Here is a 69,986-nt window from a genome sequence, read left to right on the forward strand (position 1 = left end):
GGTGTGTTCCCGAGGACCAGGCGGACCGAGCCGAGCCGAGCCGAGCCGAGCCGAGCCGGCTCCTCTAGGCCGGGATGCGGGATGAACCGGAGGAGGAGGAGGAGGAGCGGGACACACGGAGGAGACAGAAGGAGGAGAGAAGCATGGCCGCTGCTGCAGAGACCGGTCCAACCCCCCCACACACCCCCCTCCTCCTGTACGTGATGACAACGTCCTCCCTCTCTCTCTCGCTCTCTCTCTCTCTCCTCTCTCTCTCTCTCTCTCTCCCTCTCTCTCTCTCTCTCTCTCTCTCTCTCTCTCTCACTCTCTCTCTCTCCCTGTCTATCTCTCTGTCTCTTTATCTCTCTCTCTTTCCCTCTCCCTCTCTCTCTCTCTCTCTCTCTCTGTCTCTCTCTCTCTATCTCTCCGTCTCTTTATCTCTCTCTCTCTCTCTCCTCTCTATCTCTCCCCTCCCTCCCTCTCTCTCTATCTCTCTATCTCTCTCTCTCTCTCTATCTCTCCCTCCTCCCCCTCTCTCTCGTATCTCTCTCTTTCTCTCTCTGTGTATCTCTCTCCCTCTCCTCTCCCTCCTCCTCCTCTCCCCCCCCCCCCCCTCTCTCTCTCTCTCTCTCTCTCTCTCTCTCCAGCTCTTTGTCTGCCTCGCTCTACCCTCGCTCCCTCCTCTGTCTTTTGTCAGTGAAATTCAAATTCATTGGTTTTATTGTCATGACTGATTCACGCAGGTCTCACATTCAAACTCACTTCGTACAAACACACAACCACGTTTAACAAGCGTCTGTCATGAAGATATTTATAATTCATTTCAATTGAGCCACAGAAAAGAAGGAGAGTTATTAAGGAGAGTTATTCTCCCATCATTGTCATGTTTGGATGACAAGTTTTCTTCTTGGAGAGGACAGCCCAGGAGCCCCAGGGGACAGGGGACACTGGGCCACAGCCTTTGTGATAAATTATAGAAAGACACAAAATGAAAGCTGGACAAAGGATCAAATAGAAACGAGGATATAAAACAATAAGAGAACAATAAAAAAAAAGTTGCTGAATGACCCAAAAATAATGTACAGTAAAACTGAAGATGCTGAATTATGACGAAGCTACAACAAAACAATTTAGGTTTGAGGGTGAGGAGGCCCCACCCTCCCTCCCAGCGTCTGAGGGGCGACAGCTGGGACTCGCTGCTCTCAGGCGGCCCCCCCCCCTTCACTGTCAGCCCATCATCAACACATGACGTTGTGTTCATGTGCACATGAACCAGACACAGATCAAACTGTGACGCTGGCCCAGGGAAACAGTCGCTCATGCACAAATACAAATTGTAAGAAATGTAACTTTTCTGTTCTCAGAGCAGATTTAAAGGTGTTGTTAGCTTTTTTATACTGTATTTACATAAATAAAAACGCACAATATAAAGTATTGTTTTTTCTTTTCCTGAATATAATATAAATATCAACTGGAGTTTAAAACAACTGAGACAAGTTTTTAGACAACAATGGAAATTAATGTTCTAACAAAAACAAGGAAAACAAAGAGAAAGATATAAAATGTTTATTAAACCCTTCTTTACCAAAACGATACAAACTGCAGAATTTAAACCACTCGCAGTACAAAGCCAATACAATATATTATATAAATATAGATTATAAAATACAAGATACCCATTTCAGTAGTTATAAAGAACCCTCACCCCACTAATTTGAAAATATCAGCATTCTTCATGTGTGACATCCTCTGTTCTTAACCCTCAACAACAGTGAGGAAAAAATTAAAAAAATAAAACTTTTAACAGGGTAAAAAGAACGTAGACACCTCAGTCACATGTGAGGATCCCTCTTCCAGGACGGACAAAAGTGCAATATTTGCCATGTGTAAAGGAAAATATCAGAAAGATACAAGTATTTGCAGCATTGTTTAGAATAAACACTTCGTAGCTTAATGGAACGTTAACGATTTGATGGAATATTATAACTACAGGTTATAAAATACAAAACAGAAACAAGATAGACATTTCAGTAGTTATACAGAACCCTCAACCCACTAACTTGCAAATATCAGCTTTCTTAACACTACAAATGCTCAAACAAGCCTCTGGGCCAGTAGGTGGCGATCAGGTCGCTATTAATGCTCTTTACATTATATTACATTTAGCTGACGCTTTTATCCAAAGCAACTTACAATAAGTTTATTCGACCATGAGGGTACGAACCCACAACAACAATCAAGAAAGTGCAATTTTGACGATCTGTCAGAAGCTAGAAAAGAAAGCTGTGATCAGAGTAACATTGAGTGAGGCACATCACGCCTGTGACTAAATGGTAATGTAGTGCTGAGATGCTAAATACAGCTGATAACTTGTACTTAGACCTATAGCATAAACAAAGCATCAATGAGCATGCATTGTTTTTGAAAATCTGCACTTTGGAAGGCACTTGTAAAAAATCTCCAATGTAGAGACTTAAAACGCTGTTTGGACAAGAGGCCCAAACATAGTGGAACAACTTTATTAGTGTTGACAAAGCTCTAATCTACACACTTGATTAGTGTTGCACATGAACGAGGTCAGAGTTTAGTCACAGTGGTTAACAAAATAATGCAGAGGAATGAGTGCGGAGTTCGACAGCGGGATAGAGGGGCTCACTGAACGTGGTTCTGAAGGTATGGAGGTGAACCCAATTGTTGGTTTGAACTCTGTAGAAGGACAGACTTCCACCCGGCCAATCCAGGTACACTCCCACCCGACTGGAGCGCTGACAGAGGGAGGATACATTGACTCTCTGGCTGCAGTGCAGAGTGTAACAACCCTCATCGGAGCAAATCAGACTCCAAGACTTGTCGTTGCATCCCAGCTTGCAATCGTCCACATCCCCACTCCTGCGAGTGGGTTTGTATGTCACCCCAATGTTGAAGGGCTCTGTCACTTCCACCTCCCAGTAGCAGCACCCATCCAGACTCTGCTCACACAGCACTTGTGGGCACTGGTCAAACCTCTCTGGGTGAGGGCGATGTGACTTCTGCTCTTCCCCCCAGGTCACCTTCCTGTTTTCTTCAGACAGGCGGAGGTTCTTATGAGCTGTGTTGGGGTCAAACGTGAGCTCACAGGCATCTGAAGGTAAGAAAAGGTATAATTTCATGTTATACTCAATCTGAAATCCAGGGTCTCATTATGTTCCTTGCAAAAACCTGACAATACAACTATAATTCTACAGAAACTTACATTTCTTGAATCCTGGTATCATCCTTTGACTTCCACAATGATCAAACCTACGGAGGAAAATGAGGATTAAAAACCAAGAACACTCCAAAACTTCCAACATCACTTCTCTCAGCTCAGGAGAAAAGCTCAAGAACTCAGCTGTGCACTAGTTGTACATTTGCCAAACCCAATTTGTAAAACCTCTCCTGCTCATTACTATGGACAGGTAGTGTTTGGTTTTTGTCCGATACCCGTACTTAACCGATATGAACTGTTAACAAAAGTTTACACTATACTTAAATCATTACAAATAAATACAAAACACACACACTCTGACTCGTGACTCTGACTTCGGTGCCATCACTCAGAGACCCCCATGTCTCCGCGGCTGGGGCTGTCGCAGGCAGGCTTCGGCCCGCCTTCGTCCCCCAAAATGCAGCCGCTTTTGTGAAACCTTTCTCGGAATGGTCTTTGAACCTCCCGCCCCCAGCCTTTCCAAGCCAACCCAGAGCGGGTCGCGAAGCACCGCCACGGAGGAAATGCGCCCGGCGGGTGCAAGCCAGTGCCGGGGAGAGGTCTCGCGAGGAGATCCTCCCACACCTGCACAGAAGCCCTGACACATGCGTAACGCGGGCAGCGTGGAGACAAGAGTTTGTCCACCGGCAGCCGCGCCCGACTCATGCGGGGGGAGGACAGGAGGCGCCCCTTCCCGTGAAGGAAGGAGTGGAAGTATGAGGAGGCGGGAGGAATGAAGACCTCAGTCTTCAATTGGCTCAGGCACCGAAATAAAGCACAGAAATCTGCGTTGCATTTCGGTCCATGTAGATACCGGTTGTATTGGAACAGGTGCCATATTGGAACCGGTTCTTGGTACCCAACCCTACTCATTACCCACAGTATCTTGAGAATCGCAGCGTTAAATTTGCAGGTTGTTGGTCACCTGACCAACTTGTAGGTCGTTGGGGTCCCTCAACCTAACATGGTTAACTGCAGCAGGTCAGATTAAGAGCAAAGTCCTGAGCTTTTCTGTGAACCACAGAACAGAATGCAGCAAGGATTATAATTACTTGAGAATGCTGAGTTTGTATTTTGGATCTTGTTTCATCGTAGAGAGAAGGTCGATTCCTGACGCTCCTGGATCATTGTAGCTCAGGTTCAGTTCTTTCAGGTGGGAGGGGTTGGACTCCAGAGCCGAAGCCAGATACTCACATCCAGTCTTTGTCACCAGACAACCTGACAATCTGACACAACACAGAATTTAGTTAATCAGCGGGTTCTTGCTGCTCTGAATGGATGTTAAGAAGATCAAATGTGTACCTCAGTGTTTTCAGTTTGCAGTATTGACTCTTCAGACCATCACAGAGCAGCTTAACTCCTGAATCTTTCAGGTCATTGTCGCTCAGGTCCAGATCTCTCAGAGGTGACCAGGGAAACGTGAGACCAAAGGCCACATGCTCAACGAACTCGGTCGTCACGTTGCAGGATGAGAGTCTAGGGGTAGATAATAGGGTTATAAGATTAGGAAAGAGGTGAACCCATTTAGTCAGTGAGTTTAATGTCCCTGTTTCCCACACTGCACATTCACCTCCTGAAAATATATCCCATGGCACAAAGAACAGAGCAAGAAACAGTCCACATTCGTAAACAGCAACAAGAACTAGGAGGGACATCTCAAGCCTTTGACATTGACAGACGGTAGAGAGCTGGGTAGGCAATGGGATGTCTCATTCAGAGCTGCAGATTCCAGGCTTTTACAGAACCGGGCCCTGTCGCACCTTATCGACCTCAACCTGTGTCGTGATGGTATGTTTAAAAGGCGGCAGTTGACTGAATGACTGATTTCCTGGTCTACTGAGGTTTCGATGCCAGTGAAGGCCTTTCAGTTGAGTTCAGAGAGGTTGTGGGGGGACTTATTACTGGGCAGCAGTCACATGTGTTGAAGTATCAGGTGGAACAGTTTAGTAGGGTGGTTTGGAGGATACTTTGTACAACAGTAGAAGATTTGGGAGACTAACATAAGATATGAATAAAGAATATACACAGGAATGCCCTCCCTGTCGCACTTATATCCAACTATCTCATTGGGAAAACGTATAAAAAGAAGAAGATCAGCGAACACTCCGCAGGAGTGAAAGACATACTGAAACCAGATTATCTTACATATAATGAGTAAACTTACATGGCCTTTCTGCTGCTCCTCACTGCTGGTATCAGCCTCTTTCTGCCCTCATCAGATGTGTTGTAACTCTTCAAGTCCAACAAATCCAGATCATTCTTCGAGATCTGCAGCATGTAGGCCAGAGCAGAGCAGTGCAGAGGAGACAGCTCAGGTTTTGAACCATATTCTGTCTTCAAATATTCCTCAATCTCTTCTTTGACTTTCTGGTCTCTCATTTCAATCATGACCCTGAAAAGGATGATGTTACCTTCTGGAGAGATGGTCTTTCTCCGGATGGATTTCAGGTAAGTTAATATTTTCTTGTTGATATCTTGGCTTGGGTCCGGCAATGTTAGGAGACCCTTAAGGACTCTCATATTAGCTTCAACCAGGAGGCCCAGGAGGTATCGTAAGAAGTAGACCAGGTGGCAATTCTTCTCCTTCAACACTATCTCAACTGTGACTTTCAGGAGCTCAAGTAAAGTTAGTTCTTTGTCCTTCAGTTTCAGGAAGTCGTTGAGCTCTGTCGTTTTCTTGTTCATGAAACAGTCATAAACGTAGAGAGCTGCAAAGAACTCCTGAATGGTCAGATGAATAAAGAAGAAAACCTTTCTATGGGAAAAGACATCTTCCTCCCTAAGAACTGAGGTGCAAAATCCAGAGAGGATATATGCTTCTTCTTTGTCAATGCCATAGGCTTCCAGGTCTTCCTCATAGAAAATGAGGCTGTTCTTCTGCAGATGATCAAATGCAAGCTTGCCGAGTTTCAGAATAAATTCTCTCTGTGTTATCAGAACGTTTTCCTTGGTCTTCTTGTCAATTTTTCTGTTTCTGTGTTTTGTCAGAGCAAACAGGTAATGTGCCATCATCTCTGTCAGAGTTTGGGGAGTTTCAGCGTTCTTGTCTTCAGCAAACACTTCCTGGAATAATATGGCAGAAATCCAGCAGAAGATTGGTATCTGGCACATAATTTGGAGATGTTGTGAAGAGTGGATATGTGAAGTGATCCTCTCAGCCAGACCTAAGTCATGACTAAATCTCCTGCTGAAATATTCACTTGTTTGTGTATCATTGAACCCTCTTATCTCTGTCACCATGTCGACACACTCTGCTGGGATCTGACTGGCTGCTGATGGACGAGAAGTGATCCAGACTTTAGCATCCGGGAGAAGGTTACCCTGGATCAGGTTTACTAGGAGAATATCCAGAGATGTTTCTACCCTCAGAGATGTTTGCCTCTCAAAGTTCTCAAAGTCCAGTTTGAGTCTGCTTTCATCCAGGCCGTCCAGGATCACTACAACCTTGGTTTTGGCATAAAGCTCTGGACTTTCCAAATTGCCGAGTACAGGGTGGAAGTCGATCAGGAGCTTGTGCAAACTTTTATCGCCTGAACTCAAATTCAGCTCTCCGAAAGGAAAATAGAAAACAAAATCAATATCTGTGTTTGTATCCCCCTTGGCCCAGTCGTAGATGAATTTCTGCACAGAAAAAGATTTTCCAATCCCTGCAAGACCTTTCGTCAGAACTATTCTTTGGGTTTTCTCATGACCAGACGAAGATCTGAATATATCCTTGAGGTTCACTGTATACTTAGACAATGAAGGCATTTTCAATTTACGTTCCAGCTGACTGAACTCATGCTCTGCTTGTTGCTCTCCGATCTCTCCAGCGGTGATGAAGAGTTCTGTGTAGATGTTGTTCAAAGAAACCCGATCGTCACCAGTACCTTCAGATGTGAAGGTAAATTTTTTCCGCATTTCTTCTCTAAAATTATCCTTTAATTTGAAGAGATGCTGGAGCCCTGTAACAAACATGTGAACAGTTGCAATAATATACATTAAATTAATAGCAGATCATTTTAGCTCAGTTGTGAAAAATCCCGAGCAAACTCAAAATCCTGACTTTGAGACTTTGGGCTCTCAAACATACTAATTTGAAAGAGAATCTAATTTCTTTTATCACTGAGAGAACCTGGCATGAACCAAGTACGTTGCCCTTCCCACCTCAATGTTACTGACTTATATCTCATGTTCGGATTGATAATGAATGACCTTGTTATTAGAATTAGTTGTGGTGAAAGAATTCAAACTTACCGGTATCATCTCTATGGCTTTGAGATAGTTTTTGACGTTTCTTTTCACTCGTCGGACAGGAGGAGTCCGACTCATCCCAGTCTGACGTGAGACGTTTGCATGACAGGCTGGGTGGTTCCTCACTCATCTGGCTGTAAGCAGTGAAACAAATGGCTCATTATTGGCCAAAGTGGTCACTCAAACTAAACACATTTTCTTGAAATACCTTAATAGTTATTTATTTTAAAATAAATTCTTCTTCAGTTTTGGTTCAAATTTGTGTGTGGACATGACACAGAATTCATTTAAATGTAGAATTACCTTTCAGGACTCTCCGCTCCTAGGTCAGGTGGTATGCGCATGGATGCATCACTCCTCCAGGAGACTCCACCGGGACCCAAGGACCCATCCGTCGTGTGTGAACTACAAGAGGAGAGATTTGCTTTATTTGGTTACCAACACTATAAAACATTTTTTTCCTGTTTTGATATTTAATTGCATGACTGCGACAGACAGCGTAACCTATGTCCAGCTTGGCCAAGCCCATTTGAGGATATACTTTAATTAAAAAACACTAAATGTAGAGTTACCGTTCAGGACTCTCAGCTCCTATGTCAGGTGGTATGTCCATGGATGCATCACTCCTACAGGAGACTCCACCTGGACCCTGGGACCAGTCTGTAGTCGTCTGTGAACTACAAGAGGAGAGAGTGGACAGTCACTCACCAACTACAACCTCTTTCACTGCTCTTTACTCATTTTCCTGTCATGATATTTACCTGATTGATGACTCAGGGCTGGAGGCTGCAGCACTGTCACCCAACTTCCTCTTTCTACTCATTTCTGCTGCTGAAACACAAACACACGTTTCCAAAGGCTCCAATGTTCATGATGGAAGAATTTCTAAACCTGGCTTTACTGCCCCCTGTGGTGACAGCACGGTACTGTCTCTGAAGAAGAACAACCCCCATGATCCTGGTTGTCACATCCGATATAAAGGCTCAGACTTTAACACGTTGCAAAAAAATAAAACAGTAAAAATACAGATTCCTCGTGACTTTGTACGTTCAGTTTACTTTGTGACAAAGTTGAGCAGCTGCGATCTTTGTAAACACGTCAGCAGAGTGACGCACTAAGAAATACGCACACACAAACACACACACAGAGGAGACGCACACACGCAGACACACATAGACACACACAGAGACACGCACACGTTAATAAACACCTTAACAGGCAGCTTAACTTACTTTGACGTCAGAAAAACGTTTTTCTTCTTGTTTCCAGAATCTGTCCTGACGTGAGGCAGCTGGACGCCATTTGTCCAAAATGTCCTCTGTCCTCATATTTTCACTTTCAATTTGACACGACAGGCTTATAAAACAGGGTTTGACACGTGATGACTTCCTGTTAATTCTGTGTAGTCTATATTTATACAAAAATACTAGTTAATGAAAAAAGGACAATTGTTCTTATTGTTCCTTATGAGAGAGAGAAATTAATACAATATCATTGTATCATATTACATAATATCATCCTGATACATTATTCTGACATTAGCTAATCGAGTAATCATTCTGGTTGTTACAATTTTATTCTTAAACTCTTAAATTGGTAGTTTTCTTCAATATGGCTGTAACTCCCTCGTACCTTTGAGACTTTGAGTTGTTGGAGTCCTGAGATTTCTCTGAAACTTACGACACACACATTGTTTTTTTACACTTGACGTGTAGATTTATTTTGAATTAAAGCCACACATTGTACAATGCTAGTACATAAAGTCCATATAATTCACGAGAAGTAAAAAAAAAATGAGTTTTTAAGATAACTTTCAATCATTAATCAATCAAATTTTATTTAGGCCATATTTACAATTTTACTACTTGTCTCATAGGGGTTTAACAATGTGTGACATCCTCTGTCCTTAACCCTCAACAAGAGTAAGAAAAAAATGACACATTTTTTTTTTAACAGGGTCAAAAGAACGTAGACACCTCAGAGTCACATGTGAGGATCCCTCTCCCAGGACAGACAGAAGTGCAATAGTTGCAACGTCTTAAGGTAAAACATCAGAAAGATACCAGTCTTTGCAGCATTGTTTAGAATAAACACTTTGTAGCTTAATGGAATGTTAATGATTTGATGGAATACTATATCTACAGGTTATAAAATACAAAACAAAAACAAGATACACATTTCAGTAGATATAAAGAACCCTCATCCCAATAATTTGAAAATATCAGCATTCTTCATGCGTGACATCCTCTGTTCTTAACCCAAAATTAAAAAAACAAAACTTTTAACAGGGTAAAAAGAACGTAGACACCTAAGAGTCACATGTGAGGATCCCACTCCCAGGACGGACAGAAGTGCAATAGTTGCCACGTGTAAAGGAAAAAATCTGAAAGATACAAGTATTTGCAGCATTGTTTAGAATAAACACTTTGTAGCTTAATGGAACGTTAACATTTTGATGGAATATTATAACTACAGGTTATAAAATACAAAACAGAAACAAGATACAGATTTCAGTAGTTATATAGAACCCTCAACCCACTAACTTGCAAATATCAGCATACTTATTATCACTACAAATGCTCAAACAAGCCTATGGGCCATTAGGTGGCGATCAGGTCGATATTTATGCTCTTAACATTACATTACATTTAATTTAGCTGAAGCTTTTATCCAAAGCAGGATTCTTCATGTGACATCCTCTGTTCTTAACCCTCAACAAGAGTAAGGAAAAACAAAAAAAACACATTTTTAACAGGGTAAAAAGAACGTAGACACATAAGAGTCACATGTGAGGATCCCACTCCCAGGAAGGACAGAAGTGCAATAGTTGCAACGACTAAAGGAAAACATCAAAAAGATACCAGTATATGCAGCATTGTTTAGAATAAACACTTTGTAGCTTAATGGAATGTTAATGATTTGATGGAATACTATATCTACAGGTTATAAAATACAAAACAAAAACAAGATACACATTTCAGTCGTTATACAGAACCCTCACCCCACTAACTTGCAAAAATTAGCATACTTATCACTACAAATGCTCAAACATGCCTCTGGGCCAGAAGGTTGCGATCAGGTCGATACTTATGCTCTTTACATTACATTTCATTTAGCTGAAGCTTTTATCCAAAGTGAAAGCATTCAACCATGAGGGCACAAACCAGCAACAACAACTTTCAAGAAAGTACCATTTTGACGATCTGTCAGAAGCTAGAAAAGAAAGCTGTGAGTAACATTGAGCGAGGCAGATGCCTGTGACTGAGCGGTAATGTAGTGCCCTGATGCTAAATATAGCTGCTAACTTGTAATGAGACCTATAGCATAAACAAAGCAACAATGAGCATGCCCCAACTGATTTTGAAAATCTGCACTTTGGAAGGCATTTGTCTATGATCTCAGTTTAAGACACTAAAACCCTGTTTGGACAAGTGGCACAAACGTAGTGGTACAACTTTAATAGTGTTGACAAAGCACTAATCTACACACTTGATTAGTGTTGCACATGAACGAAGTCAGAGTTTAATCACAGTGGCTAACAAAATAATGCAGAAGAATGAGTGCGGAGTTCGACAGCGGGATAGAGGGCCTCACTGAACGTGGTTCTGAAGGTATGGAGGTGGACCCAATTGTTGGTTTGAACTCTGTAGAAGGACAGACTTCCACCCGGCCAATCCAGGTACACTCCCACCCGACTGGAGCGCTGGCAGAGGGAGGATACACTGACTCTCTGGCTGCAGTGCAGAGTGTAACAACCCTCATCGGAGCAAATCAGACTCCAAGACTTGTCGTTGCATCCCAGCTTGCAATCGTCCACATCCCTGCTCCTGCGAGTGGGTTTGTATGTTACCCCAATGTTGAAGGGCTCCGTCACGTCCATCTCCCAGTAGCAGCACCCATCCAGACTCTGCTCACACAGCACTTGTGGGCACTGGTCAAACCTCTCTGGGTGAGGGCGATACGACTGCTGCTCTTCACCCCAGGTCACCTTCTTGTTTTCTTCAGACAGGCGGAGGTTCTTATGAGCTGTGTTGGGGTCAAACGTGAGCTCACAGGCATCTGAAGGTAAGAAAAGGTGTAATTTCATGAGCAATGATCTCAGTAATGTAGCTTAAAGGTCACTGCTGGCACCATTAAGCGTTATACTGAATGTGAAATGCAGGGTCTCATTATGTTCCTTGCAAAAACCTGACAATACTACTATAATTATACAGAAACTTACATTTCTTGAATCCTGGTTTCATCCGGTGACTTCCATAATGATCAAACCTGTGGAGGAAAATGAGGATTACAATCTTCCAACCAAGAACAATCCAAAACTTCCAACATCACTTCTCTCAGCTCAGGAGAAAAGCTCAAGAACTCATCTGTGCACTAGTTGTACATTTGCCAAACCCAATTTGTAAACCCTCTCCTGCTCATTACCCACAGTATCTTAAGAGTCGCTATGTTAAACTTGCAGGTTGTTGGTCCCCTGACCGACTTGTGGGTCGTTGGGGTCCCTCAACCTAACATTAGTCTGGTTAACTGCAGCAGCTCAGATTAAGGGCAAAGTCGTTACCTTGAGCTTTTCTGTGAACCACAGAGCAGAATGCAGCAAGGATTATAATTACTTGATATCGCGCTTGTATTTTGGATCTTCTTGCAGCTTAGAGAGAAGGTTGATTCCTGACGCTCCTGGATCATTGTAGCTCAGGTCCAGTACTTTCAGGTGGGAGGGGTTGGACTCAAGAGCCGAAGCCAGATACTCACATCCAGTCTTTGTCACCAGACAACCTGACAAACTGACACAACACAGAATTAGTTAATCAGTGAGTTCTTGCAGCTCTCAATGGATGTAAAGAAGATGAAATGTGTACCTCAGTGTTTTCAGTTTGCAGTATTGACTCTTCAGACCATCACAGAGCAGCTTAACTCCTGAATCTTGCAGGTCATTGTTGCTCAGGTCCAGATCTCTCAGAGGTGACCAGGGAAACGTGAGACCAAGGGCCACATGCTCAACCCGCTCTGCCGTCACGTTGCAGGATGCCAGTCTAAGGGTAGATAATAGTTAAAAGATGAGGAAAGAGGTGAACTTATTTAGTCAGTGAGTTTAATGTCCCTGTTTCCCACACTGAAAGACATACTGAAACCAGATTATCTTACATATGATGAGTAAACTTACATGGCCTTTCTGCTGCTCCTCACTGCCGGTATCAGCCTCCTTCTGCCCTCATCAGATGTGTTGTAACTCTTCAAGTCCAACAAATCCAGATCATTCTTCGAGATCTGCAGCATGTAGGCCAGAGCAGAGCAGTGCAGAGGAGACAGCTCAGGTTTTGAACCATCTTCTATCTTCAAAAATTCCTCAATCTCTTCTTTGACTTTCTGGTCTCTCATTTCAACCATGGCTCTGAAGAGGGTGATACTACCTTCTGGAGAGATGGTCTTTCTCCGGATGGATTTCAGGTAAGTTAATATTTTCTTGTTGATATCTTGGCTTGGGTCCGGCAATGTAAGGAGACCATGAAGGACTCTCATATTAGCTTCAACCAGGAGGCCCAGGAGGAATCGTAAGAAGTAGACCAGGTGGCCATTCTTCTCCTTCAACACTATCTCAACTGTGGCTTTCAGAAGCTCAAGTAAAGTTTGTTCTTTGTCCTTCAGTTTCAGGAAGTCGTTGAGCTCTGTCGTTTTCTTGTTCATGAAACAGTCATAAACGTAGAGAGCTGCAAAGAACTCCTGAATGGTCAGATGAACAAAGAAGAAAACCTTTTTATGGGAAAAGACATTTTCCTCCCTAAGAACTGAGGTGCAAAATCCAGAGTGGATAGATGCTTCTTTTATGTCAATGCCATAGGCTTCCAGGTCTTCCTCATAGAAAATGAGGCTGTTCTTCTGCAGATGATCAAACGCAAGCTTTCCCAGTTTCAGAAGAAATTCTCTATGTGTTATCAGAAAGTTTTCCTTGCGCTTCTTGTCATATTTTCTGTTTCTACGTTTGGTCATAGCAAACAGGTAATGTGCCATCATCTCTGTCAGAGTTTGAGGAATTTCAGCGTTCTTGTCTTCAGCAAACACTTCCTGCAATAATATGGCAGAAATCCAGCAGAAGATTGGTATCTTGCACATAACTTGGAGATGTTGTGAAGAGTGGATATGTGAAGTGATCCTCTCAGCCAGACCTAAGTCATGACTAAATCTCCTCCTGAAATATTCAGTTTTCTGTGTATCATTGAACCCTCTTATCTCTGTCACCATGTCAACATACTTTGCTGGGATCTGACTGGCTGCTGATGGACGAGAAGTGATCCAGACTTTAGCATCCGGGAGAAGGTTACCCTGGATCAGGTTTACTAGGAGAGTACCCAGAGATGTTTCTTCACTCAGAGATGTCTGCCTCTCAATGCTCTCAAAATCCAGTTTGAGTCTGCTTTCATCCAGGCCGTCCAGGATCACTACAACCTTGGTTTTGGAATAAAGCTCTGGACTTTCCAAATCATGGAGTACAGGGTGGAAGTCGGTCAGGAGCTTGTGCAAACTTTTCTCACCTGAACTCAAATTCAGCTCTCGGAAAGCAAAATAGAAAACAAAATCAATATCTGTGTTTGTATTCCCCTTGGCCCAGTCGTAGATGAATTTCTGCACAGAAAAAGACTTTCCGATCCCTGCCATGCCCTTCGTCAGAACTATTCTTTGGGTTTTCTCTTGACCAGACGAAGGTCTGAATATATCCTTGAGGTTCACTGTATGTTTATACAATGAAGTCATTTTCAATTTACGTTCCAGCTGACTGAACTCATGCTCTGCTTCTTGCCCTCCGATCTCTCCAGCGGTGATGAAGAGTTCTGTGTAGATGTTGTCCAAAGAAACCCGATCGTCACCAGTACCTTCAGATGTGAAGGTAAATTTTGTCCGCATATCTTCTTTAAAATTATCTTTTAATTTGAAGAGATGCTGGAGCCCTGTAACAAACAAATGAATAATTGCAATAATATACACTAAATTAATAGCAGATCATTTTAGCTCAGTTGTTGAAAATCCCGAGCAAACTCAAAATCCTGACTTTGAGACTTTTGGCTCTCACACATACTAATTTGAAGGGTAATCTCATTTCTTTTATCACTGAGAGAACCTTGCATGAACCAAGTACGTTGCCCTTCCCACCTCAATGTTACTGACTAATATCTCATGTTCAGATTGATTATGAATGACTTTGCTATTAGAATTAGTTGTGGTTACAGAATTCGAACTCACCGGTATGATCTCTATGGCTTTGAGATAGTTCATGCCGTTTCTTTTCACACGTCGGACAAGGGGAGTCCGACTCATCCCAGTCTGACGTGAGACATTGTTTACATGACAGGCTGGGTGGTTCCTCACTCATCTGGCTGTAAGCAGTGAAACCAATGGCTTCTTCATCAGTTTTGGTTCAAAGTTGTGTTGGGACATGATGCAGAATTCATTTTAAATGTAGAGTTACCTTTCAGGACTATCAGCTCCTATGTTAGGTGGTACGTGCTTGGATCTATCACTCCTCAAGGAGTCTCCACCGGGACCCTCGGACCCATCTGTTGTCTTGTGTGAACTACAAGAGGAGAGATTTGCTTTATTTGGTTACAAACACTATCATTCTTTTTTTTCCCTGTAATGATATTTAATTGCATGACTGCGACAGACAGCGTAACCTGTGTCCAGCTGGGCCAAGCCCATTTAAGGATATACTGTACTTTAATTAAAAAACACTTAAATGTAGATTTACCTTTTAGGCCTCTTCTCTCCAATGTTAGGTGGTACGTGCTTGGATCTATCACTCTTCCAGGAGACTCCACCTGGACCCAGGGACCCATCAGTTGTCGTCTGTGAACTACAAGAGGAGAGATTAAACTCTGAATTTCCTTTAAGCTCTGTCTTTGGTCTCCACCTTCATTTTCCTCGGTGGGTGGGGGGAGAAAAATGGGGAGTAGAAGAGAGATGGGTGGAAAAGAGGGGAGAGAACAGAGGGGGGGAGGAGAAAGTGAAAGAGTTTGGACATGAATTCATGTAGAGTTACCCTTCAGGACTCCCATCTCCAATGTTAGGTGGTACGTGCTTGGATCTATCACTCCTACAGGAGTCTCCACTGGGACCTTCGGACCCACCTGCTGTCGTGTGTGAACTACAATGGGAGAGATTGAACAGTCACTCCCCAACTATACATCATATATATGTGCATTAATAAGACAAAACAAACGGTTCAGGAGAATCGTTGACTTTGGCAATAACAAGAAGAACCATAGAGCACTGAGCAGTTGCTAGAAAGTCACTGGGGGGTTTCTCCTCATATGAAAAACCATGGCACTGTGGGAAATTAGAGAACCAGCTGTGAACCCAGCATTTACACACACTGGCTTTGATTCAATCTACTGGACACTAGAAACAATTAGGATTTCACAACATTCTCCAACATATGAACTGATTATTTGCTGTAAAAAAAAAATCTTGCTGCGTGCAGACAGGAGACAAGTTACAGTTGTGCGCTGCTAAACCTCTTTCACTGCTGTTTAATTATTATCCTGTCATGATATTTACCTGACTGATGACTCAGAGCTGGAGGCCGCAGCGCTGTCACCCAACTTCCTCTTTCTACTCATTTCTGCAGCTGAAACACAAACAGACGTTTCCAAAAGCATTTGAGTCTCATGTCAGATCAGACCAAGATTACTTCATACTTTTTATATAATTAACATCATGCTTATTGTTATTTCTAACTATTTTAGCTGCATTACAACGTCATTTAATACAGTACCTTTGTATTTTGTTCTACACTTTTTTAAATTAATCCCTGTTCTGTTTATTTATTTGTATTTATTGATTTGTGTGATTTAATTTGTCTGTAGTTTGTTTATGTTTCAGTTTAGTTCTTGCTGTTTATTTGTCTGAATGTAAAAAATAGTCAAACATTATCTGTCCCTGGCTTTACTGCCCCTTGTGGTAACAGCGCGGTACTGTCTCTGAACTATAACCCCTCTCATGATCCTGATCTCAGTCGCGTGGACAAAGTCTGAACCCGTTTTTTTATCACATCCGATTCAAAGGCTCAGACTTTAACACTTTTCAAAACAATAACAAAGTATAAATCCAGATTCCTTGTGACTTTGTATCTTCGGTTCACTGTGATCTTTATAAACACGTCAGCTTTGTGACGCACTAAGAAATACGCACACACACAGAGGAGACGAACACACACAAACACACACACACAGACACACACACGTTCATAAGCACGTTAACGAACAGCTGAACCTACTTTGACGTTAGAAAAACGCTTTTCTTCCTGTTTCCAGAATCTGTCCCGCGTGAGGCAGCTCAACGCCCTATGTACAAAATGTCCTCTGTCCTCATACTTACTTTCAGTTTCGATTTCACACGATATGCTTATAAAACAAGGTTGACACGTGACGACTTCTCTATTTAATTTTTCAAAAATACTAGTTAATAATGAAAAACAAGAAAAATTTAATGATTGCTCCGAGTGAGATAGATAAATTAATACAATAACATCTTATTATACTTTATCATATCATCCTGATACATTATTCTGACATTAATTAATCAACTAATCATTGTTGTTATTACAACTTTATTCTTAAACTCTTAAAATTGTAGTTTTCTGCAATATGGTCATAACTCCGTTGTGAGACTCTGAAACGACGCACATTCTGTTGTTTACACAAGACGTGTTGATTTATTGTGAGTGACACTAAAGAACCACAGACGTGTGAAACCACAGACGAAGACTCACTTCCTCTGAAGACACCAGCTTCACCCCAACAGCCACAGGAACTTCTTCAAAACACATTCGCTCTGATGCCCTGTTTCCTTCCTCAGCTGCTCCGGCTCTGTTACCAGGCAACGCATTCCCCTCCTCCTCTCTGTCGTCATCAGTCACGTGTTTGGATCCACAAACAGGCAAATTTAATTATATTATAAAGATGTGGCACAGATGATGTCCAGATGTTGTGATGTGGAAACATCTGCATGATTTATATCCACTCCATTTCACTTCACTTGTTCATTTGCTCCGACTCACTGATGTTTACACCTTTATATAGAAGCAGGGATTATTCATATAGAGCCTGTCGCTGCACACATTTACTCCATTCATTCTGGGAATATCATTTTGTTTTCAATTATTTATATCTCTCACATTATATATAAATCCTGTTCTCTATAAAGTGCTGTTTCATCCATCTCCACACTGTCAGCATAAGAAATAATTACATTAGCTTTTTAACACAAAACAGACCTTCACATAAGAATATGAATTTATTGATAAATACTTACATGAAAGTTAAGAAAACAAACAAACACACAAAGGACATTTAATATTCATGATATTTCATATACACATTTTAAATATTTTTGTCAGTCAACCTCTGACCTTTACACTTCTCTAGTCCCACTTGTAAAACTGATGAATATCAATAATCAATATCAGCATTAATCAGTTATTTATCAACTCAGCAGGTTACTGCTGTGGGTGTTATGACATCTATCTGCCTCTGGGAGGTGCTAGTGGATTACCAAGTCTTTTCTGTCTTATAATAAGCAGAGATGCTGAGAATTATTTTACATATAAAACTTTATAAATACATGACTAGCAAATATCACTGCAAGCTGAACACATTAGCTTTCACTTCATCAGTATCCAGCCCTCCACCCAAAAAAACTGCCTCTGATCACAATATGCAAGAAAGCATGTGAAGGGAGGTGTCCACATACTTTTGACCATATAGTTCATAATATATTAATATAGAATTATGATGAGAAGACTAATAATGAGCATTAGAGGCCTGATGTGTCCGTCAGTGCAGGTGTTGGACGTTTGCTCTCGCTCAGTGTTCAGGGTGTTTGTACTGCAGACTCGTCCCATGGTGGAGAGGCATCAGACTGTTAGAGACAGGGCCAGAATAAAAACAACAACACAGACAGGACTGGAGACAGAGGGATGGGGGGGTGGGAGGGGGTGGAGAGACAGGGGGTGAGTCGGATTAAAGGGGAACTCCAGCGATTTAAATTTGTTTACTTCAATAAAGTTGAGAGATTCAAGAAAAAAGTAACTTAATATCGAAAAAAACAAAGGAATTTTGGTCCCTAATAGTACAGATCCATAAATGATGTGGCCTACATTTCCCATAATGCAACTCTCCTATTCAAACACAGGCTACGTCAGCACTGATGCACACAAAACCAAAAGGATCTCCTAACACACCTGAAAACAAACAACACTATCATGTACACTGGTCACATGATCGCTGCACCTCCTCTTTTCAGCCTCTGTCTCAAACACTAGCTCCTGTCTCTTTAAAACCCTCCCTCTGATAAAGTCTGCTCTGATTGGCCCGCTGGTCCACTCTTCTGTGATTGGTTAACCCCTTCCAGCGCAAGTAGGACCTGTCGGGCTCTTGTTTGACCTGATTTCGTTAAAGGGGCGTGATGAGGAATCACAGCTAGACGACTCACGAGTGGTTTAAAAGTGAAGTATCTCCTTTAAAGTCGGTGGAGTGCCCCTTTAAACCAATGTCACTGCTCTCTTCCTACAGGTCAAAGGTCAAGGATCTCTTTCCCTGAGGTATTTTCACTCTCACAACACAAGATAGTGTCTTTCAGTCTGTGCCTCCTTGTCTCCCTCTCGCTCTCTTATCTCATGTTATCGATGTCTCACGCCCCCTTTGACCCTGTGGCCACGCCCCCTGATGTCCCTCTTGTCTCAGCTGCTCGGACTTTTACCATCATCAGAACCTCTAAAAGACACAAACTCAGTTTTTACCTTGAAGCAGTTTTTGAACTTCTTGGAGACGAAGAAGAGGATGATGGGGTTGATGCAGGAGTTGATGGTGGCCATGTTGATGCTGAAGTAGTCCAACACCAGCAGGAAACTAGAGCATCAGAAGAAGAGCACGTGACATGAAACCACTCTTCACAAGGGCCCAGAAGAGCAAAGAGGTAGAACTACATGGTAGATAATACGGTCACCTACTTTAAGAAGTCACAGCGACGAGCATCATGGGATCTATAGATGGTTTTCTTCAGCAGTCGACTCAGATGCAGTGGGAACCAGCACAGAGCGAAGATCAGCACCAGACAGAAAACTGCTTTCGCTACTTCTCTACGCTGGAGAGGGAAAGAGGATCTGAAATGACTTCACATGCTTCACTCTGTTTTTACTGGTACTGACGAACCAAAAGTCACGAACCCTGTTTTAAAACCACAAGAGCTAATGGTTGAAACTAAATCAAAGTTAATGTCTTTGCAGATGATGCAACTGTATTTTTGGTTTTACAAAAAAAAACAGCTGTAGATGTTCTTGTGTTGCACATTTTCCAGTGGAATTCTTGACGATATTTCTAGCAATTGAAGCTGTGTATATGTCTGTGTACTTGTGTGTGTACTTGTCTGTGTACTTGTGTGTGTACTTGTGTGTGTTCTTGTGTGTGTACTTGTGTGTGTACCTGTTTGAGTTGCTCGCTCAGTGAGAATTTCAGACTTCCTTTCTGGTGTCGGAGCATCTCGCAGGTCATCAGGCCGTAGAAAATCACAGAGCAGATGAGAGGGACGCAGAAGTAGAAACCAAACAACCACCAGTCCTTCGCTTCCCGGTAGAACTGGACCAAACAGGAACACACACGTCAACAACATGGAGGAGGTAACACAACTCAGGATCAAGATAAATCAGGTCTCACATTCTTTACTCTACATATTCCGGTCGAGACTCTGAGTCTTTGGAGAGAAGAGTCTCCTCAGAATCAAGTGGGTGTGGTCAAAATGTTTTGAAAGGTCCAGTTCTAATGAATAAAGCCTGATAGCAGGTCAGCTGACCCGGGATCAGTTTCCAGGGCCTGGACGCAGTTTGTTGACTTCAGTCGTAAACAGGAAATTATGTTATAAACTGTCTGAACTAATGAGACCTCGCCCTGAAACAACCAGGATCAAACCCTCCAGACGGGTTTATTCTTCACACATGAAATATTAAATTATATAACTGAGAGTTAACAAGTTGATACTGTTATTGAATTTTCAGGCCTGGAAATTCTATTTTACGTCTAAACTCCAAACAAATATATCTAAAACTCCTTTTTAAGAGTGCAGATCATTTTTACTGCTGCTGGCAAACACATGTGCACAAACACATGTGCACAAACACACGTGCACAAACACATGTGCACAAACACACACACACTCACAGCCAGAAAAGGCGTCCTGGGCTCCAGCATGCAGGTGGTGATGGTGACGTTGTTGTATTCGAAGTTGACCATGTTGAAGCCGACCGCCTCCGGCACGGCGAGCACGAGGGACAGCACCCAGATCGCCACTATCTCCACCGCTGTTACCATGGGAACACCTGTGCCCTGGACCCGCGACCAGGACACCACCGCACGATACCTGGGGACAACAACCGGAACTTTTCAAACCATGGATCACTCTTTCAGCCATGTAGACGTATAATTATTGCTATTAGTACTCGTGATTATATCTGATTTCAGTCTTTATGAGAAGAGAAGAGCTGAAGCTGGAGAATCTGAGTGTAAGCAGCAGCGGTTTGAGTGCAAGAGCAGAGTTTAGAGTGAGAGCTTTACAAAATCTGAAAGTGAGATCAATAAATCCTGCTCTCAAACTGAAAAAAAACACACTCTTTAATAAAGATAAGGGGGGGGGGGTCCTCAGACGTTGGTGTGTACGTTACCTGTCCACACTCAGCACACACAGGTTGAGGACGGTGATGCCGACCGAAGCTTTCTGCAGGAAGGGGAGCAGTTTGCAGAGGAAGAGGCCGAACACACTGTCGGCAAAGGGCCACCGCATCATCAGGAGCTGCACACACACACACACACACACACACACACACACACACACACACACACACACACACACACACACACACACACACACAGAAACAAACACACACACACACGGCTTTAACAGATTATCACAGTTTCAGAGTGTGTGCAGAGCGTTATCTCGTCTATTTTTATGTGACACTCGGCTTCCTGACTGAGACACACAACACACACACACTGATAACACAGGAAGCTGAATGCAACCAGCTTCTTATCACCAGCTTTATGAGAACAAACTACACACACACCTTGTAGATGTTGATGGGGATGTCGATGGCGATGTAGATCAGGTCTCCCAGGGCCAGGCTGGCGATCAGAGCGTTGGGTCCGTTCCTCATGCTTTTGTTTTGGCAGATGATCCTCAGCAGCGTGGCGTTTCCAATGATCCCCACAGCAAAGATCACGCAGGACATCACCGTGTTGATGTACTTGAAGGCCACGTTGATTGACGTCACGTGGATACACCTGGGGGGCGACGCTGGGACCTCGCGAGCGGATGCAGACGAGTTGGTGGACGGCGGGGGGGGATTCCTGTCGTGCTTGTGTCTCAACTTGCTGGAGTGCTTCAGCTTCTCGAGGTCCAGAGGCACCAGAGGCTTGTTCACAGTCTCTTGCACCAGATGTGGGTCTCGCTCTGGGGTCTGGATCAGATTCTCTGCTCCGGGTCGCAGAGGTGAGTCGGTGCTGTGGAAATCAGACAGGTCCGACATCACCACTTCTGATGGAGATGAGAAGTTACTGTGGCAACCGACTGGAGGAGCGAGCACCAAGCACCAGACAAGCAGCTGTGCGATAAACACCCAGGGCTTGGATGTAGATCTGGAAGTGAATCTGGGTCCCATTCCAGAACCCTGATCCGATCCACCTGAACACATCCTGGGTCCTGCTGCGACTCCTGAACCAGTTTCTAGAGACTGAAGTGCTCAACTGATTCTACGACTGAGCCGGATCCGAGTCCAGAATCCAGAATCCCACGACTGTAACTCCACAATCAGCCACAGAGTCAAATCTAGAAGTTCTAAACGTTGTTGGTGGTTCTCAGATGAAGTTTGATGATTCTGGAATCTGAGACAAGTAAAGAAAACAGGTGGTTGGTTTGGAGGATCCACTTCACAGATATGACATTGACATTGTGCTCATTGCAAAACTACAACTAATGAATAAAACCTTGAAAAATTAAATAAGATAACAGAAATGTATATGTTATAATTGATGACTCTCACCTGTGGATGTTTCTCTGTCTCCTTCTGGAAGTTGTTATTAAATTAAAATCATTTTTCTTCAGTGTAAACAAGAAGAACAGAAGAAGAGAGGAGTGAGTCCGGCTGAGACAAAACTAAAAAGGTCGAAGTGACGGAGCTGAGTTTTAACTTTCTGTCTCTCTCTCTCTCTCTCTGATCGCCCCCTCCTCTCCTCTTTCCTCCCCCTGAGAGTGTCACCCCCCTCACCTCCTCTCTTCTTACCTCCTCTTATCCTCTTTTTCTAAATGCCTGTACACACAAGAGAGAAGACTAAGAGGATGAGAAGAACATTTTAAATTTAAATACATTGAATATTAACTAAAGATAATAAAGACTGATGAGTATGGAGACAATTTTTATCCGTGAGGGAGTAAAAACATAAAACTTGAGGCTAAACCTAAATTGTAGAAAGTCAAAATCACAGTGATAAGATTGAAAATTATAATAAAAGGTTAAAATTTGAGGATGACATTATAAAAATGGAGATTTTGAAAATGACGCAGAAGTTGTTTGAAGAAAATGATTCCACAGTTTACGACTCGTCTCCTCTTTCAATCGGTTATAGTGGAACAACTCATAAACACATGAGGTGACGTTAACACACACACACACACACACACACACACACACACACACACACATGTAATTGAAACCAAGCCGTGTTTTAAACCAATTTTCCCTTTTAGACTTCCCTGATGAAACGATGTTGTGGAAACAGTCAAACAATAAAATTAGTTCCTGCGTCTGAACGACAAATTCACTTCACTGGAGTGTTTGAACACAAAGTGAAGCCAGACTCAGTTTACTACTCCGAGAGTTTCCCGTTTGTGTTTGAAGCCTTTTTACTGTAACTTGTTTCTGATTGAAACAACAAGTTATTCAATCTGTTGTGAGGAGTTTCTCAGACGTCACAGGGAAGTACTTGTGTTTATTTAATGTAAGAAAGGTGCCAAACTCCTAGTGTCTGTGTGGCTGTTCTCTGGCTTCAGATGGGAATCAGGTTAAATCGAGGGCTTTAAACTAAATGTGGGTCTGAATGTCGGAGTCAGACTCTTCTTCAGGATACGTGATCGAGGTTTAAACAACTGTCAGCGACACGCAGCCTGTTCTCCCTGAATGGGACGCGTCCGTGTTGTGTTTACACATCTGTTTACACATCTGTATCTGTGTGTGGCTGTGAGGCTGCAGTGACCTCTGACCTTCTGTCGGGCTGACGTCACGGCTGTCTGAGTGACTGACTCTCACTGCAGATATTCCTCTGTATGTGTGTGTGTTTGTGTGTGTGTGTGTGTGTGTGTGTGAAAACGCAGAGATAAACAAAGGAAGGCTCTACGTGACTTCAACCATGCAGGATTTATACTTTTACTTGTTTGAGTTTTCCTCCAACGCCGTGGGAAAAAAACTAAATGTGGGAAATCATTAATCAACAGACGAGCCCAGAATAAGACCAAACAAATACAAATGCTGATAATATAATACCATATACTAGATTTGGAAAGATTTAATGAAAATAAATACTCAAAGAGATATAGAATAAATAGAAGAAAAGTGTCAATAAAAGGGGCTAAAAACATTATTACAAATATTAACAAATTGAATACAATTTCAAACAGATGCAATAAAATAATTTGTTAATGACTTAAGCTTCTTTATTATCGGTGCGTGTTACTCTCACATTGAATCTGGTGCCAGATGAGAACGTTTGAAGAAGCAACCGAGACAAAGAAAAAGGGAATAAGATCATTTTGTTAATAAACTTACATTTATTTGACTGCTTCCTGATTTAATTACAGAGTGGAAAAAGATAAATGTTGTAAGCGTAAATACTTGTTAAACACTTGAAAGTGTCACTTTATGTTTTTCGTCGCCACAAGTGTAAGAAAAATAAAACATGGTTCGCTTCTCGCTTTTCACGAGCGACGCTGGTTAATGAACAAATGAAGCTGAAGAACAAACGAGTCCAACCAGAAGCAGATTCTCAGACAGGAAACAGCCGCTGCAGATCTCCACCACCAACATGGAACTTTACTACAAACTCTTTGATTCCATCACCACAGAGTTTCCGTCGCTGCTGTGGTGAGAAGGAAAAGATTCCCTCCAAACATCTGAAGAGAAACGTGTGTGTTACACCGGCAGGAAATCTTATTGCTCCTGCAGATGCTTGATTATTGTGTTTGTGAATCATTTTCTTTCACCCGAGTACGATTTAAATATCTGGACTCCTCACTAGGTTCCATTTGAGAATTGATTTTCAGGTTGTTTTTGGATATTAAAACTCTTTCGTGGTGTAAAAATTGAGCAAATGTTTTTTTTTTAAGATGTGAACTGACGTGAGTGAGGAGCAACTTTTAAGATTAAATATGAACAATGTTCAAATTATATATATTCCACATAGACTACTATAGAATAACAATAATAAATGTAGAATTGACAAAAAAAAAACTTAATAAAAGGCAGGACTGGTTCCATACAGCACATGTGGACATAAAAGGAAAAATAAATACATAGCACTTTGACAAATGGTAGAATAATTAAAAATGTATTAACAACTTAACAAAGTGTAGACTATTAAAGGTTTGGTGGTGTTTTTATCTCAGTTAAAGGAGGAGAAACCAGGTCGAGTTGTTTCTGAACCAGGAACCAGTTCTTCTGCACTCAGTGTTGGAATGCGGCCCCGTGCACTGTTGCCATGGTGACGGTGAAGCCTGTCAGACACCGGAAGTTTCGCTTACAGCTGCGGTGACGTCTCTGTTGCTGTTTGTGTTAACGACTTTAAACTGACCGTTGAGGAAAATGCCCGCGTTTTCACTGTTAGCTGTTTTTACTAAAGCGACAAAGAAACTGTGACGTTTTAATAAGGTGAGTTATATAAACGGTTGCTAACTTTAGCTAGATGTTAGCTAAGTGTTAGCCAGGTGTTAGCTAGGTGCTAGCTAGTGCTGGCAAGAAGCATTGACGCTTTCCATCCGATTGGTTCATTTGCTCTACTGCGCCATCAAGTGGACAATACATGTAAAACGGGCAGAGTGATTATAAAAACAGCATGGCTTTGGTGTCTGACGCTTTGAATTGATTCAAATGAATGAATGATGTTTGTGACGTTTTAATAAGGTGAGTTATAGAAACGGTTGCTAACTTTAGCTAGGTGTTAGCTTGGCTTTAGCTAGGCCTTAGCCATATTTAGCCAGGCCTTTACAATGATTCCTTGATTCTTATTTGATTGCAATAGTAACAAAACTATTTTAATCAGGAAAAATAACAAAGAAACACAACCTGCAAATTTAACAACAAATAAAAAGGTTGTGAGGTTTTGTGAAATGCTACCTTCATGGTTATTAAAGTTAAATACAAAAGGAAAGGAAATTGTAATTGTAACATGCAACAGCACCGATATTCATCATCAAAGTCTGGTGTGTGTGTGTGTGTGTGTGTGTGTGTGTGTGTGTGTGTGTGTGTGTGTGTGTGTGTGTGTGTGTGTGTGTGTGTGTGTGTGTGTGTGTGTGTGTGTGTGTGTGGTCAGCAGGATGAAGTCGGTATTGGATGAATTGGATGAATCGCCTCAAGTCGCGTCCCAAGAAGAAGTTTCACAGTGAGTTCAGAGGAAGTTTTACTGTGACTCCATTGATGTTTGACTCTGATATTTTGTTCTCATCTGTGTCACATTGAAACTCTTCCAGGTTCAGAAACAGCCCCAAACAGAACATCTGTGTGCAGATGCTCCTAGAAGGTCACCACAGGTAAATCATCCCCACACTTAGACTCAAGAGGGAGTTTCATTCAGTGGTGGGAAGTAACGAAGTAGAAATACTTTGTTACTGTACTTTAGTAGATTTTTCACATATCTGTACTTTACTTGAGTATTTATTTTCCTGACGACTTTTTACTTTTACTCGTTACATTTGAACAAAAATATGTGTACTTTCTACTTCTTACATTCTCAAACTGTCTCGTTACTTGAGCAGCGGAGGTTGACGCAGCACGCCTCTCTCTCTCTTTCTCTCTCTCTCTCTCTTTCTCTCTCTCTCTTTCTCTCTCTCTCTCTCTATTTCTCTCTCTCTCTCTCTCTCATCTAGGGTTCAAAATTTGTAAAATTATACATTTCATACATTATATTCATATTGTTGTTATAATTTTTCAGTCAGTTGAGATAAATCTTGAGGAGAAACATGTTGGGTTGTTTTGTAGCTGTATAGGACTACTATAACAAGCACTTTGCATTTTTAATTTTGGTACTTGTACTTTTACTTTTGATACTTAAGTACATTTCAACACCAGATACTTTTGATACTTAAGTACTTTTAATATGAGCTACTTTAAGACTTTTACTCAAGTCATTTTCTGACGGGTGACTTCTACTTTTACCGAAGTCACTTTCAGGTAAGATATCTGTACTTTTGCTCAAGTATGGCTTTCAAGTACTTTATACACCACTGTCTCTCTCTCTCTCTCTCTCTCTCAGGTCGTTCTCTGAGCTCTTCTCTCTGCTGCGGTCGGACCACGATCGCAGGGCGGCTGAACCGGGCACTGCGCTCCAGATTAAGGTTCCGCTGGAGGAACAGCCAGAGAAGCTGGAGACGATGAGGCAGCACCTGAGCCGGATCGAGCAGGCGGAAAGCACCGGTACCATCACCTACACATTAATATATAATATTTAACAATTCTTTATTAAAAAGCCTAAAACCCACTACACATATTTTTACTAGTTTGTTGACTTGTGTTCTGACATTATCCAAAATGTTGCTTCATACCCTCATTGACAATAGTGGTGAAAACTACAACTCCCATGATCCCACACAGCTTCACCGCCTCATCAATCTTTTGTTATTGTTTTGATTGGGAGACCCCTAGTGGTCGAAGGTACAGATTACAGGTTGAAGACAGACACACCCTGGAAGTCGTAGTATGTTAAATATTAAATTAAATCCATCCGATAACATAAGTGTGTATTAACTGATCAAATATGTTGCAATTGAATACTTGCAGCCATGCTTATAGGATGTATGCAGAAAACAAGTCTAAATGTCCTTTAGTGAGATGTAAATTAACTGTTACATGGATGATTATACATGTCAATAAATTATGGATTTTCTTAATGTAATTTTTTTTCACCATGCAAGATGAATGACATACATTGTGTTTCCTCTTTGTGTGTGTGTGTGTATGTGTGTGTGTAGGTTCCTGGTCCGTGGTGTGTGAGCAGCGTCTGTTCTTGAGTCGATATTTCTCGGCTCCTGAGGATCATTGGCTGAGTTTGCACTTCAACAAAAGCTGTGCAGAGACTGGGTGCTCAAGATCAGCCACTGAGGCCCGGGCCTGCATGGCTGAGCTCTACCTGGAGCAAGGCACGCACACACACACACAAACACACACACACACACAAACACACACACTGTGGAAGTTAAGGTGAAACACTTCAGAATCAATGTAACTCAGATCCACTCCCTCCTGCAGGAGAGCTGGAGGAGGCGAAGCAGCAGGCGGAGCTGTGCATCAGACAGGCTGAGGTCGGAGGCTGGCTGGACTCGAGCGGCCGGCCCCTGAGGCTCCGGGCCTACGAGACCCTGTGGAGGATCTACGACGCGTTAGCTGCTGCTCCGCTGAACGCTGCAAACTACACCGAAGCCCTGGAGCTGCTCAACAAGGGCTACAGCATGGCCATTGAGTGTAGGTGTGAGTGTGAACGTTTGGAAGTGAATACATCAGCAGGTGGTGTGACTAATGGATGCATTGGAACATACTCTCACACACACACACAGACACACACACAGACACACACACACACACACATACAATATCTACGATAATTATAGACTGAGAGGAGGAGGTGGTGCATGTGTTCACAATAAAAGTAAATTTAACTCTGTGGGAAGTTAGAAATTGAGTGTGTAGTTTCCTGTGTCTGTTTCAGCTGGAGACAAACACTTTGAGGGGGAGGCGGCCTATCGACTGGGACTGGCCTATCAGCTCACAGGAGACCACAACACAGCCAAAAAGGTACCTGTGTGTGTGTGTGTGGCTTCTGTACTTCTGTACTTGGTCTGAGGATACTTTCATTTTCAGTTTAGGTCTGAATTTTAATGACCGTACGAAGATGTAGAGCACAGAATCATCATCATCACTGAAAATGAATCTGAATGTTATTTAATTAAGTAATAAAACTGTTTGTCCAGTTCCTCAACACCTGCATGCAGATTTGTGGCACGATGCAGGACGCTGACGGACTGGGAAAGGCCTACAAGGCTATGGCCAAGTCTATGGAGAGGTACACACAAACAAACACACACACACACACACTCACAGCCATGACTCACTCACATACGACTGATTATTGTACTGCTTGTACTGTATATAATCATCTCATTTGCCCCCCGGTGGCTGGCTGCAGTATTGGCTATAAGCCTCCTCTATATTAGCAGATGGGACATGGACCAAAGTAAAAAACATCAAAGTAGACGTTAAATAAATATTTGTCAAAGATGGTTTCTGTCATGTTTGTAGCTCTTATCACAATGATGAATGTACAAGTGTGTGTGTTCGTGTGTGTGTGTGTGTGTGTCAGTGAGGGTAACACAGACGAGACAGTCCATTGTCTGGAGAAGTTGGTTGACATCACTCGTACCAGTGGACAGCAGGGCGACCTGGCGGACGCCTGCCTGTGTCTGGGCAACATCTACTACAACAAGGTATAAAACACACACACACATTTAATTCTTTGCATTATGCGTTCTCTCTGTCTGTCTCTCTGTCTCAACCTCTCCTGTCTCTCTCTCTCTCATAGCATCAGCACAGCAGAGCCTGTGAGTTCTTCCTCCAGGGTTTCGAAGTTGCCTGTGGCATCAGAAACGTGGATCTGCTGCAGAAAGCACAGGTGCATGTTCATCACCTGAGATCATGTTTTCACACCCGTCCACTTCTGTGTTTGGTTGTTTGTTGCGAGATTACACAAAAGATAATAAACATGGTTTATCCAACACATCTGTTTCCCAGCAAACATCCTCACACACATTCACACCTGTCCCCCCCCCCCCTTAGGTGTTGCTGGGCTGTGCTCGTGCTGACGTGGAGTCGACCTCGCCCGCAGCTGCTGGCCTGGCAAGAGATGAGAGGAAGTCAGGAGCTTGTTAACGATGCCGGTGAAGAAAAAACAAAACCAAAACAATACAGACAAGCTGTTTGATAAATTAATTGTATTATTCACTTTTAATGTGTGTCATATAATCTCATTTGTTTGTTAAATTTTAAATAAATGACTAAAACAGAAGAGGTGTGAACTATACTGTACCATTACTTTTAGTGACAAAGTTCTTCAGCTGTTGGTTTTATTCAACATTATCATCAGATCGTTTTTAACTATTAACAATCCTATAAATTTTTTTCTATGATTGTATTCTGTTTTTACAATTTTGTCCATCTAACCCTCCTTTAATATAAAATAAAACAATCATAATACCAATACTTCCAATTTGCGTAGCGCTAGTCAAGAAACTCAGACAGTTCACGTAGAATTTAAAAAGAAAGATTCCCTTAAGATAAAAAAGATAACATCATTAAACGTTAGAATCTGACCTGAAGAGGTGAGTTTTAGAAAAGATTAAACTTCTTGTAAAAAGAGAGAAAGAAAAACATACTTTGTACCTGTGTCGTTTTTTTTACCTATATTACGGTAACTGAATACAACACTCCATATACACTAACTTCACATCATATGTGATATGTGATAATATAAACCATATTGATATTATATATCTTTTTATACAATAATATTGTCTTTTGCACACTGTCTACATATTCTTACACTCATAGTATATTATATTATCTATTGTATAGTCAAATACTTATATTTATATCTCTACTATATATCATATATTATATCATACTCTCTGTATATTCTTTGTATATATAAGTCTATATACACATATTTATACATGTGTACATGTTATAATTATTATTACTACATTACTATTATTATTATATATACTGTTGCTGCTGCCATTATTACTATATACTGCTATTATATTGGTATAATTACTATCATATATAAATATATATTATGTTATATTATAACTATATATACTGTACTATTTTTATATACTGCCTAACGATAACATTACCATCATATCATCAGTACTATTACCATCATCTTGCCACTGCACCTTATCTTTTATTTATCTTGTGTTTCTGTTTTTTATTCTTTCTACCTCAATATTTTTTATTTTATTCTATTGTATTGTATTTTATTGTATTCAAATATACCGGCTGCTATGACGACTTACTTTCCCTTCGGGGATGAATAAAGTTATCTATCTATCTATCTATCTATCTATCTATCTATCTATCTATCTATCTATCTATCTATCTATCTATCTATCTATCTATCTATCTATCTATCTATCTATCTATCTATCTATCTATCTATCTATCTATCTATCTATCTATCTATCTATCTATCTATCTATCTATCTATCTATCTATCTATCTATCTATCTATCTATCTATCTATCTATCTATCTATCTATCTATCTATCTATCTATCTATCTATCTATCTATCTATCTATCTATCTATCTATCTATCTATCTATCTATCTATCTATCTATCTATCTATCTATCTATCTATCTATCTATCTATCTGAATTTAAACTCTGCGGCGCCTCTGCTCCAGTCGTTACGGTGGCGCTGCGGCCCATGTGACCGGAACCAGGCAGCTCCGGATGTCCCCCTGGTACTCCTGACGGAACATCCTCCGGAGCAGGAGACGAAGCTTGCGGAGCCGCGGGTCCGGCTGGAGAGACGGGGGACGCCGGGCTGATCGGCTGGAGCCCCGGGGGCTGAAACATGGGCCTGCTGGCGAGGGTCCGGAAGGAGTGGTTCATCATCGGCATCGTGCTGGTGATCCTATCCGCCAAACTGCAGCCAGGCTTCGGCGTGAGAGGAGGTGAGAGAGTCGGAGTTTGAGAACCGGAGCTCAGGAAGTTCTGTAGAAACAACCAGGATCTGAGTTAAAGTTTGGAACAAAGATAAAACTTTATACTTTAAACTAACCGGGGACACTCGCTGAACACATCGGCTGGGGAGTCATTATTAAATCTGCGTTTTACTGGAATTAAACTCACAACTTTTGGAAATAAACTCACAACTTTGACTCTGTTTCTATGAGGGGGTGCGGCGGGATTCGTCTCCAAACCCGGTAAATACACGTTATCTCGTGTACGTGAGTTATGCCGAATTAAAAGTTGGATCCTATTGTCGAAGATTATGAAAAAATGAATGACACACAACACGTTGATGTTCGTGTAAAATGGAGAAGACTGTAAAATAGAGGAATTTCTAAATGGCAGTTCGTTATTAAAGTGTGTAGGTGTGTGTGTGGTGACACGTTGCACTCATCAGCACTAATGTAAACACACTGCTGCGCGCTCCCGTGTGCGCGCCCCCGCTGGGCTGAGTTCCACAGTTGAACCATGTGTGACTCACCTGTGTGACACACGGTGAAGTTGGTGTCAGGTTGGACGTTGCTAATTGGACATTAATACTTCAATTAGAGATAATTGATTCCGACAGCTTCCATGTCCCAACATCAAACCAGCTTCACCACGGGGCCCATCTACCTGCTGCTGTTAAATAAAGAAGAGCGAGAGCTGTGATAAAGATAAGTCGAGATTCCGGTCGTGACCTAAACTGATAAGTGGAGATAAGTTCACAACTTCACATGTCGACCTGCAGATTAGATACACTCTGCTACTGTCTGTGCTGCATTCAGGTGCACTGGGGAAACTGCAGCTTCAAACTGCAGAAGACACAGCTGCTTCAGTCTAGAGTAGACCAGGGGTTTTCAACTGGTTTTGTCCCAGGGACCACGATTCTGACTAGAAAGTAATCAGCGGCCCACTCATGTGCCTACGTGCGTGCGTGCTTACGTGTCTGTGTGTGTGCGTGCGTGCATGTGGATTGAAGGAAGTTTTAACATTTGGTTTTCCATGTTGGTTTTATTTAAAGACCTCAAACAAATCTAGACAAATCTGTGTAAAAAACAACAAAAACGGTTGATTTTCAGTGCTTAAGAATTGAAAACAAAATTAAAATGCAGTTTGTAGTTGTACTGCATCTCAGAACCATATGTACATCAATAAATAACGTTCATGACTTAAATGTACAGACATGTAGCCGACATGTTGAACGTTAAAGTAACGGTGATCAATAACAATCAACATAAACTGGTGCTACAACTGAAGAGGGAAGAGGACAAAGGGACAAAGATGACAAAGTGACAAAGATGACAAAAAAATATGTCACAAATGATAATCATACAATATCACACAAACAATTGAGGCCCACTTAAGTTTAACCTCATGATCACCAGCACCTTTATATTTTTTTAGACATATTTTTCTTATTTTAGATATTTTTCACGATATTCAAGAGTAATCTGGAAATGTGTTTGTGATGAGATACCCATTCGGTGTTAAGATTATAAATTACTATTAATATCAAAATGGAGGTCACAGTGGTAAATAAGCTTGTTTTCTGGTCTCTCTCTCTCTCTCTCTCATTCTCTCAGGTCCACTGAAGCCAGAGATCACCATCGCCTACGTCGCCGTCGCACTCATCTTCTTCAACAGCGGCCTGTCGCTGAAAACCGAGGTGAGACAGCGACTGACACCCGCACGCCACCTTCCCTCGTGTGTCACGTGAGTAACACAAAACTCAGTGAGTGTTTCCTGTTTCTGTCTCTGCAGGAGTTGACGAGCGCGCTGCTTCACGTGCGCCTCCACCTCTTCGTGCAGTCGTTCACGCTGGTCTTCTTCCCGCTGGCCATGTGGCTGCTGCTCCGAGTGCTGGGGCTCACCTCCATCGACCAATGGCTGCTCAGAGGGTAGGAAGAGTGGGTCTGTGAAAGCCAGCCTTTGTTCACGTCCCTTCCTCACTGTACCTGAAGGGCGAGTTACTTAAAGACTGAAAGACCCTCTCTGTGTGTGTGTGTGTGTGTGTGCGTGTGTGTGTGTGTGGCCTGAAAAAAGCAACAAATTCAATTCATGGCGTTTAAAGCTGCCTTTCACCCTCCTCACCACATGGGGGCGCTTTGAAATCAAACAGATAATTAGACAGGAGGAACCACAGATATGAACACTAGATATCTCGGCCGCGTTGCCGGCCAACGGAGACGAACGTCACCACATGGCGGCCATCTTGTTGCGGGAGGCTCTCTCACCCATCACATTGTGTTGGTAGTGGTAAATAACCATAACTTGCTAAATTTTCAACCGATTTTGAAACGGTCTGGTTTGTAATAAACGTCAGAGATGTAGATATGACACTGTGTACTTATGAATAATTATGTTATTTTCTAAAAAAAAATAATAATTTATGCAGTGTCATAACTACATCTCTGACGTTTATAACAAACCAGACCGTTTCAAAATCGGTTGAAAATTGAGCAAGTTATGGTTATTTACCACTACCAACACAATGTTATGGGTGAGCGAGCCTCCCGCAACAAGATGGCCGCCATGTGGTGACGTCCGGCTCCGTCGAGCGAGATATCTAGTCTTTATATATATCTATGGGAGGAACCACCTGATGATTAAAAAAGTTTCATTTGATGTGTAATAATCCCACTGGGCTGCTTTCATGTGATTTATCTGGTAACAAAGACTTTAATGTGTAAACCGCATTTTATTTTGAAAAGCTCCTACTGCGAGGGTAGGTTAACTGTCATTGATCACTTTTGTCTAATGTGATTACATCGTTCTAAATGTGTCTGACCTTTGACCTTTTGAACGACGAGGAGGGTAAATGATTGTTCCTGGCCTTTCTCTTTCTCCGTGCTCGTCCTCCTCTCCATCCTGCTGTCGTGGTTGCCTAGGTTACAGACGGTGAGCTGCATGCCCCCTCCGGTGTCGTCCGCCGTTATTCTCACCAAGGCGGTCGGAGGCAACGAGGTAACACGCTCACATGTTCGCAGGTTATTGTCCTCCAGTGTTTGACGGATGGTGTGATGCTAAGGAGCAATGAGCGGCGTGTTGACATGGTAACCGACTGTGTGTGTGTGTGTGTGTGTGTGTGTGTGTCTCCAGGCGGCCGCCATCTTCAACTCTGCGTTCGGGAGCTTCCTGGTGAGATGCCTTCAGGGTCGGACTGTGAATTATGAATGAACGTTGGTTCAGGGTGTAACTGTGTGGTTTGGTTCTGCAGGGAATCGTCGTGACTCCGGTGCTGCTGCTGATCTTCGTAAGTCCGACCTGTTGAAAACAAAAACACACTGCAAATAAAGATGAAGGTCGAGTCTCCTCTTCCTCCTTGCGTGTGTTGTAACCCCTCTCTCATGGTTCTTCTCCTTCTCCTCTTCCTCCTCCTGCAGCTCGGCTCCTCATCGTCCGTTCCCTTCTCCTCCATCTTCTCTCAGCTCTTCATGACGGTCGTGGTGCCGCTGGTCCTGGGTCAGGTATGAGTTTGTGTGTCAGTGTGTTGTAGTTGTTCAGCGTTGATCTCGTCCTGAACGTCTCTCCTGTGTGTGTGTGTGTGTGTGTGTGTGTGTGTGTGTTCAGGTGTGTCGAAGGTTCCTCAGGGAGTTTCTGGAGAGGAAGAAGCCTCCGTTCGGCGCCGTCAGCAGCGCCGTCCTCCTCATGATCATCTACACCACGTTCTGTGACACGTTCAGCAACCCCAACATCGAGCTGGACCCCACCAGTCTGCTGCTGGTCGTCCTCATCAGTCAGTACCAGCGCCTGCCACTCACAGCACAGTTTCTCCACGGAAACACAACCAAAACATGTTGACAAAGCTGGAACCTTTCAGGAGATATTCAAGATTTAAATAATCTAGCAAAATAAAATAAGATGCAGCTTCATTAGATTGTATTCATCTAAGTTCAGGGATAAAATAAGAAGGATAACTCCTTCTCTAATGAACAGGTTTCTCTGGTGTTGGGCCTCAGTGGCAGCGATAGGCAGAGGCTGGTGTTATTTATGTTTTCAGGTTGTCTCTCTGGAGGTAATGAGGAGATCACTTGACACAAAATAAAACCCTGTCACCTTCTACACATAGTTTTCTTAAGGAAGAAACAACTTGTGTCTAGCATGCTCCAGTTGTTGCCACCAGGGGGAGACAGACCATCAGCCTGTGAGGATGTTCACACCATCCGCTTGTCTTGAGACTTTAGACAAAGCTAAATAAACACAAAGTTCCCTGATCTCTGTTGATGTCAGTTGACTGGTTTAATTTTGAATGTAAACACCTATTGACCGGTCAAAATCTTTTCCTTGCTCCCCACAGTTTTCTCCATCCAGCTCAGCTTCATGCTGCTCACGTTCACCTTTTCTACCAGGTGAGTCTCCTCCCTCTGTTTTACATCCTCCTTTACTTCTCCTTCTGATTTTCTCCTCACTCTTTTTCCTGATAGAAAATGACAAATTGAAGGAAACTACCACTGTAAGGACGGAGGGTGTGAAAAAGAATCTGACTCGTGTTTGTTTGTTTTCAGGGCTGGTTCAGGATTCAGTCCTGCAGACACTGTCGCCATCATCTTCTGCTCCACACACAAATCATTAACCCTGGGTAAACACACACGCATCACAACACACACACACACACACACATAAACCATCTTTGACTGACTTCTTCATCTTGTGTTTGCTCCGTGTCCAGGCATCCCCATGCTGAAGATCGTGTTCGAGGGCTACGAGCACCTCTCCCTGATCTCGGTTCCCCTGCTGATCTACCACCCGGCTCAGATCCTGCTCGGCTCCGTCCTGGTGCCGACCATCCGCAGCTGGATGACCACGCAGCAGAAGGTACGCGCCGATCGCCGCCGACGCCTCAGTGCGCTGGGTCAGAGCTCCTAGTCCGACCAGTTAACAGGCCGCGGGCTGCATTCCAATACTCACCTGGTCACCTTTTCTCCTTCTCCTCACAGTCTAGTCTGTTGTTGAGATAGGGCCGCGTTCCAACACTACTGTCCTGTGAGTAGAGAAACGACTCGAACCGACAACAACTGATTTAGTTATGGAGTAATGTCTGTGGTGAATCTGTGACGGTGCGTCCAGCAGCTTCCTGTGGGTTTTCTGATGTCAGTTTAAAATCTGTCCTAATGCGATCTGAGTGAAACAGCTCTCCCTACTGGCAGGAAAAACAATCTGCTGCTGGACTCACTGCTGCAAATTCACCAGCTTCACTTGAATCAAGCCCCAGATGGGTTGGTGGTGGTGGTTTTAATGGTGATGTTTAAAGGGCTAGTTCACCCCCCCCTGTATTATGTTCAGAGCTGCTGACAGCCTTTGACTCAATCTTTTCTCTGAGCGTGAATGGAAATGACCTAAGAACCTTTTGTTTTCTGACTTTTGAATCATTTCTACAAAAAAATTCTAATCAATTCTACGTTTTGCCGTTTGATCTTTTTAAATCAGATTTTTTTTTAAACTTCCTGTGACATTTAATTCTCACTACTCTAATTATTTCCACCGAACCTGGTGACGGTTGGAGATTCACTGATCATGCTCACTAGCTGAAGAGCTCCCTCTCTGACACTCTGTGCTTCTCTGTTCAGGTGGCGAAGACGCAGCCGCCGCTCCAGCCCATCTGACGGAGAGGGAATCGGTGTTTCCATGGTTTTTTGCACTGCGATACAAAGTGGACTGTGGCGGAGTCACGTGTGCCTTACAGCAACCAATCAACAGAGACCTCAGCGTGGCGAAGGAGACGAGTTGCCTTGATTTTCTCAGTTTCTACGTGAATTGTATTTCCAACTTTTATATTTAAAAGAAGCTAAAGTACATGATTTATTTTTGTATGGAATAACCCAAAAGAATCCTGTTTGGGTTTTTTTTGTAACGAAGAGGGTTTGTTATGAATAACACGCCAACGGGGACGTGGCGGGTGGAGTTACTGGGACCATTGATTTTTTTTTTTTTTTTTTCTTGCTATTTTCTACATTTTTCTACAAATGTGAATGATTCCCGCACTTAACTTATCGATATAATCAAACTAATGCTGGACGATCCGACTTTAAATGTACGGTGGAATATTGACAGCTTGTTTTGATTGTTTTACACTTTCAGATATAAGCTTTTGTATTTGTGGAGGAAGGAGCAGTCCTGAGGTGAAGGACTAATGTTGAACGAATGATCGATCCAAATAACGAAGGTACAACATGCGCACTGTTGTAATGAATCTAATTTAACAACCAAAATATCATCGTTCTTCCCGGATCTATACACATTCTTAGGTTTCCTTTTTTTTTTTTTTACATTATTCACAAATGTACTTAAACTGTACGTATATTTGTTCTTTTCTACGTTATTTGACGTACACGTCTGATTTGGACCAAGCAGGAAGCAAGAGGAGATTTCCAGAACCACACAGTTTACTCTACTTATGTCCTGACCTCATGTAGTGTTGCTTGTCAGAAAAATTTAACATTTTGAAATAAAACATTGTGAGTAATTTGTGAAACTCGACAGTTTTCAATACAAACAAAACAACAAATAAACATTTAAACAGACATGGACGGCCGTCCTCAGATTGACACATTGTTGAAACATGTACATTCAGCCCTTTTATAGGCTGCTTTCTCTATGTTGTTGCTATCTCTATGCTAAATCTGTGAGAGAAAGGAATAAGGAGTATCAAATACAGAATGTTGGTTAGTTGTGCCGCTTTCTTTGCTGCTTGAGCATTACCTGTTGAAACAGAATCAACTTTAGTTTGAGCTTCTCACTTACAGTCAGATATCACTGTAGGGAGTAAAAATGGCTCTTAATAGAATTAGGTTGTTGCTCTGGCAGTATAGAATATGGCATTAACGATGCCATATTCTATACTGGTCTTAGACAGAGAGGCTGATCCAATTCCAAGCTATCTAATTTCTTTGAGGAGAAATAAGCCCCTGGTCGTTGCACTATACTGTTGTCATGTCATGTAGACGGATCCGTGCTCTCCTTCCGAACGACGTATTGCTGCTCACATTCGTATCATTTTGTCTTGGTGGGTCTACAAATTAATCTGTATGTATAATTTTTCCTTTTGTTTATTCCGTCAACTGAAAACTTTAAATCCATTTTAAAGAGATGAATGTTAGAGAAGCAGGAAGAATCTGAAATGTAGGCGACGTTTAAAGTGCGATTGATTTTCCAGCTGTTTATTTTTACAATTTTGAAGATGGTGAGTTTGGTATGTATGGGTATTGTTTATTTAAAAAAAACAACTATAAGGAAATAAAAACTTTACATTCTATGATATGTTGTGGCAATATCTCTTTTAAATGGACCAGATATGTGTTTCTTACATTTTGTTGTCTGACCAAAAGAAGAAGAACACTGAGACTCCCAAGGAAGTATTGGCAGCTCATTAAATCCACTGACCCAGCTTGTGTTTGACAGATGGTCCTTCTGTCTCGTCATTTGAAGAAGCACGGCTAAAATAAGCCTCTTCACCAGACCCTGGAGGCCTTGTGCTCTTCGGATCACACAATCAGACCCTTTAGATTTTATATGACTAAGCACAGCAGTGACACCCAGGACAAAACACGTGACAGTGGAAAAATACTTTATTATTAAGTGCATCCAAAAGACATAAGTTTAAAGCTATATCAGCACACAAAACTGGGATTTATACAATCAAGTTCTCCAGTTATGCAATCATAAACATCTACTGTGTATCTAGTTAAAAACTATACATTTTCATGTGAAAAAAGTGTCCACCATATGGTGTATGTCATCCTCGTGTCTACGATACCTTAAAAAAAATACTAGTTCTCTAAACATGTTGGTGGCAAGAACATTTTATTCCAATTTCCCAGAAAGTTGTCCAGGAGGACTGAAGAAAGTTTGTTTATACATGACAACAAGATTAAAACACTTAATGACCTGCAGGATTGCTCGAGGAAACATTTTTAGAAAGTGTAAAAGTATTAATGTTAATATTTATGTTCATGATTTGTTATCCTGTTAAAATAGCTAAGTGTAATTTTAATTTGATTTAAAAGTCATTCTGGGTTCACTAGCTTCCTACAAGCAAGGCATTGTTGGATGTTTGTGTTTTCCAGTTGTGGTTATTTCTGCCCTCACAGCCGCTCTGATCTTGAGACGTATTTTGAAATCTTCTCTGTCAATTTGTTCATATATTATTACATATGTTGCCTGTATTTCAGTCTCCAGGTGGTGTCAGTATATCGTACTCTGCCAGAAGCACAAAACTGTTTTCTCTGATTCTTCGGACTCGGACCAAGTCCCCACACTCCTGGACATGGATCAGGCCTCTCTCTCCTCTCTCTCCTCGCTGTCCTCTCTCATACTCTCTCTCCCTGTCGTTCAGCGTCACCGCTGTCCGTTTACCACAGGCCTGCCGGTACATGTACCTCACCCCAACCACCAGCACCATGCCTAAGCCCGCTGAGCAGCCCAGCAGCATGCCCAGCTCCCAGGCACTGTGTCTGGGGATAATGTTTGGATACTTCCCGTCTTTGTCTGGAGTTCCAGGGGGATTGGGAGGACGTTTTGGTTTAGTATCCGTTTTGGGAAGGTGTGTTTTCAACTCGTAACCCAGATTTAGTTTAAAGTTTGGGTCAAGGTTTGGATGAGGTTCGGGATTCGGATGAACCAGTGTTCTCTGTGTTGCTGGGGTGAGGTCGGGCTGAGGATCTGATGGGGCAATGTGATGCTGGATCAGCAAACTCTGGCCCATGGTCAGCTTCTGGGAGGGCACAGGGGAAGGAGAGGGCATGGGGGGGTGGTACAGAGAGCGAAGGGGAGCTGGAGAGGGTCTGAGGGGAGGGGAGGTAGACTGGAGGGAAGTAGGAAACGAGGAACCCAGTGAGATGGAAGAGGATATTCCAGTCAAAGGAGGAGGTGAAGGTGAAGGAGAGGAAATGGAAGAGGTGGATGAGTCAGTGGAGGGGAGGGCTGATGAGATGGGGGAAGAAGAGGATGAGGAAAAAGTCGAACCCGTGTTCAACTTCGAAGAGGTAAAGGGAGACGAGGAAGGATTAGTTGAGGGGACCGGGGGAAACAGGGCAGCTGGTGATGGGTGGTGGGAGGAGTACGGTACAGGATAAGTAGGGGAAGGTTGGATAGCTGGGAAAAGAGGAGGAACCGAAATTGGGGAAGGAGAAGGAGGAGCAGATCGGGCAGGAGCTGTTTTTGGTTGTTTTTTTAAAGAGGAGGATGAGGAATGAGTGAACAATGTTGATCTTAAAGATGGATGTACCGTTACCTCGGTGGAACTTCTAGAGGGATACAGAGGAGTGGTAGATCTAGGATTGATAAGAGTAGATTGAGGCAAACTAGGAGAGGAAGACGAGGCTGAAGGTTGAAGGGTAGACCCGGAAGAATTAGGTGAAGGAGTGGTTGAGGGGAAAGCAAAAATAAGGGTAGTGGTTTTGATAATTGCTTGAGGCTGATGATTTGTGACATGGTTTCCCTGATTTGTAGCAGAGACTGAGTAAAACCTTGATGTGAATAGTAGAGAGTTCAAAGATGTAAGAGTTACTGAGGATTGAGTTGGCTTCGATTCAAAGATGAAGTCCGGGGGTGCACCAGTTTGGGAATGGGGCTGTGGTATGGGAGAGACACTCGAAGCCTCAGGTGGTGTGTCCCATTGGGATTGGTCTATCCGGGGAGTTTGAGTGGGGATAGTTGGGGACAGGGCTTTGGTAAAGCTCCTCAGAGGGGCAGATGTTTGAAGCTGAGGGTAAGATGGACTGGTTTCAGCCTGAGGTTTGGTTATATCACTCACAGGCTTGTAGAGTGTGTTAGGTAGGGCCTGAGATGGGGTTGAAATGGTGTGGTACTGGGGAAGGGATTTGGATTGGGAGGTTTGAATTGGAAGGAAAGATTTGGATGAAGAAGTTTGGAGATAGAGGGAAGATTTTAGGTGAGAATTCTGGGGCTGGGATGGTGACTTGCTTCCAATTTCATCTTTTATTAGACTAGTTTTAGACTCAGTCAGGTTAGTTCCCTGGGGCTTAAAGGAACTACTCTGGGTCTTGAACTTTACTGTATTAGTATGATCCTGGAATGGTTCTCTTGGCTTGTGGGTACTGACTCTTGGGGAATTTGTATTGCTGAAGCTGTCATTGGTTGAAGGTGTATATGAGGTGGTTTGGGTATTTACCATTTTGGTCCCTGTGGACAGTTTTGGATCCGGTAACTTTGTCTTTGCCTCTTTTGTTTCCATATCAACATCATTTAGAAGAGGGAGGGAGGAAAGGGACAGAGGACTGGTCAAGGTTTGAACGGTGATGTCTGGTAAAACAGTAGGTCGGGTTCCTGCAGCCTTCTCAGCTGAGGAGATTGAGGCTGTTGGAAAGTGTTTGGACAGGAAAAGAGAGCGTTTGAGTTCCTCAGTACCAGTCACAAAGGTTCTTGTGTCACTTCCTGTTTCTCCTGTCACACCAGTGAGGACTCCTGTCCTCTCCCTGCCACTGGAAGCCTTTTGAAGAGTTCCTGAAGTCTGTGGGCTGTTCCTGTCATTACCTGCCTGGTTGGTCAGGTGGTCTCTGCCAAGGCTGGGACGGGTGACTGGTTCCAGGGACCTGTAGCGTTGGGTTCCACTGCTTCCTGGTAGACTGTGTCCTGTGGTAGTAGCAGGGTTGGCTGCCTGGTTTGTTGGTTTGTTTGACGCGCTGTAGGCTCTGAGAGCTGTGAGGCAATAGGGTGAGAAAAAGGAAAGTATCTGTGTCATTGAAGTGTAGATACAACGACAGGAAGAAGCCAACTTCAATCATGACAAAGGTTTGCGTACCTGGCAGTGCAGCAACTTCATATTCCTGCAGTGCAGAAGTTTCTCCATCAACCTTTGGGGTTTTGCTCCCACTCACAGATCTGCGACTCCCATCATGCACCACTGCAGACTCAATACCTGCCCAATACACAAAGTACGACTGCACCACTGTGATGCTGGAATGACAGAGATTTGAGTGTTGTTGAATAAAAATTATATAATTGTGGAAAAAGCTATGGAGATAATGACACATTGACGTTACACTTTGGATTCTGATGACGTTTCTCTACATTTCCTTTCACAAATATCAGTAGACTGTACTTACTAGAAGCGTATGTCACCCATTGGGGCATCAGGAGCTCTCCACACAAACGAAAGGTTTCTCTTGAGCTGTTTATCCGAGTGGGTGAGGGTGTCGCCGTCTGAGAGGCAGCGCAGGGTGTGAGTTCCAGGAGGAGTGAGCGTCCAGGAGCCACCCATCACCACTGGGCCGGCTCTTGTGGACCTGACGCCTGTTTTGACTCCACTTCTGGCCCGGACCCCGACTCCAGGTCCAGCTCCAGCTTCAGCTCTTCCCCCGGACCCCTCCACGCTCCGGGCCTGGAGCAGGAAACCCATGAAGTCCCGAGAGCTTCGGACAGTTACTGAGGATCCAGGCGTGGATACGAACAAACACAACGAAGAGATATTAACCAAGTTGTTGTTGTAGTGTTGTTACAATTTACTGTTAAATGAGGAACCCAGGTGATGAAAGGGTTTAAGGTGCCGACCATGTGGCATGACATATACTGTAGACAGCCACCAGGGGGCAATAAAGATGATTTGGCTTCACTTTTGGAAGCTGTCATGACGTCCATATTTATTCAAAGTCTATGGATCAGGTTGGCTTAAAAGTTAATGTACGAGAACATTGGACTACAGACAGAACTTAGTAATTTATTGTGTCAATTTGTGAGTTAACGGACAATAAATGAATGCTTCAGGTAGAAGTTAGTAGATATGAATCAAAGTTAGAGGAGGAGTTAGGGTTAAAAAATATATAATGACTACCTGTGATTAGCTGTCCCGGCAGGTAAGAGGAGGCGGACGTGCGCAGGGTGACGAAGCTGTGGAACGGGTCCTGGGGTTGAGCACGAATGTGACCGGGAATCATTTCCTGACAGGAGGTGCGGCTCGCCCCGCGGGAAAACGACAGGGTGGGTGGAGCCAGCGAGAATAAGACCACCCCCAAACAGAGGAGGGTAGACGGCATCTCTGCAGACAAATACAAATTATTGTACATATATTTTTTAATTTTCAATTAGCTTGGACTTGATCCAGTCCCTGTCTTCAGTGCAGCACATTGTGTTTTGTAAAGTGTTTGCATGGGTCCTGTGAGCTTATCACACTCGTCAGACCACATTCAGTGCTCGTTAACCTTGCTTTAGTCATAAATGTGGGTTAAACCACATTCTTCTCATTGTGTCGGTGAATCGTACAAATAATTGAACACCTGTGTTGTGTCTCACGTGGTGTACAGATTGAAGACGTGAGGATTAACTGAGAAGAGAACAACACATGACAGGGAGAAAATAAAATAATCCGAATAATGTTTGGTCCTTGGTCGGTAATTGAGGGGATTAAGAATATATTTGTATAAACGACAAAAGCTGTTTTAAATCCTGTCTCGTATTTAACGACACTGTTTTTCTTTTTGATTTTGCTGCTGTCATGTCCAGTCAGAACATCCTCAATGATCAGACGTCACTGATCAGACGTCTGTAAATATATAAATATATATATTACACAGGAACAGATGAGAGTGCGGATGAATCTATCCGGGAGCATCCTTACCTCATGGAGCAACGACTGTCAGGACGTCCAGAAAATCTCTTTCTCTTCCTCTTTTTCAGTCTTCACAGTCCTGCGGTTCAGTTTTTGTGTGGTTGAGCTTTGCTTCAACCCTGTGGACTGTCTGTATCCAGAGATCAGTGAGGGTGAAATTAAAGTTGGTTTGAAGCTTGTGAGTGGGGGGGGTCTGACAGTTTGGGTCCAGGATGTGGAGGGAGGGGGGTCGCATCCCTAAGCCCACCATCGCAAATAATAGATGCTTTACAGGTTTGGGGTTGCCAGGTTGTGGAAAATATTCCTCCAGGATTATGCCATTTTATATAAATGTAAGAAGTGAAACTGAAAAACATTATATTCACAGATAAAATGTTTCAGCCCATTGTTTTGGACGTGTTGCTGCAAATTCACAATTTCTACATTTCAACTTGTCTCTATATGATGTTTAAATAAGGTTATTTGGGAGTTGAACACGTGTACATGAACATGCTCGTGGATGTTTAGATAACGTTAAAATTCACTGAAGACTCCAGAGGAGGAAGTCTTTCTTCTCTTTTCTCATGGAGGGTTTTCTTTGAGATTAAGACCACACACTCACACACACACTCACACACACACACACACACACACACACACACACACACACACACACTCACACACACTAACAGGATGTACACCAGCTGTAGCCGCCTCCCTCCAGGATCCCCCCCCCCCCCCCTTAAATTCAATCAAGCTCCACCAAAGCACACACACTCATAGACATCAGTAAATGTAGGGGGGGGGGGGGAGAAAATGTTTGACTCACTTTATAAAACAATAATAACCACGAGTTAAAAGAAGAAATCATAAGAATATTAAATAATAAATGGGTGTGCTGAAACGTCTACTAGGTGACGTCATGTAATGGTTCCTGAACCCTGTGAAGCCCCCCTCCCCCCACCCTCCCAGCCTCCGCAACCCCAGCAGCCAATTAGGAGGCTGTGCTTCCCTCCACTACCTCAGTGCAGCCCTCAGGTGGACCTGGATCAGTCACGCTCACAGAGCTCAGGTGAGACAGATGGTTTGAGCTGATCCTGGTTTTCTTTATGTTCCTGGACTTTGATTTTGATGCTAGAACAGAAACAACCGTCTTATATTATTATAACGTGATTTGACGGTGAACGTGTTCTGCAGCCGGAGCCTCACCTGGTGAAAGATCAACAAGCTGCTGCCTGAGGACCTGGTCGAAAACCGCTGTATTTTGTTAACATTCAAGATACTCTGACGTCAAAGCAGGTAAACCATAAATAATATGAATGTTTATATAATATAATATATGATGAATAATATGATGAGAGTCCTCCTAATTCATTTCTTTTACAAAGGTCATGGGAATAAATAAAAGGGACGAAACAAACAACACAAATAATCAGAAGAAAGTAAAATAATTTGTTGAGCATTCCTGTCTTAAATCCTATCATTATGCAAATATATTGGCATGTATCCAGAGATAATGCTGATGCGTTGAGGCAGCTCAAAGATGAAAGACAGATTCATCTTAATTGTTCACATACTTTTCCAGTCTGCTCTGTGTTCCTGTTTGAACCATGTCAGTTTGTTCTTTGTTATAATCTGAACATGTTGACAAGTTATCTTCTCACTGTAAATGCTGTGTATGTGTTGTGTTTTTTTACAGATTATCCATGGTTTGTGTGTTGGCCCTCCTCCTCTTCACAGCCCTCCTGACAGAGTCGTTCTCTGAAGTTAGGAATGTGGACTCTCACTCAACAGGTTTTTCCCGTCGTCATTTGTTACTATGGGATATTAGCTCACAGAAACTCGAATCTGGAAAGAATCAAAGTATTCATTTCTTTAAGAAAACATAAGCGGCGTGTGTTCCTTTTGTCTTAACTGCCATCTTCTTCTTTTTCACAGTGTGTCGCAGGTTGTGTTAAGGCGTGTTGTTTTATCCTATATAATGAGAGAAGCCGATCCAAGATTTTGGTTCAATCAAATGTTTTATTTAAAGATACAATGAAGAGTTATTCATAGCTATGGACAATTATCACAGCCTATGCTAATTAAGTTAGCAGTAGGAAGATGAAAATGGCCCCGAACAGCAGCGGTTTGGTATAGTTATAACAGTAGATTTGATGTGATTGGTTATGAAATATTTGGAGGGGAGTCACCGAAAATCACTTTGGATCTCCCTTATTGGTCCAGCCGCAGTCCCACGCCTCTTGTCACCGAATCCAGGAAGTGACATAGCAGCAGCTCTCAGTCATGTTCCTACGCTACTCTGCTGGTTGCTAGGGCAACCCTATCTACCCTGACAGTCTGATGTTGTCTCGTAATTCAGCCTTGAGTAGAAAGTGTCTTGGTCCAGCCATCTCGGCTGCACCAACTTAACCATAACAAACTCTCTTCGACTCTCCTATCAGGACAGCTGTTAGACTGACCATCCTCGTGACGTACAAACATTATTAGCAAATTCCAAATATTAAATATGATAAGCGAAAGGTTGAAAATAATGATTTGTATAAGGTAATGTTATTGACCCACTGCTCCTACCTCCCCTTCCGCCTTTATGAAAAGAGTCAGTGCCATTATGGTTTGAGGAACTATTATTGTGTGTCTGCTCCATCAAAACAATCTTGACTGTGAATGTGTAAACATTCGCATCCTCGAAACTAAACAATGTCATACTGACTTTGCCCCAGAAAGGACAGCTCCTTGAATTCTGTCTGATGTTGAATACAGCTAATGAAAATATGCTTTAATATCCAAGAAGTTAATTATGAGGACAACTAAAAGATACATTATTGGCACTAAACAGCAACGGTTATTAAATTAATTTGTATGTGCATTATATCTAGCTAAAACTACTTCTATCTTTATTATTAAGAGTTCTTTCAGACAGAACCTATAGTTAAAAGTTTGAAATTCCTAACAGTTGTCTACAGTTTGAACAAAATACTAAAAGTTCAGAAGAAGTTTTTTTTACCAAGCAGTCAACACACCTCAGTGTTTTAGCTGCGAGCAGTTGGGGAACAAAGCAGTGAAGCAGTTTGTCACCTGAATGTCTCCTAATGAGTTTTGTATTGGTGGTGTCTGCAGGGGAGGATCCGGTCTCTCCATGCCCACCTCAGTGGCTCCTCTCCGGGCAGAGATGCTTCGCCTTCTTCCCTGTGTGGAGCTCCTGGAGCAGCGCTGACGTAAACACAATGTGACATGTTTTATTCTCAACAAGTTTCAACTACTGTATGGTTTCACTGAGTGTGTGTGTGTGTGTGTTAGTCTTTGTGCTCTCGGACAGGTGGTCACCTTGTGTCGCTTCACACACCAGAGGAGAAGCAGTTTCTACTGAAGCTAGCGAACACGAACACTCATGTCTGGACGGGCGGATTTCACGTACAACAGGTGTGTGTGTCGTTTCAAGAGTTTCAAGAGTTTATTGTCAATTGTGTAGTGTTTGTGCGAGCTCCCGTTACATTAAAAGCGTTACTTTAAATCACCAACATCCTCCTGAGTCGTCTTTTTTCTCTGTGAAGAATAACTCTTGGTTCTGGAGCGACAGCACCCCCTTCAAGATCAGCGGCTGGACCAATCAGACGAGCGGGAAAACGACGGAGGGCGGCGTTTGCATGGAAATGGATCCAAAAAGTAACAAATTAATTATTAATATTTTTTCCCATAAAACCAGCACGTAGCATCGTAGTGGAATGTGTAATCTAATAATATCTATAATTTACAATAGTACAATAAAAAAGTTAGTTGATAATAATATAAAGATCAAAAACAAGAAGCAAATTTATCATATCTGTTAAATAAGCCACAAACTGTAAAACTTTAAATTTGGGAAAGATTAAAAAATTTGTGGATCAGAAATATTTTAGCCAATGACTGCTCACCAATCATAGGCGGGATGGGGGCGGGTCTTCAAAGGCATGTACGAACAGTTGTGTGCATTTGTGTTTAGGTGGCGATCTGCACAGCGCCCCCTGTGGAGAACTCAGATTCTACATCTGCTCCAGCAAAGTCAGGTGAGCTGCTTTTTTCACATATTTAACTTCAAGTGATTCTCGGACTGAACACAAGGACTTGATCCCTGCAGGTGGCTCCCACGTGCAAATGCATGAAAACAAGACAGTAAAAGTCGTGTGAACACTGAGTCAACTCACTTTCACGTGTCAGCCCTAATTGTTTATTGTTTGTAATCCTGTTTTCTTTCTTCTCCAGTTCCGTCGCCTCTCACATCAAACAGGTCGAGTCAGGTGAGAGTCCCAGGTTCTGGTCACACCTTGGTTTTGGTAGTTTCAATTCAAAGTGGTCTCACAAAACAGGTTTTCGGCCTCTTGAATGTGATTTAAATATGTATGTAGATGGAAATGCAGTGGTTGAGGAAACACTACGTGGAACTTGTAGTTTATAAATGTGAAAGTTCTGCTTCCTCCCATTAAAGCTGTGACCAGATGGTGGCGCTGAATTCCTTCTGTCTCTCTCAGGCCTCGTGCCCGGTGTCAGTTTGTTTGACGTCATGTGGGGTCGCAGCGACTTGTTGGCCGAGGAGATTCTCCGCTCGTCCTCCTTTCTTGCTGAGCTGCAGTCCGGTCACATCCCGGAGCGCTGCTACTCCAACTACATCCAGCAGGAGGGGCTCTACATGCACCGAGTCAGCAGCACTTTGGAGGTCAGAGGTCACCTAAAAGACTATGTCCTGTTTTTCTTTCTGTCTTTCATTCTTTGTTATGTTTCTTTGTCTTCTCCTTGTCTTTTGTTTGTTTCTTCGTTTTTTTTATTATTCGACAGTATTGTGCAAACGTTTTTGTCGTTTGAGTCATAAATACTAGAAATGGAGGATTATTTTCATTTCTCGAAAACTCTTTGCAGCGATTGAAATGTCAGCAGGGTGCCTCAGGGTTTGGTCTGTAGCCAAACCCTGAGGCACCCTGCAGGTTTTTTTAAAAGACGCTGATTTCACCGAACCAGTAAAACCTGTGATGGTGTCATAGAAGCAGAAAGGACGACAATTATCAGAAGTGGTTTGACGGGGTTGTTGAACTTATCTGGTTTTCCTCAGGTTCTGATCGGGGGTCTGCAGGAATCAAATGACGTGAACTCACTGCTGCGCGACACATTCAAACAATACAGCGGCAGGAACCAGGTGAGAACCCCCGACAGACTCCAGTCTGTGCAGCGGCGAACACTGAGCATGTGTTTTATTGATTCATCCTTGATTTATATAAAACATAGAGATGGAAAGTGCTGAGGATGAAAATGAGAAGACAGCTTATAGATCAGTTTGTGTTGAAAACCAAATGTGTGAGGTAAGGAAGCACGAATAACAGAAGATAAACATCTATATATTTTCCTTGTCTCCTACCCCAGAGCCTCCCTCCTCCCCTCCCCTCTCAGTGGCTCCAGTTCTCCCTCCAGTCTTTCCACTCGCTGGTTCTGGAGGAGCCGGTCTACTTGCTGGTGGCTCTGTCGGCCCGGGCCCTGCTCCGTAGCTTCCTGGCTGAGGAGGAGCTACTCCAGCGCAAGCCTGGTCCCCAGCTGGGGCCAGAGGTCTACTACTCGTATCTGGAGTGGAGCATGGACAGTCTGCAGGAGGTCGCCTGGACCCACAGGTACGTGTTCACTGGAACGTCAGGAAACTACATTTATTACGTACACATTGAAATACAAATTTGTAAGATTAGAATTTTAGACCATGACCTGTGGCATGACATGATTTACCCGAGAAAGTGACGCAAGATGTTGAAAACTTCAAAGCGGTTAGATGTTTGATTCCTAATATTTACATGTGTCTGGAAAAAACAAGAAGCTATGGAGGGAATATTGTTCACAGCAGCTCTGAATGTGTGTCATGCCCCCTTGTGGCAGAGTTGTACCCAGCAGCTCAACATGAAATCACGACGACTGTTCTCTGCGTTCACCTATTTAACCAATTAGACCCATCCCTGTGATCCTGCTTAAGGCCAATTTATGCTTCTACGTCTTTTCTAAAACGGACAGATAAGACCGCCCCTATCCGTCATGGAACACACTCTCCGAGCGCCTCGGAGAGCTTTTCGTGCACCTCTGATTTTTCTAACTGTCCGTCTTTATTTCGGAAACCCCACTGACAGCTCTCGGCTGTGATTGGTCCGCGAACGACATAATTTCCCTACGACGTCATTTACGGATTTCACATTTCCGGACCTCTCACTTCCTGATTCACAATAAACAGATACACAACTACGATTCTACGATTAATGTGACGTGTGTGTTAAGCCAGCGGAGTTGTCCGGCTGATGGTGGCTCGTTAGAGCACTGACGGCATGTGTGCACGGTCACATACGGTTATAACGAGCTTTCATAACGGCGCTAGCGTGCTAGGCTAGCGGGCTAGCCACCATGCTAACTGCGGTGGTAACGGTGCAAAAACCCGCTGTCACGACTTGAATTCCACTTCTATCATGACACTGTTTCTATAATACCATCAAGTTAGAAGCAAACACTGGATAGTAGTTAGTGGAGTAGGAGTCCCTGCTGACTGTGTGTGGAAGCTGGGGGGAGCTAGCTCCGTGTAGCTTCTAGCTACATGTAGCCTCAAGCAGATTCAAGCTGTGGAATCAGCAACACAGTTCGGAAACAAGACCGGGGAACCGCTGCGCTAAGAAACGATAACATCAGCATTTTGACACGCTGGATGTCACTTTATTTAGTTCTGTTAGTTGCCATGGTTCAGTGTGTGGGGACAAGCTGACAGAGGTAAACAGACACACGTGGACTTCTTCTTCCCATAAATGGGGTAGGCTTCTCTGAGCTTGTCTTCCGTTGCGCCACCTATGGGTTTGGCGATGAATTGTTTTCAACGTACTGTCGTCGGAGAGGTAAAAATCAAAAAGACTCTCGTAGAAGCACGTAGAAGCATACTGGAGCCTTTAGGCTTTATAGTCACAGGGAGGATGTTTCAAATTCCAAAGAGCTTTAAGAAATGACGCAGAAAGATGAAACGCCCTTGAGGGCAGCAGTTAAAAGGGTATTTTTCCACTGTGTCTTTGTGTGTGACAGGTTCAGAGCGGTGATAGAAGAGAACCAGGACAAGATGGAGGAGTTCAAAGCGGTCAACATCTTCAGAGAGCACATGATGAACCAGAGGAGCTTCTACAAAGCTGTGTAAGAACACGTCGGACGAGTCAATGACTGTGAAGAAAGATGGACGACATTACAGCTCCAGAAAGTGAAGCCAAATTGTCTAGATTGCCTGGTGGCTGTAGTATAGAGTGTAAACTCTGTGTCCTCCACGTTAGCAGACGGGACATGGACCAGACAAAAAAATCAAAGTCAATGTTAAGTTGATCTCAAAGATGATTTCTTTCATTTTTCGTAGTTCTTATCACATGGATGTAAATGTTCAAATGTCACTGATGGTCTTTATATACAGTCATTCATCGTGTTCATATACAGTCGCTGATCATCTTTATATATAGCCACTGATAGATATATATATATATATATATATATATAAATATATATACGTTTTATATACAATAACATGTGTTTCTCCCGCAGAGACTGTGACGTTGAGGCTAAGGAGTGATGAAGAGGAGCAGGTCGGAGCAGCTGCTGAAGATGACTCACAACTTGTTTTTCCCAGTTGAGCTGCTGGTGATTGTTTCCTGAGTCGCTGCTTTAACTACTTTCTTTTTTTTGTAATTCATTCTCTATTGAATTTTTTAAAATATAGAAATTGGGCATTGATCAAAGATTTAAATGGGACTTGGTTCTAGGGCAGACATGGGCAAAGTACGGCCCGCGGGATCGTACTTTCTTGATTCTTGTTGTTCTGGGTTTGAACCCTCAGGGTTGTAAGTCGCTTTGGATAAAGCGTCAGCTAAATTCAATTTGCCCGGGAGTGTGGTGTATAGGGCTCGAAAGGGCACATGATCTCCCTTCACTTTTTCCCTTGCCCCCCTGAGCCCTTCTGTAAAATGAGAGGATCAAGGAAACGAAAAGTAAGCTAGCAGGCAGTCAACGCAAGAACGGTTGGCTGCAGCTCAGAGGTTGGCGACGAATTTACAGACTCAGCAACATTTTTTTTCACAGACAAACTGCAATTATAGAGTCATTTTTAATCTGTCTTGCCTGTGTGGTACATTTGCAAGAAAATATTTGAAAACTTTATTCAAACTTAATTAAGGAACTGGGGTTGATATTATCTAAGTTTTCGCTGCCTTTACTTCAGTAGTTTTTGTTTTATTGAACTTTTCTTAGGCATGGTACATGGCAAATTAAACATGTTTCTTTATACAGGAACAAGTAGTATATGGTATATCCCACTTGGGAGAAACACAGCAAAACAATAAAACCAGAGTCCTAGTGGGGATCATTATCTACCTTTATGTAATTCCAAAACCTGTCCCAAGGGGTCACCCCCTCCTCCCTGTCTTCACTCAATCTACTAAGCATACATTCATAGGATGCCGTTTCAGTCATTGCACATACCCATTCTTTCACCTGTGGAATTTCTGGCGCCTTCCAATGTCTTAAGATAACTCGGCAAGCTGTTGTTATACCCACCGAAATTACAGAAAAATTACATTTGGTTATATTGGGTAATTGAGACTTGTCCCCCAGTAAACAGAGCTCTGGACTTAGGGGAATCTCTGCTCCAAGCCAGTTACTTAAAATATTTAGAATCTGAGTCCAGAAAGGTCTAATCAAGATGCATTCCCACATACAGTGGAGGAAAGTACCTTACTTCAGTAGTTTTATGATTTCCAGAGTTACCAGATTTTCAGGTCCAGACAGAAGCTGAAGCTGTAAAAGACCAAACTCCCTGAAACCTCGTAGTTTATTACAGAAGGAGCGACAGACTGTTGTGTTACTGCTGAACAATGAATGTGAACAATGAAACAATGACAACAAAATAAAATACTGCTACTGTGAGTTCACTCCACGTCTCGGCTCAGCCTTTCAAAAAACATCTGTCTCTGTCTCCCCCTACAGGCTGAGTAAGGACACTGCACCACTCAATATGAGCACAGCTGCAAAATACTACTGCAGTATTTGTCTGGGTACTACTGATACCACTCTCAACAATATCCTGCTGTTACATCCGGTGATTAAACTACTTAAAATAGTACTTTATCACTGTTTCTACTACTGGTATAATTAGGCAGGGGGGGGGGGGGATTCTGCTTAGTATTTATTGGTTATTTTCCAACATGAACTTTTCCAGCCTCTCCATCCATCCGACACGGCTATGGTTGGTTTCAAACATTCACTCATGAAATAGGCAAATAGTGTATACCCTCAAGATTCAAAGATTCAAAGACTCTAACACCCTAACACTACCTCAACAGAACCACTCTGGTCTCTACTGGTTTCTAATAAGAATAAGTTCTGGTTTCGATTTGGTCTCCAACTCCAGATCTTTGCCCCAGGGGCCGTGAAAAGAGAACATCCGGCCCTGTTGACTGCAACAGTATTAACCTGAGTTAGATTCTTTTGTGTTTCTACTGGTTTCCAATTAGTTCTTTGAAATGTCTGATGTAAAATGGAAATTACCTTGTTGTAAAAAACAGCCCCAAAACAAACTGACAAAACACATTCATTGCCCCCTGGAGGCCCGAAAGTAGTATGGATTATAAACCTTGCCTCCTCCATGTTAGCAGATGTGATGGAAAACCAGTTGCTATTTATTAATCATATAAAAAAAATGACAAATAACAATAAATGACAAGTATCCTTAATGGCAGGATTAAAAAAATCAATGTGACCAAGCCGAGAGGTTACTGCTGAACAGTGAATGCGGTAATATGGTACACACACACACACACACACACACACACACACACACACACACACACACACACACACACACACACACACACACAGGTACGTCTCTACTGGTTTCTAATAAGTAATTATACCAAGTAAGTGCTGGTGTCCCTTTGGTGTCCATTGATAATTCCTCTGCCCCAGGGGCCGTGGAGGAGGTGGATCCGGCCCTGCTGCAGATCCTCACCTCACCGGGATCTCTTGTGTTTCCTCCGGTTTGTTTCTAATCGGTTGGATGAAATCTAAACGGAACTTTATTATTTGCGGATGGTTTTGATTCTGCGGGTTCGGTGCCCGGGATCACCCCCCCCCCCCTGTCGTGTCCTGCCCTTGTGCGGTGATCCGGCGCGTGGACAGGGACACACTGCATCTCTCTCTCACACACACACACACACACACACACACATACATACACACACACACACACACACACACACTCTCTCTCTCTCTCTCTCTCTCTCTCTCACACACACACACTGGGAGAGAGAGGAGGCGGAAACCTCCATCTGCCCTGTGCTCGGTGACCGACCCGTCATCCTCGGGTTCGGTGGGGGGGGGAAAGAAGAAGAAACGAACCGGTTCCATTTTTTTTTTTCATTTTATCTTCTTCTTCTTTTACTTTCTCTCTCCGGTACCGACACCGGAGCCGTGATGTCAGCGAACCGGGAGCAGCAGCAGCAGCAGCAGCAGGAGGAGGAGGAGGAGAGGAGGAGGAGGCAGCAGCCGAACATGGAGGAGATCTCCGGGCTTCATCCAGGCTGTGCCCCGGACTGCACCACCGACACCACCTGCCCTCCCGGTACCGGTAAGTCACTGAGGGGGGGGGGGGGGGGGGGATGAGCCCGTAGAGAAGCGTCCGGTCCCGGTTGAGCACGTGTCTCCGGTGGTGTCTCCGGTGGTCGATGCTCACTGACCCGGGGAGCCAGACTCCGGAGGTCCTGTGAGGTCGGGTTACCGTGCAGCCATGTTGCATGGAAGGGGGGGGGGGTGACACCTGCCCTCATTCCCCGGTAACCGGAGAGACAACAATCCCGTTAGAAACCAGCTGTATTACCGGGAGGAGAGTCAGCGGCTCCAGTGCCGTCGCGCAGCGGGGGGTCGGCTCTCTGTGACTCGGCCGTTCAGCCATGTTGAGGGGGGGGGGGCTAGCGGCGGAGCTCCGGGGGGCTCTGACACCGACCCACCGGCCCCGGGGGTGGGGGGGTGGAGGTCAGGGAGAGGAGGGGGGGTGTCTCGGTGCCCGGTGCTCGGAGCCGGATGCGGCGGCGGCACGAGACGGAGCAGGAGGCTGGGGGGGGGGGGGGGGTCGACGAGGCCACGATCATCACGGGTTATTCATATTCTATTACAACATTATAACATACGCTGATTCCTATATCAAAGAAGTTTCAACTTCCGTTTGATCTTTTGTATCTAAAGAATGATTTTTTTCATTAGTGAAAAATATTATGAAATTTGATTTTAAATGTCTAGTTTCAATATTAATTTGCATAAATGTTCCTTTGATCAACAGATGATTAAGTGACAAATCATCGCAGCTCTAATTTTCATTCCTTTCTCTATTTAATTTATGTAATAAACCCACAGGCACAATATCAAAACACAATCTGTGGATTGATTCAGAATCTTTTTAATTTTTTGACCATTTAATTAGCTATTCATATTTACAATGTTCTCAACCTGCATTGTTTTAAATATATATTTATATCATATTGTTTATAAGTTTGATCTTTTTTAACAGGTGGCTGTTATTAACTTGAACCTGCAAAAGTTAGATTTTTTTTATTCTATAACATAAGTACAGGAGATACTTTTTCTACAATGCAATATTGAATACCAATATTATTATTTAGTGGTATTTATTTTTCTTTCATATTTAATATTCTAGATTTTTTTTTTTACAGGTGGCTGCAACTAATGTAGTTTTTATTGTATCTTCTAAACCCATATACGAGCAAATTTAATATTAACTAATAATAAATGTATGTATTTTATTATTTTTATTTTGTGTTATTTGTGTTATATCACGATTATATTGAATTATGAACATGTTCGAATTAGAAATCGAGCTGATGTGTTAATCGTTGTATTTGTGTCAACGACAGGAAGTTGTCACGACTAACAGTTGTCGGCAGGTGGAAGAGATCATTGATGATTATTGATCATAATTGACGATTGATTGGTGGGAAGGTCAGGGCAGGAGACGACTCAGCAGGGTCCGTTACCATGGCGATACCGTGGGATGATTTGTGCCCTTATTATTGGACCTTTTTCAATTCAATAATTTATTAATTCACAGATTCACTTTGTTCATGTTCCTTCTCCTTTTTTTTCTTCTCCTCTCCTTTGCCTCGTCCCTTCATCTTCCCCATCCCTCTCTCTCTCCCTCTCTCTCTCCCTCTCTCTCTCTCTCTCTCTCGCGCCTCTCTCTCTCTCTCTGTCTCCATTCTTCCCTGTCCTCTCTCGCCCTTCGTCCTCGACGCCTCTCTTCCTCTCTCAATCCATCTACTTTATCTCCCTCCCCCCTCCTTCATGCCCCTTCCCTCCACCCACCCATCCCTCTCTCTCTCTCTCTCTCTCCCCCTCCCTCTCCCTCCATCTCTCTCCCTCCCTCCCTCTCTCTTTCTCTCTCTCTCTTTCAGGTCAATGAGAGGCAGCAGCAGCAGCTCGGTCTGAAGAGCAAATCCTCCCTCGTTTTCTCTCCTTTACCTCCTCCCTCTTTTCTTTTATCATGCTCTCCTCACTTCCATATGATGAAGAACACAGTTGTCTTATTTTAGCAGCCCTACCTTCCTCCTCCTCCTCTTCTTCCTCCTCTTCCTTCTCTCTTGCCCTCCTCTCTCCTGAGTTTTGACTCCCTCTCTTTTTACAAACACACACACACACACTCACACACGCCGAAAAATGAAGCGTGGGTCGAGTGTGTTGCAGCCTCCCTCTGATGCAGCCAAACGACACACACACCCTGCAAACACACACACACAGACACACACCAGTGGTAGTGTTGGTGGTGACGCTCGTTCACTAAGTGTGTCCAACACACACGCTGAACGCACACAGGACACACACGCCGAAGGTTCAAGCCCTTTCCCAGCAGCCACCTCTCTGTTCAGCCCTGATGTCAGCACCAAGATGGCGTCAGACCTCCTCATCAAGCTGTCAGGTAGCACACACACACACACACACACACACACACACACACACACACACACACACACACACACACACACACACACACACACACACACACACAGACACACAGACACACACACGCACACGCACACTGTGTGTATATATATATATATATATATGACTCAATGCATTATTATGATTATTTTTCATTCATAAATCATTTTTTGATAATCGAATTGTCTCTGAAATTTAAAATAGTCTCAAAACAAACATACACAACCTCTGCAAAAATCCAAATTTTCAAAAATATGTATAAAATGACTCCCTGTACATAAAGATGATCAATCATTATATATAGAATGATTGATTCCGAATTCACTGTGTGTCCCCAAACCTTTGTCATGTATATGAATATGTCACTGTGAGTGAAGTACAGTCAATGTGCTGTAATGTGAACTTCTCTCTTCAGAGGCCACCCAGAAGGCCCAGGTGCACCCTGGGATCCTGATGGAGGCGGAGCCTCAGCGGCGGGAGGCCCTGCTGCAGGTGCGTGGCGGGCAGCAGGACGAGCCGGGCCTCGCTCTCTCCCCAGACGGCCCTGGGGCGAGTCCTGAGCCGCCATCCCTCACGCACACACCCGATGGCAACGCCACCACGGACACGCTGGCTTCAGACCTGCTGAGGAAACTGGCAGGTACAGTGTGTGTGTGTTGGTCTGAAGACACAGAAATACAATTTACTGTAGAATTTGCCTTAGAAGTTTTATTTGATATGAAAGTGATGGTTCAGGATTCATTGTGACCTCACAAGCTGACAGGTTTCCCACCAATCACAGAACGCCAGGAAGTGAACTGCCATGACGTCCGGATCAAAGAAGAAGAAGAGCCAATGGAAGTGGACACGATGGCTGCCTCTGACCTCATCCGGGATCGACCAGGTACACGAGACACTTCCTCATCTTCCCCAAAGATGGCGAACCACCATCTGGTCATCAAATCAGAAGACCAGGGTCTCCACAGAAACCAGCATCACGAAGGCAAAATGTCTGAACAGTGTCTGCTAGGCCTGAAGATGGAGGACAGCTCCTTCACCGAGGGCTCCGGCTCAAAGGCGGGCGATGGCGTCGCCTCTGGTTCCAGCACGTTTCCGTTTCATGGCGTCTCGGGGACAAAGATGACAAGTCTTCTCTCTGGAGTCAAGATGGAGGAGCAGTTTCTCTTTAAGGCAAAACTTGCAGAGCGGCCTTTCTCCTCAGCAAAGTTTCTCTCCGGAGTCAAGATGGAGGACGAGTTTTACTCAGGTGTCAAAATGGAGAAGCAGCTTCTCTCCGAGGCCGAGGTGATGGACCCGGTGTTTTCCAGAGCAAAGGCAGAGGAGCAGCTTTTCTTTGGAGCCAAGATGGAGGACCAGTGCCTCAGGGCCGTGCTGTGGCAGGACATGTCGGTGAACCTGGCGTCCACGCTGCTGCACCAGCTCTCAGGTATCACACACACACACCTTCACACACAAACAACATCACACACACACACCTTCACACCCTCCCCATTCAGGGTCACAAATATTTCCAACAAAGTTTTACACACTTAATTGTGGAATTCCAGTTTCAAAAAACCTCTCGGCCTGGTCACATGGATTTATTTAATTCTGTCATTAAGGATACTTGTCATTTATTGTTATTTGTCATTTTTTATATAATAAATAAATAGCAACTGGTTTTCCATCACATCTGCTAACATGGAGGAGGCAAGGTTTATAATCCATGCTACTTTCGGCCACCAGGGGGCAATGAATGTGTTTTGTCAGTTAGTTTTTACAACAAGGTAATTCCATTCATTTGTGTTTCTGCAGAGAGGGTCAGTAAATCCAACAGCCAGCCGGTGGACAGGTCGACTCCGCCCATCAGAAGCAGGTAATATGTCACTTCCTGTCGTCGATGTGGACACATTGACCTCCGACCTCTGACAATATGGGTGTGTTTCCACAGCCCTGTTTTGAAGCTGAATGGGGACCCACTCCGTTCCCCCTCACTTGTGAAGAAAGAGGAACCTCCTCATGGTAATTTAATGTACACACACACACACGGACACACACACATGGACACACACACATGGACACACACACACAGTAGCTCCATCAGTGTGTGATCGTGCTCATCGGCTCCTGTTGGATTTGAGGAGGCGTAGATCTTTGAACGCTGACGGACGTCTCACAGGACTGTTTTTGTATTCATATACTGAAGCAGTGTTATGTTTATCATTGATTTGCTGCCTCACCAATCCCAGTGTAATATGCAATAATGAAAAATGACACAGTCAGTGTGAGCGTGAGGATTAAAGGCTCAACACGACCACTGATCCAACACGCTGCACCTCGGCAGTGAAGGACGAGGCCGCCGAACTTTTTCCTGTTGTCATCAAAATCCCACGAGACCAAAACCAACAACGGTCATAATAATAATACACTTCATTTCTATAAAACCTGTAAAAACCCAGAGTTACAAGGTGCTTCCCACGTATGTTGTGATAATATGATATATCATAATGTAAGAGCACAGGTAAGAAAAGCCAGGCCGTAGTCAGACAACAGTTTTTATTGAGCAAACACATAATCAACAAACATAATCATTAGATTAATCAATAATGAAAATAATCGTTGTTTCTGGTATTTAGCAGCGTTTCACTGTGATTAAGCCTAAAGAAATATTAAGCAGATATTCGGATGTTTTATTATGTATTATTGATTTATTCATCTGATTCCAATTTCTGCCCATAGATGAAGCTTCACAGATTATTTTAACCACGGCACTTATATTGTTCAATAAACACTTCTGGGAGAATTTGGCTGAAGTTTTTCAATGCTGTTCACAATTGTGACTTTTTACTTTCAGTGTTTTGTTTTCCGTCTGTGTTATAGATTTATTTTGCCCTTTAAGTTGAAGGCAGAGATGATAGTGAAGAGATCTGAGTAAAAACAAGCTCACAAACACGTCTACCTTTAATAACTTCCACAGGGACTCATCATTAGTCGATTTTTGGAGCGCAGATAAAAAGAGAGGAAATATGGCGACGGAAGAATTATTTATTGAATCGCTTATCGGAAATATAAACATAAAAACTTTCCTTTTTTTGTTCTCACAGAAACGCAAACCAGCCTCAGCAGGGATCAAACTGCAGGTCACTTCTACAGGTAATGTGCAGAAGGTTCTTATACTTTGTAAGAGGTGAGGTCAATCTGAGGTCAATCTGGGGTCAATCCATCATGTGTTAAGCTTCCATAATTCAACCAAATGTCCTGGTTTTGTCCATAAAACAGTTTTTGAGGTATTTCACTGGAAAAACTCGTCCTAATGATGAGTTGGAAATAAAAACATGATTATAAGATTGTTATTAAAAGGAATGAACCTCATCTCGACATCTGGAGTGAACAAGGTTGTCTCCAATGCTCTTGACGTTTAGTTATTTTTTAATAATCTGAAGAGTCGATATAACTTTGAATGAGGTTTTGTGCTGAAAGAGATTCAGCAGAGGAAAGATTTTTTAATGCTTTAGTTTAAAAAGGTTTTAGAATTAGCAGCAGTCAAACATCAAGGTCGTGGCACTTGGAGAGGATCAAACATCTGTTGCCATGGCTACTGTGACACATGCTGTGTGTCATCCCGCCCCCCCCCCAGGTGTCATGTGTGCGGGTTTGAAATGGAGGGGCGTGTCCTTTTCCAGAGTCACATGACAGAGCACCGCCAATGGGAGCAGGGATCCTTCTCGCTGCGCTGCTGCTTGTGCGACTACTCGACCAATCAGGAGCCAGAGATGAGGGCTCACGCCGACACGCACCTACACAACGACTCGGGCGTCAGTGGAGACGTGAGGTGGTGCATTTTTATTTTTCAGCATCAGTTACGTTCACTGTTTGTTGTTTTTTTCGTTGAAATTTCGTTTGTGTTTTTCCAGGTTTTTTTTACTCTTTGTTCTGTGTTTTCCTCTGAATGTGTTTTGTATCCGTGTGTGTGTGAATGTGTGCGTGTTTGTGTGTGTGTGTGTGTGTTTGTGTTTGTGTGTGTGTGTGTGTGTTTAAGAATCTCTATCTTCATTATACACTTCACTTTCTGGTGTGTGTTTTCTGGGTCATGCTATGTGTGCGGGTCATTAACCCCTCCCTACCCTCCCAGATGCCCCATCACCCCTCCTGCCACCATCGCCGGCGCCGCCTCCTCCAGCAGTGCTCCGGCAGTTGCCATGGCAACCCAGCCGGAGAAGAGCACCTCTGAGCATCGCTGCCGCATCTGTCAGAGGTCGTTCCCCGGGCAACAGGAGCTGCTGGTTCACTTCCAGGGTCATCGCCAGGGCAACCAGTACCGGTGCGACCGGTGCGGCCACCTGACGCGGACAGCCAACAAGCTGGTGGAGCACGTCCGCGTGCACACGGGCGAGCGGCCGTTCACCTGCGACCTCTGCCCCTACAGCGCCAAGCGGCGGGACAGTCTGCGTCTGCACTGCAAGGTCAAACACGCCGCGCACGCCGGCGGGAACGCGGCGGACGCGCCCGGCGACGTGCACACACACCGCTCCTACGTGCACGGAGACAATCAGCGTTCAAACAAACACGTCCAGCGGCTGCACACACCGCTCAACACACACACGGCTGCTCCCTCCTCCTCCTCCTCCTCCTCCTCCTCCTCCCTTCCTCCTCTTCATCCCTTGCTCTCTGACCGGGCGGGATGGAGGGATTTGTCTCCTCTCCTCCCCATCACAACACTCATCTCTCTGAAACCTCGCTCTCCTCCGCCCCCCAGCTCCTCCTCCTCCTCCACCAAACACTCATTCCTATGTTACCTTGGCCTGACAACTTCTTTATAAACCTTCTTGGTCCTCCTCTTCTCGCTTCTTGACTCCCTCTCTTGACTCCCTCCTCCTCTTTCATCCTCATTTCTTTGCTACCTCCTCCTTTGACCTTCTCCCCTTCTTATTTCCTTTCCTTGCCTTTTTTTGCCTCCTCTATTGATGCCATGCTTCATCTTATGTCATCTCCTTGTTTCCTCCTCTCTCTCCCTTCCCTTGTTACCTCTCTCCTGGCCTCCACTTCACCTCTTCCTTCATTCTTCTAATTGTCTCTTTTCCATTCTTCTCCTCTCCTCTCTTGCTTCCCTCCTTATTTCCTCTCCTCATCTCTGCTTGACATCCTGTTTCATCTCCTTGTTCCCTCTCCTCTCCTCCTTTCCTCTATCCATCCTCTGGACTGTTAAAGTGATGGATGTAAAGCTCTGTAATGTATCTGAGGAACTTTCACTCAACACTAAGTATGAGAATGTCAAATTTGCTTGATGCACTGAAAAAACACACGAAGAACATTTTGAATCTACCGAACTTTTTGCATCATGCTCGTGATCTTTGCTGCCTGCTTTTAGCCGCTCATGTAATCACTAAACTCTTTGGCTATTTAACCGACATATTTATTGCTTGTCTCTCTCTCTCTCTCTCTCTCTCTCCTTTCCTCTCTCTCTTTCTCGCTCTCTCTCGCTCTCTCTCTCTCTAGTCTTTCAGAAACCCTGCACTTAAAAATCCTCTCGTCACAATTTGCACAAAAAAAACACTCGAGACGCTTTAATGTAAAGATCGTTTATTCATTTTCGCGTTTTGTTTTTTTGAGAAAATCACTAGAAGGAAATCGTTTAGTTTTCCTAAAAGATGTGAGATAATTTCACCTGTTTCAGAAAAACATTATGTTTCTTGAGAAATAACGTAATTTGTTATTTTCTATGTTTGTGAGCTGAGGCTAAAATAACTTGACCTGAAGGTGGCGCTGCAGGATCACCAAAGTTATTAGAGTTCATCCAGAGGGGACCATGATAGTTTTGGTAAAGCAGCTTGTAACTGGGGGGGGGGGGTTAACTCTCATCTGACAACATTAAATCTTTTGAAATCTGTTTTAAGGCTTCAACAACATTTAATTTCATCACAGTTAAATCTGGTGAATAGATCTTCAGGCTGCGAGAACTTAGAGATTCGGTTTATTATTCAACATAGATGACACAATAAACCAGGAAATATCCACATCTGAGAAGCTGTTTTAAAGTTTAGGCATTTTTATTTATGACTTCATTATAATTATTGTAATTGTTTATATTCCTGAATGAGAATCAGTTACTAAGACGACTTCTGTCTCTTCCTGCTTTGGGGATTTTTAAGCGGACGAGGTTTCTGGCAGACAGTGATGATATTTTTAATATTTGTGTTGTGTATATTGATAATAATGTATTTGTGTTTACATGACGACACAGGGCTCCTCAGAGTCTGACTCGTCTTCATTTAAAGTTGCACTACACGTTGGTTCACTGAGATAAAAAAATGTTTATTTTAACTCTTAACAAACCAGAAAGACGAGCGATGTTAAAAACCACAAACGTTCAAAGAATTTAACATTTTCAATTTGTTTTTCCATGTTGCGTTTACATCACAGATCACAGACTGTAAATAAAGGTGGATGAAAGGGCAGCTCCCAAAAGTGAAGCCAAATCACTTGATCGCCTCCTGGTGGCTGGCTGCAGTATTAAACCCTGCCTTCTCCATGTTAGCAGATGGGACATGGACCAAAAATTGTGTGTCTGAAGTTTGTGCGAGACGCCATGATTAACAGCTGAGACTGATGGCGGCGCCCGTATCCAGATGATTTGCTTAATTTGTTAACCTGAAGAGGCGTCCTTCATCTTTATCTACAGTCTTTGCACGGGACCGATGATACACAACAGGAGATATTTCCACGTTTACGACTTTGCATTCACGTCATTGCCACTCTGATGAGAACGTTTAAAAAAATAAACTACATCCTGTAAATGTGGCTTAATCACGGTTTTCAGGGACGTCCGTGTTCTTTAGTCAGAAACAGCCAGTTATGACTTGGGAGTTATTTACGATAATTTTTCACAAATACAGGTTTGGATAAAATTGCATATTTTTTATAGTGTGTTGATCATTTTAAGTCCCACAAAACCGACAGAGAGTTGGCGAGAAGAAAACGCTGCACACGTGTTGTTTGAATGTGAAGTGTATGTGCGGTCGGGGGTGCTGCGTTCTGCACGTTTCATTTTTACTCAGACGAGCATGAAACTCAAACTTCACCTTCCTCTCAGATCGTCTGGCTTTTCTTTTCTGTTCCTATCTGCTGAATCCTGTTCGTGTTCGCTGCTGCAATGATCAATAAAGTTTAATTTCATCTGACTCAGCCTGTACACACACACACACACACACACACACTGTGTTTATATATGTACAGTATATACTGTGTGTTCCCCACTGCAGGTTACACTGGTCACATTATTAATAAGCTGCTGCGTGTGTCAAGGTATCAACACGTGTGTGAAAGGAAAAGATGTTTGTGGTTGTTTCATGAGTTTTTTGTGGTGACTTTGTGTGTTTGTGGTCATTTGTGCATCTTTTTTTGGTTATTTTGCGTCTCTTGGAGTACTCAGTGTGTCTTCATGCTGGTTTCGAGCCTCTGGTCGTTTGTCTCCTTGTGGTCGTTAAGCGTCTCTCTGTGCTGGTTTTGTGTCTCTTTTGTTGTCATGTGATGTAAGTCATCATTGCATAATGCATCTTTGTGATCGTTTTGTGTCTCTGTGATCGTTTTGTATCTGGTTATTATGCATCTCCTTGTGTTGTAGTAGTGTGTCTTGTAGTCGTGGTTGGGCTGTGCCCCCCCTCCGACCCGATTTTGTCTGTCTTTGTTGTCGTTGGTTTTAGTCTTTTGTATAATTGTTGAGGGTTTTGTGTTTTATGTTCTGTGGATGAGCCAGAAGGTGAGACGCTATTTAAATCGTCTGAACACTAACGAGAGAGAGAAACCAGGGATGAAGGTCACACACCACACTCACCCAGCGAGTGGGAGGATAAGTGTCAATCGCCATGGGTCCTGTCCCCTCCTCGCATGTAACTATGGTTACCTGGCATGTTGTAGTTCTCCATGGCGGCTCGCGGGGGGGCCAGTGGATTGGCCGGGAGCAGCACGGGGCTCTGCACACCGTCGTGCTGTGCGGGGGCCGTGGTGGGGGGAGAGGAAAAAAAACCTCTCACCCACATAAACACAAAGGTCGTTATTAGATATCAGCAAATGGTGTTCGAGGAGAGGAGAGGGTGAGAGAAAAGGAGGAAGAGCTGGGAGGAGGAGAAGAAACAAGGTCACGAATGAAGCAGAAGAGGAGGTGAAAATGAGGGGGGGGGGAGAGAGGATGTGGTGAAGAGGAGGAGAGCATTGGTTTCTTCTTTTGGGCAAAAGGTCAAAGGTCATGGCCTGAGGGAGTCAACATGAACACTGACCTCAGATCACAGAAACCTGAGGAACCTTTAATGTCTACTTGGATTTTTTTAGTTTGGTCCGTGTCCCATTTGCTAACATGGAAGAGACCGCTTTAAAGAATCTAATAAAAAAATATTTTTAATGTTATTTGAAAGTAATTTAAGATTTACGTTTTGCTTTGAAATCAGGAAGCTGTTTTAGTATTAGATGAAGCCACACAAGCGACTCTATCACCTCTGGAAATTATTTTTGTTCTTTAAAGAATCTAATAAATCATATTTTTTTTATTTTATTTTAAAGTAATTTAAGATTTATGTTTTACTTTGAAATCAGGAAGCTGTTTTAGAATTAGATGAATTCACATGAGCGACTCTATCACCTCTGGAAATTATTTTTGTTCTTTAAAGAATCTAATAAATCATGTTTTTAATGTTATTTTAAAGTATTTTAAGATTTATGTTTTACTTTGAAATCAGGAAGCTGTTTAAGTATTAGATGAATCCACACGAGCAACTCTATCACCTCTGGAAATTATTTTTGTTCTTGAAAATTTTTTTTTGAAACGGTCTGGTTTGTTATAAACGTCAGAGATGTAGTTATGACACTGCATAAATTATTAATTTTTTTTAGAAAATAACATAATTATTCATAAGTATGCAGTGTCATATCTACATCTCTGACGTTTATAACAAACCAGACCGTTTCAAAATCGGTTGAAAATTGAGCAAGTTATGGTTATTTACCGACACAATGTTATGGGTGAGCGAGCTGCCCCGTAGCAAGATGGCCGCCATGTGGTGACGTCCGGCTCCGTCGAACGAGACATCTAGTCTATGTTTAAACCGCTCTATGGTTACATTGTGGCTGCTTTTACTTTGGTAGGTGGAACCGGAAGTGTAGGGTGTTGGGTCTAACTTGAGACCGTAGAAGAAGAAGGGGGCGTGGCGCTGTGTGTTAGCCTGGTTGCTAACCACGAGCTAAACTTCTACTTTCACTTTGAGAGAAACCGCAGCAGGATGCGCACGAGCTGCTTCCTGGGAAACGAAACTTAACACCCTCCCCCACCCCCCCCATCCGTTGGTCCGACACTTCCTGGTTCGTGGATGCGGGTCTTCAAGTCACTTCTGCGGCGATAAGTGAACTCTGAGCCGGCGGCGAAGTGTGAAAGTTTGGAGCAGTCACGCAACCCGACAGCTAGCTTCCGCGGCTAGCCCCCCCGCTAGCTAGCCTCCTCCGCTAACTAGCATGGAGGGCAGCGGCCACACGGCGAGCGAGGAGCGGGGAGCCGAGAAGCTCATGGACGACTACCTGAGATCCATCGGCCTTCACCGGAAGAGAATCGCCAAGGACGGGTCGTGTTTGTTCCGGGCTGTGGCCGAGCAGGTGAGGGGGGTGACCCGGGAGGAAACGCGTCGCTAGCATCAAGTTGTGATTAGCTAACTTCAAATTACAACTTCTCCTAGTGCAGCTCGCATATCTACACTTATTAAAGAGCCGAACAAGTGGTAGCACTGAGTACTAGGGACGGGAATCGGCAGGGACCTCCCAATACGATACTATCACGATACTTAGGTGGCGATACGATATGTATTGCGATTCTGTAAGTATTGCGATTCGATATTACGATTTCCTGGGATTTCTTTTGGTTATTTTTTTAATTTTTAATACTGGACCATGGAAAAATGTTGAATCATACCTTCAAATACAACACAGTCAAATTCACTTAGAGCTTTAAAAGTTTTATTTCAAATATTAACATTAACTTAATGACTGCCGGGCAGCCAATAGAGAAAATAAATAAAAATGTGCCCTATTATTGTATAGCCCGTCAACTGCACACAAACTGACAGATTAAGAAATGTATGCCTCTTAGGCTACTTTTGAACAATAAATAAAAGGTAAATTAAATAGAATGAGTAAAAGTTTACTTAAAATATAAACTTTGAAATAAACAAAAAGTAGGCTATTGTTGTTTGCATGTAGGCGATGCAAAGCTAGTGCTCGGGTAAGTTTAGATTCTTGTGCAAAAACAAGAGCTGGTCAACATGCTCTGGGGTGATGTTGCTCCCACCATATATCCCCCCCCTCGTATAAACCAATAAATATGTTTTAAAAAATCGATTTGGGAGGCAGCATGGCGATTTCAAAACGTCATTCACAAGAATCGCGATTTGTAACAGAATCGATTTTTTCCCCCATCCCTACTGAGTACAAGTCAAGTAAACTACATATTCCCCTTATGTATGTAAAGTTGTCTTCACACTAATTGATGTGTTAAGACATAATTGATAAATAACATTGCAATACTTCTCTCTGTTGCTCGTGTGCTTCGGTTTAACTGCAAATATTCTGCTCACAGTATTATTTCTGTTTCCTGTATAATTCATGCTTCCATCCAATCCCAATTTTTTGTATTACATTTACATTTAATCTTTTTTTTTTTGTGATCACATTTTTATTGGGATTTGAAGGACAACAATCATTCAACAGCGCATAAATAAAGTAAATACCGTATACAAATATAAGTATACCCATGTACTCACACACACAGATAGACACATACACGCCGGATAATAATAAAATGAAAACATAAAAATAAAATAGAACGATATAACTGAAGATAAATATATAGGAAAAATTAAGTGCAATACATATAATGTCATAGAAGCAAAAAGGAAAAAGGTGCCATTGAAGTGTAACCTAATTAGATCTATCAAATGGTTAGATTCCGTCCACAATTTGCCGTACACAGTAAAAAATAAACAGGAAACTTAAACCAAAGAAAAGAAAAGAAAACATACATTTAATCTTATTATGGAGGATATCATTTCCAGTGCTGTGATGTCATACAGAGTTAATTTAGTTGATGCTCAACAACGTATAAGAAACATTTGTCCACATTTCAGCACAAACGACTTCCTGTAAAATGTCCATGGAGCACGATTTCACAACGTTTCTATCCTTCATTAAAATAATATTTACTGCATTAGACTTGTCTCCACTTCCTGGATGGGGTGAGGTTTATGACTGATACAGCAGCCGGCCACCAGTCATGTTTATTTACAATCTGTTTTCATCTCGTTGTCTCTGAATTAACTGGCTGCTCAGTTTCAATCTCTCCAGTGTAGAATCAGCTGTAATTGTGTTGACCTTTGACCTCTTTCAGGTTCTGCACTGTCAAAGCCTTCATACTAAAGTTCGTGCCAAATGCGTGGAGTTCCTGAAGCAGAACAGAGGAAACTACGAGGCGGTACGTACGCTGTCTACTCAATATCACTGTGTTTTTATGTTTGTAGTTTTAACATTTGAAATAACACACAAACACAACTTTGTCACAATTAAACCAGATGACATTGTGTCAGTGTGTGTGTGGAGGAAAGTAGCTTGAATAAATTTAGAGACCAGAGTCCGGCCCATGTGGATTTTTACACGTGATTCTTATATAAGGCAGGAAAACATTTTAAATACCAATATATAAGCTAGTATGTGTAAATAAGAAATACACGTGTCAATGATTCATAGGATGTTATCGTCAAACTTTTCCCAGAATGCCCTGCAATCAGATAGAATCAGTAGAAAGTAAGGGTGGAATCACTTTGTAAACACGAGGCGTGTTTGTGATGTTTCAAGATCAATGTGTCATGAGGCTGCAATGCATTCTGGTCTTTTTGCCGTGATAGAATTGATTGATTCATAAAATAGATTTTTCTCTGAATGGCTGGTAAATTGTCCTTATTTCTCTATGAGCTTTAAGTTTTGCTTGTTTTCTACATTTTCTACAAACTCCATTGAATCCATCTATAAATCCAGATGTTTTTTGTTGTCGCCGTGTGGTCACTAGTGTGTCTTGTGTTGCAGTTCATCGAGGGAGACTTTGAGCAGTACCTGTGTAAACTTCAGGATCCTCAGGTAAAACAAGCGATCGACTCATTTCTCTGTTTAATCTTTCACGTCTGAGTTGGCTGCTCTGTGACGTATTCTTCATATTTACTGATGTTTGCATGAAAAGTGTTAAAGCCGTAAAAATGATTTCTGTTTCTCAGCAATGGGTCGGAGAGGTGGAGATCAACGCTCTGGCCGCCATCTACAAGTGAGTGAAATAAGGCGTCGGGGATTTCCTTGAAGCAGCAGTGGCATAAGAGTGAATTTTTGTATCTTAAAGTAAAAAAAAAATGTAGGAAATAAGCTCATGACAGGAACACAAGTTGGTCTCTTGACGGAACAAATGAGGCGGAGAGAAACTGAATCTGTTGTGGAACCAGAAGAAAGTCTGCGATGCCTCAGTGGAGAATGTGTCACTGATGGACTCACCTCCTGTGCTTCTGTGTAGGAAAGACTTCCAGATCTTCCAGGAGCCCGGCAAACCTCCGGTCAACATCACAGACAACAACTTCAAGGACAAGGTGAGACTGAAAACATCAGGATAACGAAGCCAAACCTAAGATTACAGTGTAATGTCATCACTGTTGGTATGGTAACGCCTGGCGTCCACTCTCCATCAGTTTTAGTTTGAAAACTCAACTACTTTGGGGCTCAGCTACCAGCGATAAATAAAACAAAAAGCATTTGCTAAGACTTTATTAGTGTTTTAAAAGACACCATCAAATTAAAACAACCTTCGCCGGACGAGCATTTCAGTTCCTCATCCGTCATAATGAACAGGAAGTTGATCCTCAAAGAC

The 69,986-nt window shown here is 43.0% G+C and overlaps 6 protein-coding genes across 7 annotated transcripts in view; 3 read left to right on the forward strand and 3 right to left on the reverse strand.

Annotated features, from left to right (window-relative positions):
- Positions 1-1,530: 1,530 nt before the first annotated feature.
- On the reverse strand, positions 1,531-16,801 carry LOC132996288 (uncharacterized). Its single transcript, XM_061066631.1, has 22 exons — positions 16,707-16,801; positions 15,989-16,058; positions 15,471-15,575; positions 15,180-15,284; positions 14,901-15,005; positions 14,675-14,808; positions 12,603-14,382; positions 12,298-12,471; positions 12,052-12,222; positions 11,661-11,707; positions 10,979-11,497; positions 9,071-9,113; positions 8,671-8,678; positions 8,200-8,263; positions 8,011-8,115; positions 7,742-7,843; positions 7,442-7,572; positions 5,370-7,149; positions 4,508-4,681; positions 4,258-4,431; positions 3,212-3,258; positions 1,531-3,100 (listed from the first exon to the last, which is right to left on the reverse strand). The coding sequence occupies exons 2-22, from the start codon at positions 16,048-16,050 to the stop codon at positions 2,577-2,579; spliced, it is 6,354 nt and encodes a 2,117-aa protein (XP_060922614.1). The 5' UTR covers positions 16,051-16,058; positions 16,707-16,801; the 3' UTR covers positions 1,531-2,576.
- A 901-nt stretch (positions 16,802-17,702) lies between these two features.
- Positions 17,703-22,607, reverse strand: LOC132995924 (endothelin-1 receptor-like). 2 transcript variants are annotated; one of them, XM_061066168.1, is made up of 8 exons: positions 22,521-22,607; positions 21,546-22,362; positions 21,144-21,271; positions 20,644-20,842; positions 19,912-20,064; positions 19,440-19,573; positions 19,230-19,338; positions 17,703-18,349 (listed from the first exon to the last, which is right to left on the reverse strand). In XM_061066168.1, the coding sequence occupies exons 2-8, from the start codon at positions 22,170-22,172 to the stop codon at positions 18,302-18,304; spliced, it is 1,398 nt and encodes a 465-aa protein (XP_060922151.1). In that variant the 5' UTR covers positions 22,173-22,362; positions 22,521-22,607; the 3' UTR covers positions 17,703-18,301. The 2 variants fall into 2 exon arrangements, with proteins under 2 accessions (XP_060922151.1, XP_060922149.1); XM_061066166.1 differs by having other exon boundaries at positions 17,703-18,393.
- Positions 22,608-26,062: 3,455 nt separating this feature from the next.
- ttc29 (tetratricopeptide repeat domain 29) lies at positions 26,063-29,672 on the forward strand. Its single transcript, XM_061066633.1, has 10 exons — positions 26,063-26,127; positions 26,216-26,275; positions 26,998-27,158; positions 27,713-27,880; positions 27,990-28,228; positions 28,428-28,532; positions 28,709-28,800; positions 29,098-29,221; positions 29,317-29,406; positions 29,571-29,672. Exons 1-10 carry the CDS (start codon positions 26,063-26,065, stop codon positions 29,661-29,663), a joined length of 1,197 nt encoding a protein of 398 aa, XP_060922616.1. The 3' UTR covers positions 29,664-29,672.
- Positions 29,673-31,265: 1,593 nt separating this feature from the next.
- On the forward strand, positions 31,266-38,764 carry slc10a7 (solute carrier family 10 member 7). The gene is made up of 13 exons (XM_061066299.1): positions 31,266-31,472; positions 33,096-33,178; positions 33,274-33,410; positions 34,401-34,476; positions 34,612-34,650; positions 34,730-34,765; positions 34,896-34,979; positions 35,083-35,248; positions 35,810-35,861; positions 36,018-36,091; positions 36,182-36,327; positions 36,450-36,495; positions 37,080-38,764. The coding sequence occupies exons 1-12, from the start codon at positions 31,373-31,375 to the stop codon at positions 36,468-36,470; spliced, it is 1,014 nt and encodes a 337-aa protein (XP_060922282.1). The 5' UTR covers positions 31,266-31,372; the 3' UTR covers positions 36,471-36,495; positions 37,080-38,764.
- Positions 38,765-39,676: 912 nt separating this feature from the next.
- LOC132996290 (reelin domain-containing protein 1-like) lies at positions 39,677-43,502 on the reverse strand. The gene is made up of 6 exons (XM_061066634.1): positions 43,301-43,502; positions 42,576-42,894; positions 42,272-42,426; positions 42,004-42,168; positions 40,474-40,602; positions 39,677-40,281 (listed from the first exon to the last, which is right to left on the reverse strand). The coding sequence occupies exons 1-6, from the start codon at positions 43,500-43,502 to the stop codon at positions 39,677-39,679; spliced, it is 1,575 nt and encodes a 524-aa protein (XP_060922617.1).
- A 22,899-nt stretch (positions 43,503-66,401) lies between these two features.
- Positions 66,402-69,986, forward strand: part of otud4 (OTU deubiquitinase 4) — a 12,411-nt gene continuing 8,826 nt past the window's right edge. The window contains exons 1-5 of the mRNA XM_061066635.1: positions 66,402-66,688; positions 68,472-68,555; positions 69,164-69,214; positions 69,349-69,395; positions 69,636-69,708. Of these exons, the coding sequence (XP_060922618.1) occupies positions 66,551-66,688; positions 68,472-68,555; positions 69,164-69,214; positions 69,349-69,395; positions 69,636-69,708 (393 nt within the window). The 5' untranslated portion in view covers positions 66,402-66,550. The remainder of the gene's footprint in view (positions 66,689-68,471; positions 68,556-69,163; positions 69,215-69,348; positions 69,396-69,635; positions 69,709-69,986) is intronic.

The sequence above is a fragment of the Limanda limanda genome, chromosome 22 (genome assembly GCF_963576545.1).
Source record: "Limanda limanda chromosome 22, fLimLim1.1, whole genome shotgun sequence".
Classification (NCBI taxonomy): Eukaryota; Metazoa; Chordata; class Actinopteri; order Pleuronectiformes; family Pleuronectidae; genus Limanda; species Limanda limanda.

Bases quoted from the DNA above. Each gene is read 5' to 3' on its own strand.
- LOC132996288 (XM_061066631.1), bottom strand. From the start codon at position 16,050: ATGAGTAGAAAGAGGAAGTTGGGTGACAGCGCTGCGGCCTCCAGCTCT. The intron at 11,708-12,051 runs GTAATTATAATC...TTTCCTCCACAG, and splicing joins AAATACAAGCGCGATATCAA to GTTTGATCATTATGGAAGTC. The intron at 11,498-11,660 runs GTAAGTTTCTGT...TCTTACCTTCAG, and splicing joins GAAACCAGGATTCAAGAAAT to ATGCCTGTGAGCTCACGTTT.
- LOC132995924 (XM_061066166.1), bottom strand. From the start codon at position 22,172: ATGTGTTCAGGTGGATCGGATCAGGGTTCTGGAATGGGACCCAGATTC. The intron at 19,574-19,911 runs GTACACACACAA...TTCCCTCTCCAG, and splicing joins TGAGCGAGCAACTCAAACAG to CGTAGAGAAGTAGCGAAAGC. The intron at 19,339-19,439 runs GTAGGTGACCGT...CTGATGCTCTAG, and splicing joins CGTCGCTGTGACTTCTTAAA to TTTCCTGCTGGTGTTGGACT.
- ttc29 (XM_061066633.1), top strand. From the start codon at position 26,063: ATGAAGTCGGTATTGGATGAATTGGATGAATCGCCTCAAGTCGCGTCC. The intron at 27,881-27,989 runs GCACGCACACAC...TCCCTCCTGCAG, and splicing joins TGAGCTCTACCTGGAGCAAG to GAGAGCTGGAGGAGGCGAAG. The intron at 28,229-28,427 runs GTGAATACATCA...TTGAGTGTGTAG, and splicing joins GTGAGTGTGAACGTTTGGAA to TTTCCTGTGTCTGTTTCAGC.
- slc10a7 (XM_061066299.1), top strand. From the start codon at position 31,373: ATGGGCCTGCTGGCGAGGGTCCGGAAGGAGTGGTTCATCATCGGCATC. The intron at 31,473-33,095 runs GTGAGAGAGTCG...TCATTCTCTCAG, and splicing joins AGGCTTCGGCGTGAGAGGAG to GTCCACTGAAGCCAGAGATC. The intron at 34,766-34,895 runs GTAAGTCCGACC...CTCCTCCTGCAG, and splicing joins CGGTGCTGCTGCTGATCTTC to CTCGGCTCCTCATCGTCCGT.
- LOC132996290 (XM_061066634.1), bottom strand. From the start codon at position 43,502: ATGCCGTCTACCCTCCTCTGTTTGGGGGTGGTCTTATTCTCGCTGGCT. The intron at 40,603-42,003 runs GTAATGACAGGA...CTCTTTTCCCAG, and splicing joins CCACCTGACCAACCAGGCAG to CTATCCAACCTTCCCCTACT. The intron at 40,282-40,473 runs GTTCGACTTTTT...GACCCTCTCCAG, and splicing joins CTCTTCGAAGTTGAACACGG to CTCCCCTTCGCTCTCTGTAC.